The following is a 72,089-nucleotide window of genomic DNA, read 5'->3' on the forward strand; positions in this document are numbered from 1 at the left end:
AACGAAATAAGAAATAATAAAAAGAAAATAAAAGAATGAAAGTAAAGATAAAAATAAATAAATAAAATGAAGAAAGATGATAACATATACATATAATATAAAAAACGGTGAAAACCATAGTGAAAGAATGATAAATAAATGCTAACGAAAAGAATAATAATGATAATAAAGTTAAAAACGTCAAACCTAATCTATTAATTAATCAAAGTAGAGCAGTGCATGAAATGAAGAAAAAAACGGTGGGGGGTAGGTAGATATAATTAATGTGAGTATAATATATATAATAATAAAAAATATATAAATAATAAGAAAAAGGATTAAATTGAAAACGAAATAAATTCAAGGGTCAATTTACAAGGATTCGGGTTCAATAATCGATTCAGAGGCCAAATTAATGATTTAAAACTGGAGAACCAAACGCGAATCTCTCCCTTCTTGTAAAAAACACGCGGGTCTGAGGAGTTCATCGGGTCGGGTCGTAAGGCTGGAACGGGTTTAATATATAAGTCAACATTTTTTTAAGACTCATTTTCTTCTCTTCTCTAAAACCCAGAAAGAAAGAGAGAGTTGAAACTCTCTCAACCTTCCCTCACCGGGGAAGGGAACGCCGCCCGTCAACGGCGATAACCATAGCGGCCGGTGCGGCGGCGTACGGCGGTCGCAGGGACCAAAACGGTCCCAAAAATTTCCTTTTCTCACCCTTAACCCGATTCCCAACTTATTTCGGCTAAAAATCGACCCCTAACACCTAGATCTAATCTTTTACCTTTCGAAAGTTTGGAACTCTGGTGATCGTCGGGCTTCCGAAATGGGAACAAGGTATAGCTTCCTCTCTTTTTCTCTTTCTTTTCTTTCAACATTCAAATCTATGTATATATCTTGTATTTTTGTGTAAAGAAAAGAAAAAAAATCGTGTAAAGCAGTGTGTATGCGTGCAAAAAAAAGGCTTGTATTTCTCTTCACTATTCGTAAAAAAAACCGTCCTCCCCTTACTGGGTTTACAAGCTTATTATTTATAATACAAATAAACCCTATTTTTTAGCCTTGTTTGAGTCCTAATCGAACTCTACTTGTGTTGGTTGTTGGTGACGAGCGTCGGACGCTTCGGAGCTGTTGGAGGCGAGAGACGTGCACCGTGAAACTCGGAGATGAGGACCCGTGAGGCTTGATGATGCGGCACTGGCTTGGATGAGATGGGATTAGGGTCTCTGGAAACCCTAATCTGATGTAGGTCATGGGTTACTGGGCCTTGTTTGGGCCACTGGTTCTTGTTGGCATTTGGCTTTTGGACCTGTAAAACCAATGGGAACAATAATGTAATAGATATATTTATATAATATGACCTATGATGTAAATACATTATATAATGTAACGACATTAAAGGACATATATTATATAATGCAACAACATTAAAGGACAAAATTTGGTGTCTTCACTTTTTCTTCTGATTTTTAGGGTTCTAAATTCTCTCTCTTTAAGTTTTCTTTTCTAAACTCTTCATCGGTAGGTTGGAGTATCGGACATCGCTCGTCATCTTATTCACTCGGCGGTCTCTACGATCAATCGTGGTTAGTGACCACCTTCATGCATCGATAAGTTTTTTTTGATTGTTTCAATTTTTCTGAGATTTTAGTTTATTTCAACATGCAACAAATATAAACATAGACTTTTCTCCTTTTTTTTAAATCTCCAATTTTCACTTCCACAAAGTATAACTTATTTTCGTAGGATCTATTTTTTACAGTGGTAAAATGTTATTATATAATTGGAGGTATATATATGCTCTCTAGTGGACATAGTCTTACTCTATACCAATTTAACTTTTCTAATGGAAATTTTTAAAGAAGAAACGAAGAGCATAGTTTCTTAGATCAAGGAAACAAACTAGTTAAAACTTAAGGGGTTGTTGTTCTTGTTCTTCACATTAATTGAACTTGAAGTGCCAGTGTTTAAAATATCAAAGTCATTTCTTCGATCATGGGTATGTAATAATATATTTCATGTTTTTCTTTTATTTTTGTGTTATTTTTAATTGAGCAGATTTGATAATGTGAGATTGTTGAGGGATATGTAATAATCCATTGATCACAAACATTGTATTCGATAGTAAACGGACGATTGAGAGTGGCCGCACATAATTGAGAAAGATCCTTCAATGGATCAATGGATTCATTAGTTAAACCTCCTTGAACACAAATATGTATCTTTTGCGTTGAGTGCTCTTGGGCCTTTAATTTTATGCAATCTTAGAATTTCCTGCAGGGGAATTAAAGCAATATATATCAAGTGTTTGAAAAATAATTTTATGTTTCCAATTATAACATAAAGGTTGAGGCTTGGGACAATTAAATGAGAATAAAGTAAACGCTATCAGTAAAGCTTAGGTTGAGGCTTGGGATAATTAAATAGGAATAAAGTAAACGCTATTAGTAAAGCTTAGCCTATCCACCGGAACCTTTTAGATACTAACTTCAGAATTTATGAATCATCAAAACAATAATAATTAGAATACACTACTCAGCTTGTGAAGATCAAAACTGAATTGTATGTTACGAATGATGGTTCATGTACCCAAAAAACGATAAAATGAAATTATGATCGAGTTGGTTTGTATAATGAGGTTCGATTAAGAAAAAAAATATTTATTATGAGTTTGTTTATCTTTAAACAAATATTCCTTTAAGTTTTTATTTATATTCATTTGTATTTTCAGATATGTCTAGTGAATCACAAAGTTCTTTACTATTGGTGTTTCAAGAGTTGAAGAGTTTTTGTGAATGTTGATCGTGAACATAACGGAGATTATGTTCTTCATGAAGAAGAAGAGTGCAATATAGAAGCTTCCGAACCCACTCTTGTCACCACAACAAAAGAAGTTGAGGTTGAAAATCCTTTCCAAGCCTTTAAAAGACCAAAAAGATCAAAGGTGTGGGATGATTTCTTAGAACTTGAAATCATAAACAAAAAATGGAAAGTAATATGTAAGTATTGCAAACATACTCTTTCTATTTTGAAATCTAAGAGCACTTCTCATTTGAAATGACATTCATATACTTGCATAAAGAAATCAATATTCTTTAAGCAACAATAGTTAATTAATTTATTACTGTCTAATTCAAGCATCGGTACTAATCAATCTGGATTTGTTAGTACTTTACATGATAGTAAAATTGACATATTGAAAATGAGAGAGGTTATCACTCATTAGATCACAATGCATAAGCATCATTTCAGCATTGTGGAGAATGTCAACATGGACTAGTGTTTCTCGAGTTACTATAAGAAGTGACCCCTTCAAAATTTACGAGTTTGAGAAGAAAAAGTTAAAAGCTTTGTTAAAAAAATTGATCGAATTAGCTTGATTACGAATTTGTGGAAGTCCAAGCCACAAAAAATTGAATGTGGTTCTTATGCTCATTTTGTGGATGTTGATTGGAAGTTTCAAAATGGGTATTCAACTTTGTGTTCGTAGTTTCCCAATGAATTCAATTTCCTTTTAGTGGTTTGTGTATGGGCTGAGTTCTTCGGTTGCATTTTCACATTCCATGTACATGGTGATATGATTGGGTAGTTTTGGGTGGTTTTGATGGGGAGCCACACCTATAAATACCCATTTAAGCTAAGGTCCCTAAGCACAAAAAACATTCAAAGCATTTCCACATTTAAGAGAGTTGGAAATTTATTCCATCTAGTGAGATCTTGAGTGCTTAAAAGATCCTAGGCGGTTTGAGTTTTGTGCATCCAAATTCAAAGTGGTCGAAGGTGGTTCACGGTGGTTCACGGTGGTCAATGGTGGTTTGACGGTTTTAACGGTGGTGTAACCATATCCCGAATTTTAACATATGGTTAGATAATTGCTGAAGGTATTTATAAACGATATTTTTCGTTGTGTTTATGTTCGATGTATGCTTACATTTGGTATCATAGCCAAGTTAAATCTCTGTCTTGCAAGTTTTAAAAGTTTGCATGTTTATCAAAATTGATGCTATGGTTTTTAAGTTGTGAAATTCTCAAAATATAATGCAATGTTTATTTTGATTTTAAGATTTTGAGATTTTTTGTTGCAAACTTTGTTTCTAAAATCATTGGATTTATAAATGGTGATTTCTAAAATTAATTATGTTTATAATAATTATATAAAAAATTTAGAAATGTTGTATGCTTTTTTTATATGTGCCTAAATTATAATTATATGTATATAAATTATGTGTTTATTAATAACATACATTTTAGGTGCATGAAACTTTAGTATTATTGCATAGAGGATTTAGCAATAAAACTTTAGGTTATATGTCTAGAGATCAAAATAATTTTATTTAATTAGAGAATTAGCCACAACAACTTTGGTTAAATAAAATTATTTATTACAACAATGATCTCATCATAAATATAGACATAAAATGTTGCATAATGAATTAGCAACAATTTTGAATAAAAATTAGAGTTAATATCTAGCAAATCGATTTTCATAATTTTATTTAGTTAAAGACTAGCCACAACATGTTTAGTTAAATAAAATTACTAAAGTTAAAAATCACATACATAAAGCTTAGTTATTAAATCCTATTACATAATTTACTAAGGTAAAATTATTATATACCTTTACATAGTTACCCACATGAACTATAAAAGTGAATTTAATAATTTTATCAAAGGGATAAAAAAAATTTATCAAAGGGATAAAAATTTTTTTATCATAAGATGAATCTAAACGAATTAAAAATTTAGCCCACTAGTAATTTGTTTTTGTCACTAGATTCATTGTTTACATAATTTGCATTGGTGAATCATGATTTATGTTTGCCTCAAATTTTTTGATTAAGCATGTATGTTCATTATTTCTTGCAGTTTTACAGCCTGTGAATATGTCTAATAATAGAGTAGATATCTTAACCAATGAGAACTTTAAGTTCTGGAAGGATAACATTCTTCTTCAATTAAGGTGTTTGTATATTGATTATGCGATAAGGAAAACTGAGCCACATATCACTGAAACCAGCACTCAAGTTGATCTTACTCTGTATGAAAAATGAAAACGATCTAATCGCCTCAACATTATGTTCATTTAGAGTAAGGTTTCTGCTGATTGTTCGTGGCTCAATTGAGCATTATGAGAATGTGCAAAAACTATTGATGTTTATTAAAAAGCAGTTCAAAACTTCTAAAAAAAATCCTTGGCTAGCACTCTAATCATGAGGTTCACGTCCATGAGGTCACTACTCTGAAAGGATTACATGTTCACATCAATAAGATGTGAGATTTAACAACTCAACTTAGAGCATTAGAGGTTGAAATTTCTGATCATTTCCTGGTGCAATTTATACCGAACACTCTTCCACCTCAGTATAAACCATTTAAGATCTCTTATACCACACATAAAGATAAGTAGTTTATCGATGAACTTTTGACAATGTGTGATCAGGAGGAGGCTAGGCTCATACTTGAAAGGGGAGAGAGTGCACTAACAGTTACTCATGGAAAGTGATTAGTCCAAGCTAATCCAACAGGGAATGCTAAAATCCAACCCCAAGCTGACATTAAGAAAGAGTCCAAGTGTTTTTTTTTGTAAAAAGAAGGGACACCTAAAGAATGACTGTGTCAAGTTTAAGAGTTGGCTTGAAAAGAAAGGTAAATCAATCTCACTTGTTTTCTTTGAGTCAAATATGGTTGATGTTAATTATAACACATGGTAGATTGATTCTGGTTATATAATCCATGTCTCAAATTCCTTACAATGATTAATAAACCTGAGGAAACCAGTGGGAGGTGAGCGATACATCTATTCAGGAAATAAGATGCAATCACATGCGGAAGCTATTGGGATATGTAAATTAGTGCTTAGTAGTAGCTTTGTTTCAATTTTAGAAAAGACTTTTTATATTTCAAGTTTTTCTAGAAATTTAATTTATGTTTTAAGACTTACACCTTTGGGGTATTGTTTTAATTTTTCAAACAATGAATTCAATTTATTTTATTAATCAGAAATTGTTGGAAATGGGATTTTATTTGATGGTATTTACTATTTAAATTTGCAAAATAATGTTATTAATAATGTTATGCACATTCAAACTGGTTCTAAACGTTGCGTTATAAATGAAGATTCCTCTATCTTGCGGCACTGGAGATTGAGACACATCTCCATTGAAAGGATAAAGAGATTAGTAAATGATGAGGTACTTAGTACCTTAGATTTTTCTGATTTTTACACTTTTATAAACTACATTAAGGGTAAGTAGACTAACAAGTCAAAGAAAGGTGCCAAGAGGAGTCCGACCATATAGGAAATCATACATTATGATACATGTTTCCCAAATATAGATGTAAAAGGTCAGAAATACTTCATCACCTTCATAGATGATTACTCAAGATACATGTATCTCTACATGATTCATCATAATAGCGAAACATTAGAAGCCTTTAAGGTTTTCAAGGATTAAGTAGAGAAACAATGCGGTAACTAAATTAAGATTGTGAGAACTGATAGATGTGGTGAGTATTATGGTAGATATATCGAAGATAGGCAAGCACTTGGTCCATTTGCAAAGTTTCTTTAAGATAATGGTATAGTTGCCAATACACCATGCCAGGATCACCTGATCAAAATGGTGTTGCAGACAGAAGAAATTGAACTTTAATGGATATGGTGTGAAGTATGCTTAGTAGCTCTAAGCTACCTATGTCTTTATAGGTTGAAGTTCTCAAAATGATTGTGTATATATTAAAATGAGTTCCAACCAAGGATGTCCCAAAGACACCTTTTGAGTTATTCAAAGGTTGGAAACCGAGTTTACGACATATACACGTATGAAGATGCTTATATGAAGTAAAAATTTATAACCCAAAAGAAAAGAAACTGGATCCGAGAACCATTAGTGGGTATTTCATTGGATATGTCGAAAGGTCTAAAGGATACATATTTTATTGTCCATCACATATCACTAGAATTATGGAATCAAGAAATGTAAAGTTTCTTAAGTATGACTCAATCAGTGGGAATGATATATCTCAAGACTCAATTCATGTAAATCAATATTCCACTTCAAGTGAGAGATTGATTATTACACAAAACATCCCTAAAGTACAACCGGTGTTGAACAACCAATCAATAAAATTCCACAAGCTGCTGAAAAATATCCTAGTAGATCAAGTTGTTCAAGAAACTTCAAAAATTATTGAATAACCAGTTAAACAACATGATCCATAAGAAAATGTTGATTCAAAGTTAACGATATCTACTAGAGAAAGAAAATCAACAATTTCTAGTGACTGCATTGAGTATCTACAAGATTCTGACTTTAATGTTGGAACTGAAAATGATATTGAGTCACTTTCACAAGCCATGAGCTGCAATGAATCAGAATTATGGTACAATGCTATGGAAGATGAGATTAATTCCATAAAAAGAAACAATATTTTGGATCTTGTAACGTTGCATGATAGTGTAAAAGCCATTGGATGTAAATTGGTTTTTAAAACAAAAAGAGATTCAATAGGCAACACTGAAAGACATAAAGCAAGACTTGTTACGAAAAAATTCACTAGCGAGAAGGAATCAATTACACTTAGACTTTTATTCCAATATCTAAGAAAGATTCCTTGCACATCGTGTTAGCATTAATACCTCCTTTTGATCTTGAGTTACAATAAATGGATGTGAAAATTGCCTTTCGCAATGGTGATCTAGAGGAAGATCTATACATGAAACAACCTAAAGGATTCTCCTCTAGTGATGGTGAACACTAGGTATGCAAGCCGAAGAGATCTATATATGGATTGAAACGAGCCTCTTTAAAGTGGTATATATTTAAAATTCCATGAAGTTATCTCTTCATTTGGTTTTGTTGAGAACATCATGGATCAATGTATATATCAAAAGGTAAGTGTGAGTAAAATTTGTTTCCTTATTCTATATATGGATGACATTTTACTTGCAACAAATGACAATGGTATGTTACATGAGGTGAAACAATTTCTTTCTAAAAATTTTGATATGAAAGATATGGGTGATTATGTCATTGTCATTAAGATTCATCGTGATATACGTCAAGGTATCTTAGGTATATCTCAAGAAACCTATATCAAAAAAGTTTTAGAAAGATTTCAGATGAAAGATTGTTCACCTAGTATTGCTCCTATTGTAAATGGTGATAAGTTCCATTTGAACCAATGCCCGAAGAACGATTTTGAGAGGGAGAAAATGAAAAACATTACATATGCTTATGTTGTTGGAAGCCTGATGTATTCTCAAGTATGTACAAGACATGACATTGCATTTGTAGTTGAGATGTTGGGAAGATATTAGAGTAGTCTGGGTATTGACCACTAGAAAGCTGCAAAGAAAGTTTTGAGGTATCTGAAAGGGACAAAGGACTACATGCTTACGTACAAACGATCAAATAGTTTGGAGGTGGTTGGATACTCTGATTCAGACTTTGATGGTTGTGTTGATTTACATAAATCAACATCGGGTTACATATTTATGTTTGCTAGTGGAGCTATATCTTGGAGAAGTGTCAAGCAAAGCTTAACTTCTACTTCCATTATAGAGGCTTAGTTTGTTTCATGTTTTGAGGCTACCTCAAATGGAGTATGAATGAAGAGTTTAATTTATGGGTATTAGACTTGTGGACTCGATTTCTAGGTCATTAATGATATATTATGACAATACAATTGTTGTCTTTATGGCTAAGAATAAAAAAAGTGAAAGTCGAAGTAAACACATCGACATTAAGTATCTAGCCATAAGGGAGCATGTTAAAGAAAAGCAAGTGGTCATTGAGCACATTAACACTGAGCATATGTTAGTTGATTCCTTAACTAAAGGCATGGCACCACATAAATTTAAGGATCATATTGTCACACGGGACTTGTTTCCACTTTGTAAATTTTCGTTTTAAAAATGATTTTAATGAAGCTTTATTAAGTTTTATATTTCTCATTTTGTTGTGTACACATTAATTTAATTATTTCGAGAAATATCACTACAGTTTGGACCAAAAATAAACATTGGATTTATTCATTAAGAAATTTGGCTAAAGTGTTGAGATATGGTACATTGTAATACATGGAAGATATTACTCTACTATAAGAGAAAATATCGCTATGATTCGTGCATTATGTTTTGACTTTAAGTACTCATGTTCATTATGAACCAAGTGGGAGAATGTTGGTAGTTTCCTAATAAATTCAGTTTTCTTTTAGTGGTTAGTGCATGGGCTGAGTGCCTCAGTTTCATTTCAACATTCCATGTACATGATGATATGATTGGGTAGTTTTGGGTGGTTTTGATGGGGAACCACACCTATAAATACCCATCTAAGCTAAGGCCCCTAAGCACCAAAAACATTCAAAACATTTCCACATTTAAGAGAGTTGGAAATTTATTCCATCTAGTGAGGTCTTAAATGATTAGAAGATCCTTGACGGTTCGAGTTTTGTGCAGCCAAATTTGAAGTGCTCGAAGGTGGTTCATAGTGGTCAACAGTGGTTTGACGATTTTGACGGTGGTGCAACCATATCCCGAATTTCGACCTACGGTGTATGCAATGGCTAAAAGTATTTATAAATGATCTTTTCCGCTGCGTTTATGCTTGATGTGTGCTTACATTTTGTTCATTTGTCACCTCCAAGAAAAGGTTCTAATATTGTTGATTGCATTTTAACATGTTTAAATGAGTGTGAAATTGCAAACAAAGTAAGTGATCTTAAACTATTTTTTATTTTAACATAGTTATTAATTAGTAGTGTTTTTCTTTTTTGTTGTAATTATATAAGAGTAAAAGATTTTTATTTGTTTCTTTTATATGTTTTCACAATTTCAGTGGACAATGCATCAACAAATGATTCTTGTATTAAGATATTGAAGGACAATTTTGCAACAAGCGGAAGACTTCTTTGGAATGGAAAACTATTTCATGTTCGTTGTTGTGCATATATTCTTAAAATAATGATAAAACATGGTCTCCAACAAGTGAAAAACATCATTGATAAAGTTCATGACACGGTTGACTTCTTGAATGCAAGTGATGCGCAACTCAAACGATTTGGTAAGCTTGTAGTCAATACAATGTGCAAGATCAAAAATTGATTCTTGAATGTAAGACACGTTGGAATTCAACATATGCCATGTTGGATTGTGCTATCAAGTTTAGAAATGTATTTCCTAGATATGTTTTGCATGATCATTCTTATAAGCATTGTCCTGATGATGATGAGTGAGAAAAAATTGAAAAACTGTTTGAAATTTTGAAAGTGTTTAAAGTCACTACTAACATTATATCAGGCTCTAAATACCCAACTTCTAACATGTTACTTGGAGAGGTGGAAAGAAATAAAGTGTTGGATGAAAAATTTGAGTATGCTGATGATTTTGTTAAAAGTATAGTTGATAACATGAAAGAGAGGTTTCACAAGTATTAGGGTGAATGCAATTTGTTAATTATGACAATAGGTTCAGTGTTAGATCCTAGATTGAAAATGGGGACAACAGAGATTGCATTTCCCAAAATGTTTCCATCACATTTAGTTAAGAGGAACATTAGTAAGGTCAAAGACACCATGTATAAACTTTTTGATGAATATTTGAGGATGTATTCTTCATCTTGTAATGTGAAAGAAAGTGGTGAAAGAAAGTGGAGAATGTGCATTTTCTATGGATGTCCATGAAGACGATGTTACATTTAGTGGTTTGTGTGAGCTTTTGTAAGATGTTTTTAGTGAAAAAATATATGTACCACGTGTAAAATCTGAACTTGATTCATATTTAAATGAAGGGTGCGTCTTTAGTCAAGATGCTAAATTTGATGTCATTGTTTGGTGGAGGGAGAAATCAAACAAATTTCACATTTTATCTAGGAGGACACTAAATATATTGACTATTCCTATTACTACTGTGGCTTTTGAGGCCACATATAGTGCTAAAAGTTGTGTAATAGATCCTTATAGGTATTATTTTCTCCATAAACATTGTAAATGTTGATGTGTGCAGGTGATTGGTGTAGATCCCTTCATTGAGTAAAAATAAAGAATAAGTTAAATGTATTTTCTTATAATAAAGTTTATATATTTTTTAAATATATGTAGACTTATTTGACTTTTTAAATTATAACAAAATAATGAGAAACAACCAAAAGAAATTATTATCCAAATACCTTAGAAAGAATTGATAATATGACGAATTAAAAGGTTTAATATTTAAATTTATTAATCTTATATTTTGTACTCCATATTTCATGCTCTTCTATATAATAATTTATTATTGATAATTATCTTTTACTATGCATGATATTGTGGTTTATGGACATACTGTCATCTTTTGTAAACTTAGACATGTTGTTGGCAATTTTTTTTTTGTAAATTTGGACATGTGGCTACTATCTTTTGTAAACTTGGACATGTCATCTTTTGTAGGTAAACTTGACATTTTGGTGTCATATTTTGTAAGTAAACTTAACATGTTGTTGTCATTTTTTGTAAGTAAACTTAACATGCAGTTTCCATCTTTTGTAAGTAAACTTGATCATGATACTGCTATCTTTTGTAAGTAAAATGTTGTCATGTTCAGTAAATTTAGATATGCAGTCGTATTTGTCATCTTTTATAAATTTAGATGTGTTGTCATATTTTGTAAACTTTTAATACATTTAAACTTCAAAACTTATATTAATTATCCTAAATATCTTGTAATTCTGTTTTTATTTTGGGTTAACTTCATAGTTGATCACTTATGTTTGTGTTTTGTCCACTTTTCCTCACCGATTTCAAAAAAACATAATATATGATCACTTTCGTTTTTATTTAACTAAGATATGCTCACCACGAGTTAACTGTCATTAATAGTTAATAAATTAATTGACGTGGCAATTAAATATTTTGGTATAATAACACATTTAGTCCATGTTATTTACATATTCTCTCAATTTAATCATACTTTTAATAAATTAAAATAAATGTAATTCTCTAATCGAATTACGTCACATGCCATCATTCGGTTCGAGAACTTACTTTATTTACCCTTTGATTGAAAGAAAGCAAAGCAAAACAAATTGAGGCCAAAAGGATTTGAACTTGTGCTACTTGAAAAGCTAAGTATGTACCCAACCATTAAAAAAAGACTAACACTTAATTTAAAATAGACAACATGATGTATATATTTTGTATCTTAGTGTAAAAATATTTAACTTAAATTCATAATATTGTATATATATTAACTTTAAAAATATTTTTATATTAACTTATTAAATATATTTTATTATTAACTTAATTTAAAAATATTTAATTTTAATTTTAATTTAAAAATATATATTCTATGTTAAAATATTTTGAAGTTAAGATAAGAATAAAATATATTTAATAATTTAAAGTAATCATATAATATATTTACTAAATTAAGATAAAAATATATACTTTGAAAAGTTAAAATAATAATAAAATATATTTTTAAAAGTTTAGATAAGAATAATATATATATTTTTAAAATAAAATAAAAATAAAATATTTTTAAATTAATTTAATAATAAAATATATTTCATAAGTTAATATAAAGAAATATTTCTTTAAGTTAATATATATAAAAAATTATTAACTTATTTATACACTAAGATATAAAATATATACATCATGTTGTTTTATCAAACCAAGCATTGGTCTTGGCTTAATGGTTTGGTATATTTTCTGTTTCCAAATATATCTAGGTTCAAATCCCTTTAGACCCAATTTGCTTTGTTTTATATTCTTTCAAGAGAGTGACACATTGGTGGAAAATACATTAAATTTATTTTAATTTATTAAAAGTATGATTAAATTGAGAGAATATGTAAATGACAGAGATCAAATGTGTAATTTTAATAAAATATCGCGTCACCTAATCTGTTGACTGTTAACGACAGTTAACACGTAGTGACCGCATCTTAAATAAATAAAAACGAAAATCACCATATCTTAATTAAATAAAAACGAAAGTGACCATATATTATATTTTTTTAAAATAAGTGAGGAAAAGTGGACAAAACACAAACATAAATGATAACCATGTAGTTAACCCTTTTATTTTTTAGATTTTTATAGATCATACATTCATATTATAATGTATTGTTGTTGGTTGATTAAAAGGACAATTATTTATATATCTGTTGACACTCGTTTTTTCGTCCTAAATATTATTAATATTATTAATACTATTTATTTTTATTTCTTGCAGGCTTTACAAATCCAAGCTCAATCGGGCCCGAACTACAAAACAATTAATTACAACCCGACTCAATTGGAGCTCAAGACCCGACTCGGTTCAAGTCATCTCAAGCCCCATGTGAAGCACACTAACCGAGCAGCAGCCCGTTCCCATGCTCCATAACGCCCCAAGCACCATGTCTGAGCCATCAAGTTGCCAAACATCGTCATTGCATACATCAACAGCAACCAAATCCTCAATAGACAAAACAAAATCAGACCAAATCCACTAAACATTTTTAAATCACAAAAAATCTCAAGAAATTTGATATCGTGCCCTACCACTGCTCAGTGGAAAACCCACCAAAGATCCATTAAATGGATGCATGTAACCATTCGACGAGGGGGGGCTCTCGGTGATAAAAAAACAACAAACACGAGGGGCTGATTATTAGAGTGGAGGAGCAAGCAAAGAAAAAAAAAGCAACAAATAGAGAGCAAACAACGGGCTTCAACAACAACACAGGGGGTAGCGATTCGAACAGAGGGAATTCACCAACAAGGGGGGATTTTCATTTTTCAACCAGTCATCAAAATCAGAGGATATCAACGAAAATGGGAAATTTGTAACCCGAAATTATTCCCACATATTTTGTAAAGCCTAGAGGGAAATAAATGCAAACAAAGTTTTCTCTTTGAAATTAGAACGAGTAAAGTTTTTCAGGGTTCTCTTTTCCTTTTGTTCGAAAGAAAGTTGTAAGAAATCAGTAGCATTTGTTAAGGTATTTTCCTTTTCTTTCGTTTCGATTTCCAACAAATTTTGTGTGTGAAGGATAGCTAGTGTGAAAACAAGAGTAAAGTAGAGAAAGAAAATTGATTTTACCTGTCGTTTGAGTATTCTTCACCGGAGTAGAGAAAGTGTCGGTGAGTCTAGTTGAAGAGTAAGAAGCCTCTTTAAACTTTTAGGCCCTTGCATGTCCATTCTGAGGCTCTAGTTTAGGTGATTGTGACCGTGGAGTTTGAGTGGGGAGAGGGTTCCAACGACACTGTGAAGGGGGAAGCAGAGAGTTGGGGAAATGAATAGAGAGATATGGCCATGAGTTTACTTTAAATTTATGTTAGGCTTTATGTTTAATATATATATATATATATATATATATATATATATATATATATATATTCATTAAAATGGGCAGTGATTCATTGTTGATCAACCCGTGTTTTTGAGGAGGGGCTATTTTTGGTTGAAGTCCATTAATTTTAAGCTTTCGTATTTTGATCCTCAAATTAATATATCCGAATGTCTGATTTAGTCATTAGGTTTTGAGCGTTGACATTTTAGTCCCTGAATCTAGTTATATTGAGTTTTCATTTGTTTGTACATTGGATATGCTCATTTTGAAATCTACATTTTAGTCCTACATGCATTCTTGGGTTTATTTCGATTTTAGTATACGAAATGTAAGAAGTTATGTTTTATGACTTGATTTTTGTTAAATTCATGGTTTTAGTCTTAAATTTATTTTACATTTTTTGTATTCATTATATTTTTATACTCATGATAATCTTCATATAGTTGCATTAGTGTACAAAATTTTTGTATTCGATTAAATAGGTTTCATATTAAATTTTCGGGTAAATTAAGTTATAGTTCCCCAAACTTGAGCACCTTTTGTAAATTAGTCACCTTCAGGATTGTTTTCTAATTTAGTCTTATGTACTTGTCATGATTTCGTTATTTTCCCAGTTTTATATTTTAGTTGTAATTTTGTTGGGTTATTTATGTTTAAATCATATATATATATATATATATATATATATATATATATATATATATATATATATATATATATATATATATATATATATATATATATATATATATATATATATATATAGTGTGTATATTTTGTATAAGCATATATATGCACAGGTATAGATATGTGAAGGGTAATATTTGTAATAATTTCATTTGTTTACAAATTTGGTTACTTGGCATAATGTGAATGTGTAAATTGCTGCATGGTTTAAGATTTAATTTGAATTAGTTTGTATAACAACCTCATATACATAACTTGACATTATTACATAATTAGATTAAGAGTAATATTCGATCGATTTAATATTGTCGTAAAGTAACTGTCTTAACGTATAAGAAAGTTACTTTCGATAATTTTAAAACGAAAGTCTATCCCATTAAGTGACACCAATTAAATCGAATCCATTTTTAAAAATTCGGGGATCGAGGAAAAGATCGTATTCTTTTATTTAAATTCATTGAGAAAAGACAGTTAGATCGAATCTATGGTCTCGTCTCGATATATTTAATTAATTGAATATTCTTATTCTCATTAAATATTGGTAAAAAAAATAAATAATTAATCAATTGCTTGATAGTTTTTTTATTTTTACTTTTGCATGTGTTTTTCAAAGGGTTTTCAAAATAATAATGTTCGATCATAAACAATTAATTTTTTCACTCTTAAAATTATTTTGGGTATTATTATTTTGAAATTTAGAATAAAATTTTAATATTTCTTTATTTCGATTGGAGTAAGAATCGATTGCTTTAAGGTATGATAGATCGATTCTTCTCGATAAGAAATAATTTAATATTATTATCTTTCATACAAAATTTCTAAAAATGTTATTTTAGATGATCTTAAATTAAATTAGACTCGAACTTGTACATTTTATTGCAAAGACAATTAATTAATCGACTAGGTACCAATTTAGGGCTTTGTGGGGGTGTTAATCCTTATCCACACGTAACCGACTCCCGAACTCAAATTTTGGTAACAAAGACCCCAAGTTTGTCTTTTTAATTAAAATTAATATTTTATTAAAATGACAAATATTTTTTGGATGCCCAATCACACCCTAATCAAAGATTGGTGACGACTCCTCGAACCATATTTTTTCTATCGTAAAGGAATTTCCAAATTTTTGAAACAAGAGGTTTTTTTTAAAATCACATTACTTTTTTAGTTAAAATCAATCAATTAAGAGAATAATTAAAAATGATGCGGTTTTCAAAATCTCGCCTCTAAAAAAACCGTTTCGATAGCTTGGCGACTCGCTGGGGACTTAATTTTAGAGAGTCAGACCTATAGTCGATTAATTAATTGTCTTTGCAATTGAAAGTTATAAATTCGTTCTAAATTGGTTTTTGATCCCCTATTTGGTTTTAATATTGTTTGTTCAGAATTTGATTAACCAATAAATAGTTGTACTGATCTGTTTGCTAATGTTTTTAGATTAAATAATTGTTCAGGGTCTTGAGTTTTATGTTCAAGTGTTGTTTACTTTGTTTTCGCTTTTTCTCACACACTGCACAACTGCATTTGCATAACATGAGCTAAAACCCTGCTCTGTCTTAATTAAGTAGGAGTAAGTAACTAATCCCTTGTGTGGTTTTCACCTCCGTGCGGGATAGTGAAACGCTCCTTGGGCTCACGCCTTATGATCCTCGTGAGGTTTTCACCTCCGCAATGACATAAGGAAGTGTGTCCCCTCGAATTGAACTCGATCTGAAAGCTTGTGATGGGCCAGGATTGAGGGTTCGGTAGCCCAAGGGGGCACCGACAAGGACAATTCGAGGACCCCTTACTTTAGAACTAAACTCAGCATATAGTAAACTTATAACACAAATACGGCCTTACCCATACCATATGATCCTATGAGGAGAGTACACAAGGAAAAGCTTATTTGAGCATTCTTTAATGAAATTTTAATTTCTCGAATAAATGTATGCGAACTAGAAATCATGTGGTTAGGTTTAATTTCTTGGATAAGTATGCGAACTAGACGACATGAGGTTAGGATGTTCTATAAACAAAGCACATATGTAGATATCATATTGGGTAGGATATACTAAGCACGATTGGGTAGTCAGCATGTGAGGGTAGGTTTTATTTAATGATTTTGATACTTATTATTTTTTGTTTATCTTATATGGACTAACCCATTTTTTTCTTGTGTCTATTTTATTGTGCTTTTTATTGTATTTGTATCTTCATATCATCTGAGGTGTTAGTTCGCAAGTGATTGACTAATAAGAAGACTGCTCATATTGAGACAAGAAATTCTAAACCATGTAGTCAAAAATCAGAAGATTCAAAGACATTCAACTGATCCATAAAGAAAGACATCCGATGAATGAAAAAGTTTGAAGTTGATCGAAGACCACCTTTAAAGGCATCAAGACCAAGATATTCCCTCAGAAGATAGACATAGTCATACTAAGGACGAGAAGACCCTTCACAAAGACATGAAGACCACTTCTCATTGGAAGTAAAAAATGGAGATTTCAAGATTCAAATTAAGGACATCAGACACCATCAAAGGTGATAAATTACACCGACAACTTTGGGTGCAATGTTAGATTCCATGAAGAGTACGACTCAATGAAATAAAGAAATGAAGAGTCGCAATTGTATTTTGACTATATGGTGTAATGAAATCTTGTTGTCTAAATGAAGAGGTTGTTCTATGGTGGTCACTTTTGGAATTAACACCTTGTGCATTTGCATTCTTCTTTTGCATAAACTTATTAATTTATTTATTTTGCTATTATTACTTTTTGTCATCTTATATGTACTAACTTATTTGTTATGATGTTTTTCTCTTTGTCTGCATTGCATGATCATGACATAATCAAAAGGTGTTGATTTGTGAGTGTTCATCATAGTAAAAGGTTTTCATGATGGACAAAGGGTTTCGTGATCAAGCAAGCTATAACACAGTCAAGAAGTGGCATCCTGAGAAAGCTTCGAGAATGATGGATAGCTGTTCACACAAAGGTCACATGTCTGACGAAGAGAAAAGGGAGATAACAGAGATTAAAAGAGCAGATGTCCAGGATTATAGATAGAATAGATGCTTTAGCCAAAGGAAATGAGACTTCTACAACAGAAAAGAAAGAGCTCGATCTTGAGGTGTCAAATACGCAATGGACTACTTTAGAACCTGCTGATTCTAGCCAGTATGAGAAGCCACGCACAATCATTGTTCATATCAACAAGCTGTTTGGAAATGCCAAGGAAATAGTGGAAACTATAGAAGTTCAGAAGGATGAAAAGAAGCCATGCGATCAGAACTTGTTGGTGGTTGATAGTCTACTCCCAACATCAGGGGCAGTAAAACGGGAAACTCCAATCCAACCTAAGTTGAGAGGTGGTTCTCGTTGTGATTTCATCCCAATATCATATAAGGAGTTGTATGATGCACTATTAGAAGCCCGAGAAGTAGCCCCGCATTATGTGAAGCCTATGCATCCTCCATATCGAAATTGGTATGACATCGACGTTCGTTGTGAATATCATGCTGGAGTTTAAGGACATTCTATTGAGAATTGTTCTATCTTCAAACGACGATCCCAACTTCTTCTAGATCATGGAGTATTGGAGTTTGAATTGAAAGGACAGCCCAGTTTGGTAACGGATTATCCTGTTGAGTCTGAACTAAAAGTGACCAAAGGTAAGGGTATTTGTGAAGACATTCAAGAGGAATATTGTTTACCAAAGTACAAAGATCAGATTTGTCATCTAAGAAATGAAAATGATAAATTGAGTAGAGAGATGGAAGCCATGGGGGATGTTTTCCAAAGAATCAGTCAAGCTTTTAAATTTGCTGGTATAAGATATGTCTCAGACGAATGGATAACAGGGGTCACTAAACTGAAGAATGATGCTGAACAATGGAGAGAATTGCAAGGTGCATGAAGGTCAAGCCGAGAAGTTTGCTCATGATTTACAGATTGCAGAAAGAAGGCGCAATATAGCTGTTGATAATTTAGGAAAATATCAAGCCGAAAATCATATGTTGAATTTGTCCATAGCCAACATGGAAATTTCATATCAATGCCACAAGCAGGAGAATGAAGCTAAGCTAGAAGCAACTAAAGCCAAGAACAAGAAGTTGATGAAGATTATGGATGATTGTAGTTATCATATGCAAGAGCTTCATAATCACAATGACTTTCTTACAAGGAAGATTCAACAGCAGTGTCTACAACTCCGAGAATCGGCACTCAAAATAGAGAAAAGGGACAAAGTCATGAAAAAAGTTATATCTCAAGCAAGCGATGTGGCTCATAAATGGGTTGATTTAGCTGGATTTGCAAGAGAATTGAAGCATATTGACATTTCAACACCCGAGCATGAGTGGAAGTTAAATTGGCTTTTGAATGAGGTAGAAAAGTTCAGAGTGAAAGCTTTCCATTATATGTAAAGTTTGTTTGATGTACCGAGACCTTTGTGTTCAATGAAAATTGTTTTAAGATGGACACTCTGGAATGACACCTTTTGTATTTGCATTTGGCATTTGCATTTGTATTACATGTATTTATTTAAACATTTTACATGCATTAATTATGAAAACACAGAAATAACTTTTGGAAGATTATTTGACAGTAATAACAAGATCATTCATTCATACTACTTACTCATCGTCATGAACAAACAAATGGAAACAATGGAGCAATGTCATAAGGAATCACAAGATCAGTTGCAAGAGCAGTTGGTCGGATTACAACAAGATACAAGGAATCAAGCATCAGGTTCTCTGCAAGGCGCATCGAATCAAATGATCCAGATACTGGTACCACGGGCTGCTGGTAAAGAGAAAGTGGAGGGTAAAGGAAATCAATGTCATCATACTAATTCATCAAAAGTGATAATCTACCCCGGAGCATCTAACTCAAACCCAGGGATGAGCCTCGTCGATTATGAGCAATTTGAAGATGAATTCAAGTGTTGAATGAAGCCATTAAAGATATGAATGTTGTTAATGCCTACCACAAGGAGTTATAAGCTAGGGAACTCAGTTTGGTCCCTGATTTGGTCATCCCACATAAATTTAGGGTGCCTAATTTTGAAAAATATGATGGCACCAGTTGCCCCCTAATTCATTTGAAAATGTTTTGCAGAAAGATGGAAGGGTACCTAAATGATGATAATTTGGTGATTCATTTCTTCCATGACAGCCTTGTTTGGCCAGCTATAGTATAGTATAACCGCTTGAATAAAGAGCAGATCAAGACATGGGTCAATCTAGCTGATGCTTTTCTGGGGCAATATCGATATGTTAAAGGCTTAGCCCCAAAACGTCATGACCTTCAAAGGATAAGGATGAAAGCTACTAAGAGCTTTAAAGAATATGCTCTAAGATAGAGAGGAGTGGCAGCACAAGTTCAGCCTCATTTGTTAGAAGAAGAAACATCATGTATGTTTCACAATTCTCTTCCAGCTCCTTTCTTTGAGTTAATGTTGGAAAACTCGACGAATGACTTTAAGGATCTTATGATGGCTGGAGAGTTAATTGAAGATGCAATCAGCAAAGGAAATTTGAAAGTTACTTCCAAACGTCCAACTGATCAAAAGGAAAAGGCTGATGAAGTGAATGAATGTCACATCTAGAGCTCCCACAACCATAAAAGAAAAGGGGAAACAGGTTACTCGAGTCATCCAAAGAAAGTCCCAAGATCAAAAAATACTTTGAAAGTTTCCAAACTTCTATCTCGGATCTATATCCCCATTTAGTTAAAGGTCAATACCTCACACTGAGGCCAGTGAAAGTGAATCCAGGCCCTTCTGCTCACAGCTTTGATCAAGATAGTGCCTGTGATTTTCACTTAGGGGCATTGGGGCATGCTACGGGGAATTATAGGATGTTGTTCAAGGAGATAGATATGCTTGTTGAAAATGGTACGTTGACACAAGAATTGGTGGAACAATGGATAACGAGCTTGAGTAGGGCATCAGAGTGCAATGTGTAACACCCGATGGAGTCAAACGCCACTGCAATAGATGATTAATGGGGCATCCTAATTTGAAAGAAGTCATTTCATGGAACTTTATGTCATTTGCAACATCTTGTTTGAACATGTTTTTTTGGACTTTCTCATCAGTTTTTTGTAATGATATTTAAATGAATTCATGTTATTTTAAGGATGGTGAGCATTAAATCAAATTTTCAACTTAAAATTCTTTGAATATCAATTGAATCAAAAACTCTTTAAATGATTAGAGTTATAAATCTTTGACAAAATGACAAGGTTGAAACCTTATAAAACAAAGACCTTGACCTTATCCCAAGAAGATACAATCGAACACCATGCCTTTCTATTGCAAGGATCGATATAGCCTTCTCCTCTTATAAGGAAATGAAAAATAGGCTTGGTATTCAGGTATGCATAGGAGCGGACAACATGGGGGCATCTTTTGTGTATGATGTTATAAAACTAAATAGACCACACTTTTGTTGATGACGTTCAATGATGATTATGATATTTACGGATGGAATAATCAAGTAGGTGAATCTAGTTTAGGTTAGTTGCTTGGAAATTGAACTCTAACGATGAGATTTTCTGACTTTCAACAACACCTAGACTATAACAGGTTCTTCTTGACAAGCTTAAGAAATTGGATCCGTATACCCAGATTATAATATTATATGTATATAATAAAGCTTGAGTTATCCCCCCTAGAGAAATTGGTTAAACACCACGACATTATGGATAGAATTCAGCTAGCCTGATAAAGGTGATTATATTATATGTATACAATAAAGCTGAGCTATTTCGCTAAGGCAATTGGTTATAGAGGAAACTCGAAAGCCCTGGCTTTATGAATAGATTATAGTCAAACCATGACATTGATCGGGTATTCGACAATTCGGTGTATGCTCCACTGTGATTGTCAAGTCAAAGACTTTGTGACGACATGAATCCTTCAGCTAGCCTGATAAAGGCAAATTACAATAAAGTTGATTTCAGCTAGCCAGACAATGGAAAATTAAATCAATTTTATAAATAAGGAGTTTCGGTAAAGATGGACTAAGGGAGTTAAGGAACACTTGTTATAGTCAATTTCACACGAGCACTCAGGAATTTCATTTTTAGACCGATATTTTTGCACTGCCTTTGTTAGAGGAGTCTATGAAGCTTGAACAAATGGAAGATTTCAGAGAACTGAAAGAAAAGTGTTATAGAAAGTTTAGTAATTGATTATGCTAGTTGCGTCATTTTGTCCGCATCCGATAAAAATACCAACCCAAGAAAGAAGGACATGTTGCGATGTTCACAATGATCAAGAAAGAAATGACATTTTGGTGGTCGAAACCTTAGAAAATAGGAAGCCAACCTGAAGCCAACCCCTCAATTTTGACACTTATCAAAGAGCTATAACCCTGAAAACATTAAAGAGCTATTGATTCTTTTGATATTCTGTGAACTCATGTTTATGATTTGATTTGATTATGAGCCTGAATTAAGAGGCAATGTTTTTAAAAATTCTTTCATTCTTTGATCCCTAAAATAAGAGAAAGGGGAAAAATATTTTCAAACAGGACAGTTCAAATGTGAAAGGTCCTTGAAGCTAGTGAGGCTCATTGTACCTCTATCGGAGAAGAAGAATAAGCAATACCAGAACATGAAGCATTCCACAATCTTGAAGCAGATTGTCTAAGAGATCATAGTGGATGAAGTATAAGAACTTGTAACATTTCTTTGTGACGTTGTCAATAACCTATCAAGAAGAAGATGACCTCATTATTTAGAAGGGGCACATATTACAGCTTGTATAAAATGCAAGACATTTTATTAGAAGAATTGATCACTTCTTAAGTGTTTATGATGATATGAAGAGACGCCCTCAAACTACTTGACAACACTACTGTGTAGTGACACCAGAATAAGAACATTCAAGTTAGGATATGTTGGGCACGAAGAAATCCATGAGTACCCACTTTGGGGCATGACCAGAAATCTAGATCATATTGGGATGACAAGATTCAGACCAAGAAGATATTGAGAATGAGTCTCACAACTTGAAGTGTCAGGGGCAGACCGTGAATTTGAGCAGAGCTTGCCTTGTAAAGAAAACCAACCGAGCATCAATCAATGGCAGAGTCCTGAAAGAACAACTCAGAAAGCGTAATTGAGCCAAGGACAGAAGGGGGCCTCAAGATCATATTACTGGCCGTAGCAAGAATTCGAGAAAGAAAACACTTCCTCTGAAATGAAGACAGAAAATAGAGACCACAAGATGGTTGGGCAGATCTTCAGAAGTTGCAAGCTTCTACACCGATATATGTGTAAACCCTAGAGAAGAATGATCAAAAGGAAAAAGGCTTGGTTCCCCACTTTGGAGTCAAATGAAAACTGAATTAGCATTTACGCATGCATGAGAACATCATTTGCATAAAAATGTATTGCATTGCATTCACATTTCACACATAAACATTTGGTTTTTACATATCTTCCAAGGAAAAAAGACTCATGATATCCAAATCCCAACGAATCGAAGCTAGAATTTAAACCTCAAACACAAAGAATCGTATTTAGAGAGGCGAACCTAAAGAAAATGGTGGATCCAATCCACAGAGGAAGCATTACTTTGAAGTGAGGCATGTTCCCCAACCATTAAGTTGTTTTATAAGTAAAGAATGAAATGAGAAAAGTTTCTCACTCGAATTTGAAAATTGAAATTTTTGAAAAATAAGAAAAGTTTCTTACCTAGTAAAATATTTCCAAAATTTATAAGTCTTTCGGGCCATCCATAAGACCTTTGGCAGGATATTTTCACATGTCTATCAAAATATGAGAAAAGTTTCTCATTCAAATTTGAAATTTTGAAATTTTTGAAAAGTAAGAAATGTTTCTTACCTAGTAAACTATTTCCAAAATTTTAAGTCCTTCGGGCCATCAGTAAGTATTTCGAGCATGATGCTTAAATCCTTCGGGTCATCTGTAAGTCTTTCGAGCAAGATGATAAGTCCTTCGGGCCATCCATGAGACCTTCGGGCAGGATGTTTTCACATGTCTATCAAAAAATGAGAAAGGTTTCTCATTTAAATCTGAAAAATGAAACTTTTGAAAAGTAAGAAAGGTTTCTTACCTAGTAAACTATTTCCAAAATTTATAAGTCCTCAGGGCAATCTTAAGCCTTCACCAAAGAGTAGTGAAGCAAATCAATCTTAAGCCTTCACGGAAGAGAAGCAAATCCAATTTAAGCCTTCAATGAAGAGTAGTGAAGCAAACCATCTTAAGCCTTCACGGAAGTGAAGCAAATGCATCAGTAAGCCTTCCGAGCATAATGATTAAGTCCTCATGGCAATCTTAAGCCTTCACTAAAGGGAAGTAAAGCAAATCTATCTTAAGCCTTCACGGAAGTGAAGCAAATACATCAGTAAGCCTTCTGAGCATGATGATTAAGTTCTCAGGGCAATATTAAGCCTTCACGGAAGTGAAGCAAAATAAACTTAAGCCTTCACGGAAGTAAAGCAAATCCAATTTAAGCCTTCACTGAAGAGCAGTGAAGCAAACCATCTTAAGCCTTCAACGAAGAGTAGTGAAGCAAATCCATCAGTAAGCCTTATGAGCATGATGCATAAATCCTTTAGGTCATCTATCTGATATTCCCCTCAGAAGAAGCGGAACAAATCCCTATTTTCCAAGGTTTGATATTCCCTGAGTGACAGCGGAACAAATCTGCCTTAATTCAATGGATCACGTCTCTTTCCATATCTGATATTCCCTTCAGAAGAAGCGGAACAGATTCCTATCTTCCAAGATTTGATATTCCTTGAGTGACAACGGAACAAGTCTACCCTGATTCAATCTTCCCTGAAGAACAGTGGAATGAATCATCATACCCAGATCTGATATTCCCTGAGTGACAGCGGAACAGATCCCTTATCATATTTCAAACCATGAAGTTGACCAGACGAAAAAACGCATTGTCTCTTCATCTTTGTCCCATTCTTGTTGACACAAAAATGGGACATAAAGGGGCAACTGTTGACACTCGTTTTTTCGTCCTAAATATTATTAATATTATTAATACTATTTATTTTTATTTCTTGCAGGCTTTACAAATCCAAGCTCAATCGGGCCCGAACTACAAAACAATTAATTACAACCCGACTCAATTGGAGCTCAAGACCCAACTCGGTTCAAGTCATCTCAAGCCCCATGTGAAGCACACTAACCGAGCAGCAGCCCGTTCCCATGCTCCATAACGCCCCAAGCACCATGTCTGAGCCATCAAGTTGCCAAACATCGTCATTGCATACATCAACAGCAACCAAATCCTCAATAGACAAAACAAAATCAGACCAAATCCACTAAACATTTTTAAATCACATAAAATCTCAAGAAATTTGATATCGTGCCCTACCACTGCTCAGTGGAAAACCCACCAAAGATCCATTAAATGGATGCATGTAACCATTCGACGAGGGGGGGCTCTCGGTGTTAAAAAAACAACAAACACGAGGGGCTGATTATTAGAGTGGAGGAGCAAGCAAAGAAAAAAAAAGCAACAAATAGAGAGCAAACAACGGGCTTCAACAACAACACAGGGGGTAGCGATTCGAACAGAGGGAATTCACCAACAAAGGGGGATTTTCATTTTTCAACCAGTCATCAAAATCAGAGGATATCAACGAAAAGGGGAAATTTGTAACCCGAAATTATTCCCACATATTTTGTAAAACCTAGAGGGAAATAAATGCAAACAAAGTTTTCTCTTTCAAATTAGAACGAGTAAAGTTTTTCAGGGTTCTCTTTTCCTTTTGTTCGAAAGAAAGTTGTAAGAAATCAGTAGCATTTGTTAAGGTATTTTCCTTTTCTTTCGTTTCGATTTCCAACAATTTTGTGTGTGAAGGATAGCTAGTGTGAAAACAAGAGTAAAGTAGAGAAAGAAAATTGATTTTACCTGTCGTTTGAGTATTCTTCACCGGAGTAGAGAAAGTGTCGGTGAGTCTAGTTGAAGAGTAAGAAGCCTCTTTAAACTTTTAGGCCCTTGCATGTCCATTCTGAGGCTCTAGTTTAGGTGATTGTGACCGTGGAGTTTGAGTGGGGAGAGGGTTCCAACGACACTGTGAAGGGGGAAGCAGAGAGTTGGGGAAATGAATAGAGAGATATGGCCATGAGTTTACTTTAAATTTATGTTAGGCTTTATGTTTAATATATATATATATATATTCATTAAAATGGCAGTGATTCATTGTTGATCAACCCGTGTTTTTGAGGAGGGGCTACTTTTGGTTGAAGTCCATTAATTTTAAGCTTTCGTATTTTGATCCTCAAATTAATATATCCGAATGTCTGATTTAGTCATTAGGTTTTGAGCGTTGACATTTTAGTCCCTGAATCTGGTTATATTGAATTTTCATTTGTTTGTACATTGGGTATGCTCATTTTGAAATCTGCATTTTAGTCCTACATGCATTCTTGGGTTTATTTCGATTTTAGTATACGAAATGTAAGAAGTTATGTTTTATGACTTGATTTTTGTTAAATTCATGGTTTTAGTCTTAAATTTATTTTACATTTTTTGTATTCATTATATTTTTATATTCTCATGATAATCTTCATATAGTTGCATTAGTGTACAAAATTTTGGTATTCGATTAAATAGGTTTCATATTAAATTTTCGGGTAAATTAAGTTATAGTTCCCCAAACTTGAGCACCTTTTGTAAATTAGTCACCTTCAGGATTGCTTTCTAATTTAGTCTTATGTACTTGTCATGATTTCATTATTTTCCCAGTTTTATATTTTAGTTGTAATTTTATTGGGTTATTTATGTTTAAATCATATATATATATATATATATATATTGTGTGTTATATTTTGTATAAGCATATATATGCACAGGTATAGATATGTGAAGGGTAATATTTGTAATAATTTCATTTGTTTACAAATTTGGTTACTTGGCATAATGTGAATGTGTAAATTGCTGCATGGTTTAAGATTTAATTTGAATTAGTTTGTATAACAACCTCATATACATAACTTGACATTATTACATAATTAGATTAAGGATAATATTCGATCGATTTAATATTGTCGTAAAGTAACTGTCTTAACGTATAAGAAAGTTACTTTCGATAATTTTAAAACGAAAGTCTATCCCATTAAGTGACACCAATTAAATCGAATCCATTTTTAAAAATTCGGGGATTGAGGAAAAGATCGTATTCTTTTATTTAAATTCATCGAGAAAAGACAGTTAGATCGAATCTATGGTCTCGTCTCGATATATTTATTTAATTGAATATTCTTATTCTCATTAAATATTGGTAAAAAATAAATAATTAATCAATTGCTTGATAGTTTTTTTATTTTTACTTTCGCATGTGTTTTTCAAAGGGTTTTCAAAATAATAATGTTCGATCATAAACAATTAATTTTTTCACTCTTAAAATTATTTTGGGTATTATTATTTTGAAATTTAGAATGAAATTTTAATATTTCTTTATTTCGATTGGAGTAAGAATCGATTGCTTTAAGGTATGATAGATCGATTCTTCTCGATAAGAAATAATTTAATATTATTATCTTTCATACAAAATTTCTAAAAATGTTATTTTAGATGATCTTAAATTAAATTAGACTCGAACTTGTACATTTTATTGCAAAGACAATTAATTAATCGACTAGGTACCAAATTAGGGCGTTGTGGGGGTGTTAATCATTCTCCACACGTAACCGACTCTCGAACTCAAATTTTAGTAACACAGACTCCAAGTTTATCTTTTTAATTAAAATTAATATTTTATTAAAATGGCAAATATTTTTTGGGTGCCCAATCACATCCTAATCAAAGATTGGTGGCGACTCTTCGAACCATATTTTTTCTATCGTAAAGGAATTTCCAAAATTTTGAAACGAGATGTTTTTTAAAATCAAATTACTTTTTTTAATTAAAATCAATCAATTAAGAGAATAATTAAAAATGATGCGGTTTTCAAAATCTCGCCTCTAAAAAAACCGTTTCGACAATGTCTTTAAATGAAATATAAGATTTTATGTAGGTTCAGATTCGAGCTCAAGCTCAAGCTTTAATCGAGTTCGAGTCCGAGCTTGAAATGAGTTTGAATCGAGCTCAAAATCGAGCTTCAGTCGAGCTCCTGAAAAAAATTTAAGTTCAAGCCTTCTTGAGTTGGAGTTGAGTTTAAATATTTTATTTCGAGTTCGAGCTGAGCTTGATAATTTTTAGCTCGTGAGTTATCGAGTCGAGTTTAATTTTAAACTTTTCGAGTTCGAGTTGAGCTCAGCAATACTCTAGCTCAACTCGGCTTGTTTACAACCCTATCTATGAATGGAGATGTTTTCAACATCCTATTAGGAGTGACCGTTCGATCGAGTCGAAAAATTTCGAATTATTCGAGTTAACGAGTCTTATTTTATAAAATTTGATTATTTGAAATTTTTTTCGAGTCGAGTTTATAAAATTCTAGTTGATTTTAGTTTTCGGGTTTCTATTTAAATTTAATTGTAAATATTTATAATATTATGGTACTATTTAATTCCAAGTTAAATGATTTTTTATAACCATATATAATACATATATATTTCTTCATATTTTTTTCATATGTGATATACATCTATCATACAAAGCCGAGCGACTCGACTCAAACTTGAAAATAAATTCACTAATTACTAAAATTTTTGAGTTATTTGAGTTGTATTTTATAACTCGAATTGAACTTTAAATTTTTTTGAATCGAATCAAATTTATGAAATTATAACTCAAAATCAATTCGAATAATTTTTTTGAGTCGAATCAAATAAAAAAATCAATTTTTCTAGTTGAATCAAATTTTGCTCGCCCTTTATACCTATGAATGTAAGACGAAAGTAGACGAGGTAATCCTTGTTTTGGCTCGCTCCATTACTATTTCTAATTTTTTTTAGTTCAATTATTTTGATTATATTATTTTTATTTTTAGTATTTTTTAAATTTAGAATTTTAGTCGTTAAATTAAATTTTACTATTAATTCTTTTAATTATCCTTGATTTATAATTGAGTTATAATTTTTTATTTTAAATTTTTATAATTTAGTTATAAGCTTATTGAAAAAATAAATCTAAAGTATATATATATATTTTATATATCTAAAGTATGTGTTTTTTTGGTTAAAATTGATATTTAAGGTATACAATCTTTCTAGTTTAGATACCTAAAAATTAACATATAATATTAATTAAAAATATTTCACGTACTTAAATAAAAAATAATACTTTGAATACTTTAATAAAAAATTAAATATTCAAATAAAAAAATAATATAATTTAAGTACCTATTTTCGAATTAAGCCATTAATCCCTTCAATGGCGTGGGTTGAAAATAAAATTTAAAAATTTAAAAAAGAAAGAAATGAAATAAACAAATAACAGATTTTTGACCTTTCACCTCTGCCATTTCAGGGTATAATTTTTTTACTTTTTTTTATTTAAAGGGATGATGATTAGCATCTGACAAATAATTCCCAATTAAAACTGGATTTTAGAATCTCTGGTTTTCCCCTCCAACCAGAGATTCAAAATTCTCAATACCCTGTTTTTGTTCTTTATTATTAAGCTAAATATTCAGGTTTTTCTGTATCATTTGTTTTAATTTTTTTTGTGGGGTTTACCAGCTTTCCTTATAGTTTTCATCAGCATCTGTTCAGCATTCGTGTAAGCTTTTCTCCTCTCTGATTCTACTTTTTTTTTTGCGGGTTGTGGAAAATAATGAAATTTTGGTTTTGCTTCTTTTTTTTTTTGTTCCTTTTCATTTTATTTTATCCCTTTTTTGGGTGCATATTTTAAACTTTATTAGAATGTTTTCAATAGAATTTGGATACCGAAATTAGATGTTTCTTAGTCATTTGAATATCTGATTGCTTGTTTAATTTTATTAATTGTAGATTTTTTGAGATGCAAATTTGAGGTAATTTTGTTGCCAGCCGTTTTTAGTGCTGATTGGAATTTTGGGTAGTTCCTTGTTTAATCTATTTTAGCAGTTTGGGGGATTTTTTATATTTTTTTTTCTTTTAATATGTTAGGGTATTAAGAAGAATTGCTGCGAATAATCAGTTGTAATTAACGAGTGCTGGTGCCTTGAGAACCCGGCTTCATCACGGGCATGTTGGCAGGATGAGGAATGAAAAGTATAAGATGTCGGCATTAAATGGTTTACACGAACCTTTGTTAGATAACCACAGTTATGATGGCAGACATTCTGAGGTGATTATGCCATTGCTTATGTTAAGTGTATTTTTTTTTTTTTGCAAGGAGGAGGAGAAAGAGTACTGATAATGTCAAATGTACCTTCTTTATTATGTTGTAGGGGAAAACGCTAGCGGATATCTTGGATGAGGAGCGAAGAGATAAACATTTACATTGTTTGATTTTGCTCTTTAACTTGATCATGCAATGGAAACAATGGATAGGTGAGATATTATGTTTAGTGTGCTTCCTAGTTTCAGATTTGGGATTTTCTTGTTTGCAATGTCTATAATTGCAGTTGCAATATACTTATAGTCCTTTTTTCTGTTCGTTGGATTCTAACTTCAAAAGTTAAACCATTAAATTAGTCAGGTACTAATCTGTTGAGCACATCTGTTTAATAGATTCCTATGCATATAATTTGGATATACTTTTGTCTACGTAAATATACTTATGCAGCATGTGCACCTTTTTGCATGAGTTTTCTGAGTATTCCCCTCACATCTTATAAGCATTTACCGAAGATTCCCCTGATAAAAAGCACAGTTGTTGGAATGTCTCTCTATCAACATAGTTCATAGAAACAGAAGTGCCCCACCTGTTTTGTAGATGGTGCTGTATACTCATCACATGACTTTATAACTTCACATTCATTCATATATAATGGAAGGCCGTTGTGTTCATCGTAGAAAGAAAAGTGTATACTCCAAAAGGGGAAAAGTAAGCAAGTAGAAATGGAGAAATGATGGGTTTCTAAAGGCTATTTAATTTAGTTATCTATGTGAACTAAAATGACCCTAATTGGGGGCATTTTGTGAAGTAAATGCCTCCTCAAAGACATTATACAGTTTAATGTGAAGGGTATAGTTTGACACTGAATAATAGAACTGTACGCCAAAAAAGAGTTGTCTGATAGTTTAATGCTGTATGGGACTTTATTTATTGCATTATTTGCTTTATTTCCTTTTCTCGTAATTGATTGGAGTCTTATAGCAGTTTGAGTTACTGATAGATTAATTTTGGCTTTTCCAGCAAACAGTATCCTTGGATCCATAGCATTTATTGCACAATTTTTACCTCTACCTTCTAACATCCAAAATGGATCAAACCAGACATGTATTGAGCCTGCACTTAATCCTTTACAGGTATAATTAGCATTGCACTTTTTCCATGTATTTTTCTGGACTTGAATAACCTTATTATTATTATTATGTTTTGAAACGGGTAGAGGGGGATGTGGCCATGTGGTTATAATGGAGGCATGCTCTGATGATCAACTTATTGTTTTCCCCCTCTTCGTGTTGGTCTTCTTTATCCTAAAGGGGAAGTGACAAGGAGACCTTTAGAAAAGCAAGAGTTTGTCAATTTCTATGTTAAGATCGGGAAGGGTATGTTACAGTCCTGAGTGTAATTTCATAAATATTGTCTCTACTTGCAGAAAACTGATAAAATGTGATTGGACTGAGAGAGAAATTGGTAATATGATCTGATTGATCTTCAGCATTGTAAATCTAAATACAATTCAGGCTTTAAACTTGAAGCTAGGTAGAGAATTTGCTTTCAGCTGTTACAGTTTTTAAAGACAACTTAATACAGCATTATAGAGGTAGCACACTAGAAAGTCGAGAGTTTGCCTCAGTACAGGATCCTGAAGTATATGGATGTGAAAGAACACTAAAGGAAAGAAATTTCTTCCTCTTTTTTGGTAGTTGGAGTTTTTAACTGGTTTGAAGGATGATCTTGGAGAAATAATTAAAGCTTAAAAAGATTCTTTCTTGTAGATTTTCTTGTAAAACAACTGAGTTGGCAAAAAGCATGAGCATAGTTTATTCAGTTGTTTGTCTTTTAAAAGAGAAAAAAAAAACTTTTCATTGACCTTTCTATTCCATTTTATTATTGGTAATCTAAGGTAACTTGGTGTTTCCATTCTTTGTCCTTGTAGGAAGCTAGGCTGAGAGGCCTTCAGCGAAGATTGGGAGTTCCCTTTGATGGATCTCAGCTTGAGCATCAAGTAGGTTTTTCTATAATCAGTGTGTTTCTGTATTTTTCTATCCTTATTTTTCTTTTACCTTTTTTAAGTTCTTTCTGTCGATTATAGTCAGTAGATGCACTTTTGGTTAAAAGAATTTGCCAATTCCATCAGATTTTCTTTTGGCATTGAAAATGTCAGTTGTCATCCTTTCGAGTTTCTCTCTCTTCCCCCTCCCCCCAAATACGAAATATATGAACTTGAGTAAAAGATTATCAAACTTCCATTTGACTGGCAGGATGCTCTTAAGCAATTATGGAGATTGGCTTACCCTGACAGGGAGCTTCCATCTCTTAAATCAGAGCTTTGGAAGGACATGGGATGGCAAGGTGCAGATCCTTCAACAGATTTTCGGTATACTGACTTTGCCTTAAAACTTGTCTTGGTTGGTTTTTCTTTCCTGATTATATGTAATCACCTATTCATATTATCTCATTGCTATTTGAAGGGGTGGAGGATTCATATCATTAGAGAATCTCATCTTTTTTGCCAAGAAATATCCGGTTTGTTTCCTTTCCTTAAATTAACTGGATTTTGTTTTGTCGATATCTACCATATAGAGCATCTGAAACTGCTATAATTTTACTTGTTTATCTTAACATATTAGCGTGTACAAAACAATGAAACAATCATTTCTTCCATCAGCAAGAACTATAGACATGGTCGGTCAAACTCTGATTTGGTCTTTCCTTGAACAGCAATCTTTTGGGAGGTTGTTGCACAAACAAGATGGGAATAGATCTGAATGGGAGTATCCATTTGCTGTAGCTGGTGTCAATATTTCATTTATGTTGCTACAGATGTTGGATCTGGAATCAGGTAATGTGATTTCAGAACTGCTTAGATATTGAATTTGTATTTTCGATATCACCTTTAGAGGCTAAAATATTCTTCCGGCATTACTTGAACAAATACAATAGCGCTTTATTTTACTGACGAGAAAAGTATCGGACTCTTATCTTAATAACGAACAAAGTAAATTAATTATCTGCCGTCTTGCCTCAATGTTGAGTTTCTTTTTTCTTTTTGTAATAATGTTTTACCTGCAGAGAAACCATCTTCCGGGGCTGGCAGACGATTTTTGGAACTACTTGCGGAAGATGAAATGGCATTCGACGATCTTTATTGTGTGGCCTTTCAGATGTTGGATGTGCAATGGCTTGCGAAACAGGCTACATACATGGAATTTAATGTAAACCGTTCTAAACGAATGATTCTATTCCGAGTATCTCGACCTTTATATTTGTAATTCCTTGAGTTTCACTACTTCCCTCCACATTACTCCACAGTTCATTCTATATTTTTTTGCTTTTTTTCGTCAGGCTATTCTGAAGTCTACAAAAACACAATTAGAGCATGAACTCTCACTACCAAACGTCTCCAGTGTGAAGGATTTACCGGCATATAGTCTGTTAAAAAGGTAACCATCGTCTTCGAATTTGAAACCGACATTTGTTTTCTTCATTTACAGAATAATTTTCATGTATAGTTCCTTCCAACGAAAATTATATGAATTCACTATGAAATTCAAGTATATTTCCGGAATACAATGACTAGTTTGCTTCCTAGTTTGCATAATGTTGGCTCATCCCCCATACTATGGATAACATTAGACAGTTTGGATCCATGGAATACTGAGATTTGTGTTCCAAATAAAAGCTTCAATCAATTTCATTTATGGCCACAACATAAGATGCTTGTCACACATCAATCCTAGACATGTTTATTCTGTAAATCATTCTTGATCTGGTCTTGCATAAGATTCTTTTGAAGGCTGTTCCGTTACATTTTTCTGAGTTCGTTTCATGTTCTATTATTCTAGTTAGGCTCAAGTACCAGGTTATTATTCATTTTCCATCAAATAAAAAATTCAACTAGGTGGATATAGATAAATTGATGAGGTTTTAACTATTTTTTAATTGGATAAAATATACAAATGATCCCCCGATTATAGAGTGATGTTTTGTTGATTCATTCGACTATTAAAAGATATAAAATGGTCCCTCGACTATAGGATGTTGTTTTGTTGAGTTCTCCGACTATTACAAGCTACAAAATGATTACCCGACTTTTCATATGTTCCAAACTCGTCATTTTATTTTAAAAAGTTGACATCCGTTTGAGTTCTTATTGACTAGGATATGATAAAATCATATTTTAATATTGTCCACTGGCTTGACAATATAATATAAATGAAAAGTTGATTTATAAAATACAACTCAAACGGTTTTGGAATCAGATTTTATCATATTTCAATCAATAGGTTAATGTCCAGCTCAGATGATAGTAATTTTTTTTAACGGAAAAGAACGAGTTTGAAATATATAAATAGTCGGAAACAAATATAATATGTGAATGCTTTTAGAAAAAGAGTAAATTCTTGGGTAAACCAAGAACAAATGTGAAATCAAATATCAAATGCTTTGTTGAAAGTAAAAGGGGGAAAAACGAAAGTGTTTTATATAGAAAGAAAGATGGTAAGATATACAAAAGAAAGATGGTAAGGGTGTTCTCACCGAGGGTTAATATTAGGGGTGATCAAAATTCGACTCGAAAAAAGTTCGACTTGAATTGACTCGACTCGTAATTTTATAAATTTGATTCTACTTGAAAATTTTTTAAATTCGAGTTGAGCTATAAAATATAACTCGAATAACTCAAAATATTTTGTAATTAGTGGATTAGTTTTCAAGTTTGAGTCGAGTCCCTCAATTTTGTATAATATATATGTGTATCACATATGAAAAAAAATATATGAAGAAATATATATATGTATTGTATATGGTCATAGAAAATCATTTAAATTATAATCAAATAGTGCCATAGTCAGTGATGGATCCACATGTATCCGAGGGTCCACCCTAAAATCTAATTTTTTTCTCCGATTAATTACTTATTCTATTGATGGTGTCCACCCTGAAATTTTATTTATACTCATCCCATTAAAAGAATGTGTTATTAACATATATGTGTTCACCTTAAAAAATATTTCTGGATCTGCCACTAACCATAGTATTATAAATATTTATAATTAAATTTAATCAGAAACTCAAACAACTCGACTCGAAAAGATTTCAAATAAAGTTTGAGTTATAAAATATGACTCGTCAATTCGAATAACTCGAAATTTTTTAACTTAACTCAAAAAAATATCAAATAAAATTTGAATTATAAAATTAAACTCAACAATCTAAATAATTAAAAAAATTGACTCGACTCGATTAAACGTTGGTCCCTACTTTATATACTAGAGATAAACGAGTGTTGTGGTTTGGATCCTCGGGGTCGGAGTAATAGTTGTGTTGCTGGTACATAAGGGTTTGCTTAATGTTGCCAATGAGGTTGAAGATTTGGGTCAAGTTTAAGAAAGATATTTTTTGTAAGATGGAGAAAGATCATTCCAAAGAGTCCAAGAGAGTGGGTTTCCATCCAGGCCCAATACATTTCAGCCTATTCCTCTCATACAGTGGCAGATGCAAAAAAAAAAAAAAATTTAAGGTAGGTATATATATTAATAATAGATTTTTTTGTTTAGGGTAGCCATAAATAAAATTTCAAAGTGGGTAACATCAGTAAAATGAACAACTAATATAAAGAAATTTGAATTTTAAGATGAACATGTATCTATCCTGGAATACACATACATCCGTCACTGCTCACATAAATATTTTTTTGTTTCATTTGATGCTTAAACTTCAAGTTTCAACTCCTTTATAACTCGTCAAGTAATCTCAGTAGTTAAATGATTTGTTATTTATTTTAAAAGTCTTTGAGTCAAGTAGTTACGTCTAGGAATGTGTGCATGATCAATAATTAAAAAAATTAAACATATATTATCTTATAATCACTCTAAAAAACACGATGATTTCACTAATCATCTATACAAAATTAAAGAAGAAATTAATTTACAAGTGTCTTTCACTTTAGTTGAATCGGAACTTATTTATTCAGCTTTTAATTTATAATATTAAATTGGGATTTTATTTTAATTTGATTAAAGATTATCATTAACGTCTATCATATTTCAGTTAGTATGTTGACGTTTAGCTCAGACGACAGTCGGATTTTTAATGAAAAAATGAGTTTGGAATATAATGAATAGTCAAGTGACCATTTTGTAACTTTTAATAGTCGAGAGACTCAACAAAGTAACACTCTATAGTTGAGAGATCATTTTATTATTTTTAATAATTAAAAGATTTAACAAATCAATATCATTTAGTCAAAAGACCATTTGTGTACTTTATCCTAATTAAATTTCCTTGATGTGTGTGATGCTATTAATAAAATTGATATCTTAAATGAATAAGACATTTTAATGATTAAATATTTATTACTATTATTAATGTTTTCCGTAAATACAATAAAGATAAAAGTTTAACCTTAAGAATTAAGGTATTTGAGAAAGATGTAATTTCTTGGAGGATGCTTTGTAATTTTTTTCGTGTAAAAGTTACGTTATTTGTTATAATTTTGTGTGTGAAAAAGTTATAGATTTAATGAAATAATATTTTATTATCTAATATCGTGAATTTAGATAAAAAATCAAATCACGTTAAATTTATTTTCTTCAAGTATACTTTATTTATTTTTATCATGTCTTTTAATTAGAGATATAAAAATATGATTTGATCTAAAGAAATTAATTGAAATCGATTTGAGTGTGAAATATTTGTGACCCAAGGTGGTGATGATTTGCAATCGATTCGAGGTTGAATTGATATTGACCTGAATCCTATTTAGACCTTATTAGTTTGGATTTGAACATGACATGTACCTAACTTAACAACAATATGAATCCGAATTAAACATGATAATGTGATAATTGAATTAGACATGCATCCGAGCTGATATGAACTCAAATCTGAGATTAACCTGATAAATAATTGATATAACTCGACTTGAAACTATACGAGATATGATTTTACCCGACATGATATCAATCCGACCTGTACTTGACTCAATTTATTTTTGACCGACCTGTTAATTGACTCAACTTGTAAATAATTCGATTTGTTGTTGAACCGATTTGATATTGATCCAACTTAGTATTTAATTCACTTGTAATTGTAATTGATGAAGTCTATGATTTGCAAGAGAAAAATGAGGTAGTTGAGACTTGAGACTTAAAACTTAGATTATGAATTTATGATATTATAATGTGATAAATTTTTTTTTTATAATTTAAGACACTCAATTAATTATGAATTAATATTGAATCAATCTGAAATTAACTTAACTCGAATTAGAACTGAGTCTAATTTGAAATCAACCTTACAATGATCCGAATTCAACTTGACTCAAATCTATTCAGACCCGAGTCGAACTATTATATTGGTTTGACATAATTCTTATCTAATTTAATTTGATTTGATATGATTTGACTTAAAAATTCATCACGAGCTAGATGAAAACAATGGGATTAAACTTGAGGAAAAATGAAGAGATCGACTCTTCTGTGATCAAGAAAGGAGATGTTTAGGTGGGAACATAGATGAACATCAAATTTTATGTTAAAGGTATAATTTTTAAAATTTTAGGAAGAGATAAATTTATAAAATTTTAAAAACGAAATCAAATTTTTAATAAAAAAAATACATAAAAAATTTAAAAATATATAATAATTTAAAAATTTCTTATATATAATTTCTCCTGTCTGCTGTCCATAGTGTGTCGGAGAAAGCGTAGAAAACGACATAGATAAAGAGAGTTTAGTTGTGACAAGAGTCTGCACATACAGAGGTGAATGATGGTAGCGTGAGGGACCTTGGCCCCCAAGCTTTGTGAAAATTTCTTTTAAGTCCTTTAGAAGTTTTGAAATTTTAATTTAACCCTACAAATTTCTTTTTATATAGGCATTAAACCTCTTAAAAAAATTAAAAAATCGATTAGATCTCTAAAAGTTTTTAGAAATTTTCATCAAATTCCTTTAATTTTTTATGAATATTTTAATTAAACCCCTCCAAAACTTATTGGTCCCAAAGCGGTAGTGCTACAAAAAATGAATCCTAGAATAATGATGATGCAATCCCCTTTGGACCATTCTATTACATTTAATGAAAAGTTTTTCGAAGGGTTGTCTTATACAATATTGACTCATCATTCAGGGCACCCGAAGTGGACGTTAGTGGCTTCTTGTTTTTATCCCTTGTCATAAAGGAAAGGCATGTAATGGGAATTCAAATATTCGAAGGACTCTGTTAAGAACGGACGTATGATTTTATGTTAGAGTCGAGTTTACAAAATTTTAAAGAGAAATGAATTTATAAAATTTTAGGGGACGAAAATATATTTTTAATAGAAAATATAAAAAATATCTAAAATATATAAAAATTTTAGGAGTGACCGTCCTTACCTACCCCTTCGATCTATCCCTGGATCTTGCTAATGGTCCAAGCAACTCAAATGGTAGTCTTCATCTTGAAGAAGTGCATAGGAGTGTTGACAACCATGAGAAGATGATAAAAGGTGCCAACTAAATTCTCTTGTGGCCATTTTGCACAACCCTAATTGAAAGGGACAAGAGATTTCCAATTTGTCTGTCTTATGGCGATTTTGTGAACCAAAACCAAATAATTCTTCAATTGAAAGAAAACACTAATGGATTTCGTTAGAAAACAAAAAGCGTAAAGTACACAAATAATCCTCAACTATAGGGTGTTCGTTTTTTTAAGTCTTTGACTATTAAAAATTACAAAAGGGTACTCAGATTATAGGATGCTGCTTTGTCGAGTCCTCCGACTTTTAAAAGTTACGAAATGATCACCTGACTATTCATATGTTCCAAACTTGTCTTTTTTCGTTAAAAATTGACGGTCTTATGAGATGAACGTTAACCTGTTGATTGTGATATGATAAAAACTGATCTCATAATCATTTTAGTTATATTTTGTGGATCGAATCTTCACTTCCATTTTGTTGTCAAGCCAGTGCTTAAAACATTATGTTGACGAGCCAATGCTTGAAAGTAACGACGGTGCCAATAAACATAGTTAAGATATGATTTTATCATATCTTAGTTAGGAGGTTAACGTCCAGCTCAGACGGACATTAATTTTTTAACAGAAAATGACGATTTTGGAACATATGAATTGTCGGGTGATCATTTTATAACTTTTAATAATCGAGGGACTAAACAAAACACATCTTATAGTCGGAGGACCATTTTGTAACTTTTAATAGTCAATATACTCGATAAAGTAACTCCCTCTAATCAGGTGACTCAACAAAACAACGTCTTATAGTCGGGAGATCATTTTGTAACTTTTAATAATCATGAGACTCAATAAAGTAACTCCCTATAATCAGGTGACCATTTATGTACTTTATTCAAGAAAAAAAATTGAAGATTCAAAAGAATAAGGCAATATCGGTGTGAGAAGTAAGGTTAGAGTAGAGTCTCTTTCCGCAAAGAGTACAAATTCAAGTAAAAAAATTGGTTTGAGTGTGGCATGTTATAAGGGAATTGATGAATTGTTTTTAACTCGGGTAAATACAAAGTAAAATCTGTTCAAAGATAATTCTCAACATCTCTCTAAAAGATATTAATTTGGAAAAGAAAGTTATCCGGAAGATATGAGTTTCTGGATGCTTGAAGAGGACTGCAGAGGATAGGGGTTTTGAAGATCTAGCAGTGGGATGACAACTCTAAAAATATAAAATAATTCACACTAGATTGTTGGGGGTATATAGGGAACATTTTCTTTAACGACTGATATCACTTTATACGTTACGTTTTAAACACACTTAAAATGTTTGAAGCTTGAGAGGAGAAATCCAATATGTTTATTATTCCATTAATTTAAGTTAATAGAAAGAGCAAAAGTTAGATTACATGGAACACATCCACATATGTTTCCTCATTGAGCTTATAAAATTAATTGGTTATGTCATCCACTATACTTTCATCACTAAGATTCTCTTCTGATGCCCCTGAAGGTCTCAATAGCCACTTGTTTAGCCTCTCTGATGCTTTATTAACCTGAAAACACAATAAATAAATAAATAAATAAATAAATAATAAAATGTCAAAGCAAATTCCTCCAATACATATGTAATATATATGTGGAGGATAAATCATGGGTCAAAGTTAATTTTGAAACATATAAGGTACTGCAAAATAATTAAATAAAAAAATAGAAAATAGAAGCTTAATTTCATTAATTTCAAAACTGATAAATCCTAAAAAATAATTAAACCAAGAAATTTAGTGGTCAGAATTTAATTCTATTAATTTTAAAGCTAATGGATTTCAAAAAATAGCTAAACCAAAAAATTTATTCTATGTATTATTTATTTAAAATCTTTCTTAGTAATTGACAACACACAAACACCCTATAGATATAGTCGCTTAAACCCGAAACTTTTGAAATAACGACACTCCCTTCTACAACTGGCATCAATGAATTCGAAGATTTCACACTATATGTGTACATAATTATAATCATTTTAATTACCTGTTCTTCCCAATCAGTCTTTGAGGTAATGTAGGCTAGAACAATTGTCTGCGTTGCAACCCCAATGATCATCCCGATCCATAGACCCTATCAAAATCAAAGGAATATTCATTTGTCTTAGTTTAATTCATCAGATGGCCTATAATATATTCAGGGCTAGGATCTATTTACATAATGTAAAAATTTTAGTTTTACATAGATTTAGGATCGTTGGATGAGTAAAAATAAATGGATAAAATTGATTTATTATTTTTTTTTTCTAGTGAATATCTTCTCATTTCCTAGTATTAATCTTAATCATATATTTTCACTTATTCAACGGTTCTAAACCTATATAAAATTAAAAGAATTTTATACAATGTAACAATATCTTATCTCATATATACATGCTAATGTTATGATAAAAAAGTGTTTTTTTTTGTCTAACCTTGGCTTCCATTTTGACTACATAACCAAGAAGAATTCCCAAAGGCACACCGACCACATAGTAGGAACATATGTTAACATATGCAACAATTTTTTGTCTACCTGCTCCAATTGCTACCCCTGCATTTCCACATTTTTAACCAAACATTATGAGAAATGCAATCTAGAGTTTCATCTTATATAGATATGGTTTTGCCTGAGAGGATTGGCTGAACACTGTTGAGCAAAACCGAGAACGAAAGTAACACGGACAGGTCCGCCATCGAGTTCGCCACTTCTGCTTCGCTAGTAAACAAGTACCCTATCTGGTGACCAAAAATTAAGCACAGGGCCCAGAAGAACAGTCCGATGCAAAGCGATGTACATGTTATAACTTTCATCGAAAATTTCGCAGCTTCGGCATTTCCTCTCCCTAGTTCGTTCGATACGCGCACGCTGTCGAAGGTAAAAAACGTGTGTGATTGCGGTGTTCTCGACATTTTTTTGAAACTGATCCAAAAGATACTAACCTAGTCGCGGTTAGGAAGCCGAAGGAAATCATGAGTTGCCAAGCTATGATATTGAGGCTGCAATGTGATGTATGTTCTTTGATTAAATTGGAATCAGAAAATAAAAAAGATGAAGGAAATTGACAATCTTACCAGATGGAGAAGGCATCTATGGAAACTGCAGCATTTTTCATGTACCCTGCCAACAGGACTAGAACAGCATAGTACCATAACTCTAAGCTGACAATGCCAACAATCAATGTTTATGTTAATAAGATTGAAGAAACAAAAATTTCCAGATGTTGAGAGAAATGGGATTTCACCAAAGCATCACTCCGGACGATATCGAGAGCTTAAGCATGGCGTATAGATCGAGAAACGAAGCGGAACTGAACCCCTTCCATGTGTTTGGACACCATCCACCAAACACATAAACAAACTCCCCAATGAGCACCAACCAAGTTGATATGATCATTGAACTCATGGCACCAGGGATTCCCCAATTCAATTTGCTCACAAAGATCCACGACAACAACAGATGAACGACGAACGAGGCGGCAGAAATCCATCCGACGATCATGTTCTTAAGCTGGCATTGCAAGAACTTTTGGATGGTGAAGTTGAAGACAAAAGAGTAGAGTATGGGGATGAACCAAAGAGAAACATATCCGGCAGCAGAGGCGATCTCCTCGTCTTCTCCAAGTAATTTGAAGATCGGTGATGCAAAGATAAACACCGGTAGCAAAACAGCCGAGGTGAGGAGATTGATGATCCATGATCTTTGTAAGTAGATACCCAGCATGTGGTATTGTTTTGCTCCGAATGCTTGGCCGCAGAGAGTCTCAGTTGCACTCGACATCCCCAACTGCACACACAAAAACAAGGCCAAAGTAATCAAATCTGCAGGGTCTAATGAAACACAGATCGTGAACGGATTTAACCATATGATATACCAAAATTCCATTTGAAAATCGAACTGCAATGACTTGTATAAGGGCATATGCTGCAAGCTCTAGCTGACCAATGTGTCCAATGAAAGCTTGGGTCACTACGAACATGCCAAAAGCTGTAACCCTAGCTAAAATGGAAGGAAACCCAATCTTCCATAGCTTTTTTGATTCCTCCCAAACTCTGTTTCTCAGGTTATTATTACTGTTTTCCTTTGGTTCTTCTGACCCAAGAAGCCTCTCATCCATGTTGCAGCTGATTTCACAATAATGCAAGAAAAAAAGGGCAAATACATATTATAAAGTAGTGATTTATAAATGAACATAATGTCACATCATATCATGCGTTGATGTTGGAATTAATCTTATATTTGGATTTATAAAAGGAAGTGAAAATTCAAATATTAGACCTTAGTGAAACCTGACATGTGAATCTTTTATTAGTGATGTTTGATTCGATTCTTTCGAATTCGTCGGATCGTATAGGCATAGTCAATTTTGATGGTAATAATTAGCTTCCTTTTCTTTGTTGGGTTTCCCAATGGAGCAGTGGCGGTAGTTGATAATAAAATTTTGGGGGTTGATTTAAAAATTTTAAAAAATTTAGAGATTTAAATTAATTTTTTTTAAATTTTGAAGGGTCTAATTTTCATTTTTCCCCTAAAATTAGGGTCTAACCAAAATTTTTGAAATTTTGAGAGGCTAAATGAGAATTTTTTTAAAATTATGGGAGGAGTTTAATTAAGAACATTTAAAATTTTTAAAGTTTAATTTGAATTTTTAAAAATTCTGGGGAGACAAAATTAATTTTTTAAAAAATTTTAAAGGCCTAAATTATAATTTTTTAATTTTTTTTAAAATTTTTGGAGACCATGACCCCTACTAATCTTTCTTATGTTCCGTCACTGTAAAGGGAAGGAGTATGGGTTAAAAGAAATATTTATTTATCTATATTTATTTGCAAATTTAATAGGTTTAATTTATTTTAATTTTTTAAATTGTTAATATAAAAAAATTTGAAAATTTTTAAATGAAAAAAATATATATGTTTTAAAATCAAGAAACTTATTTATTCAATTTAGTTACGTTGTACCTCCTCCAATGGAAGATCAACATCTCCAAAATTTTAAAAACACTCAAGAGAAGGACAATTGCAACTCTCTTTGGTTAGTCATTTTAACTTTTAATTTGATTACTGTTAAAATCATCTCGTCGCTGATAAATTCTGCCACATGATAACTCGGTCAATTTGTCTTATTGATTTATAAGTGACAATATTTACTCTAAAACTGACACATATCCTTAATTTGGAACCCACATGTACTAACACGTATTAAGGATCAATATATAAGCTTTGAGATGAAAGGAGAGGAGGGGTCCCTTCTCGAGACTTGTTTTTCTTCTTTGAGATTTACAAGACCAAGTGACGTTGACCCACTATGAATCACCTGGCTCTTCGTCCAAATTAAAAAGGGTTAACATCCTACTGTTGACATAAATTAAATGATGTCATCAATAGTTGATGCGCTAAGCGTGAATTACCTTCTGACAAAAAAGAATTAATTTAGACGAACCTCACATCTCCTTCTCAAACATTCTCAATAAGTTCACAACATGTCCTCTGTTGGAATGTCTATTAAGCTACTCTCAAGCTTCTGGCAAGTTGTAAATACAAATGAGGTGTCGACAATGTTATTTTTAGAAAGATTATGGTCAGACTCAAAATTTTTGATTTCCAGTGAGAAAGATAAATTAATCAAGGTAGGTTGCTGGATCAAAAGCCCAACCTGATACCATACAAAATATAATTGTTTTTTATAAGAAGGATTCTGATCTTATCATCTTGAAGACTAAGTCGTACGATATAGATGCCTACTCATAGGCAGGGTACATAGAAACCTTAGGTTATACTTGTATGATATGAGATTTAGGTGGTGTTTGTTTTTGCAGAGGTAAGAGATCTGTAGTTTGTGGATCATATCTGCAGGCATTTGCAGTAGATGAGGTGGACCAAAAGTTTGCAGTCAGTAAGAAGAAGACTGTTTGTTTTTTAACGTCTGCAGACTGCTAAAATAAACTGAAATATAAATAAACTGATTTTTTAAACTTAAAAGAGTTTTACAATACTGAAATTTAAATAATTTTAGTTTTATAATACTGAAATTTAAATAATCCATACAACTACAATAATAAATTTTTTAAAATAAATCAATCCATATTTTAAAATAAATCAATCCATATTTTAAAATAAATCAATCCATATTTTAAAATAAATCAATCCATATTTTAAAATAAATCAATCTATTTTTTTAAAATAAATCAATCTATATTTTAAAATAAATCAATCCATATTTTAAAATAAATCAATTCGTATTTTAAAATAAATCAATTCGTATTTTAAAATAAATCAATCCATATTTTAAAATAAATCAATCCATATTTTAAAATAAATCAATCCATATTTTTAAAAAATCAATCCGTATTTTAAAATAAATCAATCTGTATTTTAAAATAAATCAATCCGTATTTTAAAATAAATCAATCAATATTTTAAAATAAATCAATCCATATTTTAAAATAAAATTTTTCATATTTTAAAATAAATCAATCCATATTTTAAAATAAATCAATCCGTATTTTAAAATAAATCAATCCGTATTTTAAAATAAATCAATCTATATTTTAAAATAAATCAATCCATATTTTAAAATAAATCAATCCATATTTTATAATAAATCAATCCATATTTTAAAATAAATCAATCCATATTTTAAAATAAATCAATCCATATTTTAAAATAAATAAATCCATATTTTAAAATAAAATTTTCCATATTTTAAAATAAATCAATCCATATTTTAAAATAAATCAATCCATATTTTAAAATAAATCAATCCATATTTTAAAATAAATCAATCCATATTTTAAAATAAATCAATTCATATTTTAAAATAAATTTTAAAATAGATTTAAATAATTTTAATATTTTTTGAAGAGGTTTGAAGACCTTTGAAGACATAAAATCATGTCTGCACCAAGAAGAGCTCGTGCAGACTTTTGAAGAGCTTCTGTCTTCTAAAAAACAAACAGTCTGCGAAGTCCAATGTCTGCGCGTGGTCTGCGCGACGCAGACATAAGAGTTTTGCAGACCTTACACAATAAAAACAGACACCACCTTACAGTGTGGGTTAACTACTTATAGCACAGGAACTAGGGGAAGCTTCATTTTGGCATACTGTGTGGGTCTGAAACACTTTTAATACGCACAAACATAAGACTTGTACTTCCTCTACTTGGGCATTAGAATTCTCCAGGCATAATTTTTGTTGTCTCTCCACTGTGTTGCTATATCTCAAAAGAAATCATATCTTAATTAAGTGACCAGATGAGTTAAGACACCTATGTTGTCCACCAACAAAATCAAGATACATTTACCCTAAAATCGTCAAGATGCCTCAGTTGGGAGTAGACTTGCCTCAACCCCAAACTTATGACTTATGGAATTTACCCAATAGGTTAGGTTATCTCTACTCTAGAAATAGGAGTTCTTACATTATTCCTTAACCAACGTCAAGATGTTTTTTTCCCTATTAAAAGGAATGTTATATCATCGCTTCTAAAAAGGTGAAGATGCCTCAATCACACCTGTAGAATTCCTCTAGGGCATGGAGATGTCTATTATATACATGCAATGTGTCTGGCTGAGTTGACACATCTAATTGGCCGAGGACATGAGATACCTCCACTCCTTTGTAACTAAAGAAACTTTTCCTAATATCAGATGTATAATAGATGAGATGTCTCCTGGTAATAGGAATTATTCCATTATCGATTCACAAGGCATAGAGAAACCTTCACCTGAAAGTGTTGAGATGCCTTCGCATAGTTTTAAGAAATTATATAGGGATAAAGTTACCTCACACTCTGGTTGTAACAACCCAATTAACCCTCCAAAGAGTGTTGAGATGCCTCCACTCAGTAATAGAAACATCTATGTTCCTATTATGAGCGTTGAGATGCCTTTGTCCTAGCAAAAGGAACAAAGAACTCCTCATTATGAGCATCGAGAGGCCTTTATACATAAACTAGAGTCCTCTGAGGGTGTTGAGATGCCTCCTCTTTGGTTGAGAATATGAAGAGGTCTTTTTCATACCTTATTTATAAAGGTTAAATTATGATCTTTCTATAGACCAAACAGATTTGAGATGCCTCCACAAAGGCTAATTGAATATATCCTAGCGTTAAGATGTTGTCATTAACTAGGTTATCCCATCGAAGAATTGAGAATCCTTTTATACATGTAGGTGTATAAGAAACTCTACCTAGCCTAAATTTGCTTGCTCAATTTCCAAAAAATAAGATAATAACACTACTAAACTATGGGCCTAAGTAAATTCGTAAAAGTGCCGAGAAGCCTCCACCCGAAAGCGTTGACATGTCTCTGTATAGCTATGAATACTATATCGAGGAAGAGTTACCTCACACTTGCTATTACATGTCAAAAGACCTTCCATATAGTAATGAGGTGCCTCTGCTCAGCAATACAAATTTCTCTGTTGCTACTATAAGCGTTGAGATACCTTTGCCCTAGTAAAAGGGACAAAGACCTTATTACTTCTATCAAGGAGAAGATGCCCCCACCATCGGACTTATCCGTTAAGGCTAAACAGAGTTGAGACGTCTTCGTTAAGGCTAAAGGAGATAATCCACAACCTTTACAAAGCGTTGAGAGCCCTTCACAACCTACCTATTAAGGGTTAATATATAAACTTTGAGATGAGAGGAGAGGGGGGCTTCTTCTCAAGACTTCTTTTTTTTTCTTCTTCTTCCTCAAGCTTTCTTTTAGGATTATTGAGATTCACATAATCATGAGACGTTGATTGCTTGTAATTCCACTATGAACCACCAGTTACGAATCTTCACCCAAATTCAGAATAGGTGAACCATCTACTGTATACACAAACCAAATATTGCCATCAACAAGTTAGATCATGAATACTTTTAAATAAACCAGTGGGTAAATAAAATGTAGTTACCAAAATAGGAAATTACGCCTGTGACTTTTGTTTTATGCTAACCCTGCATAATTTCTCATGTAAATTAAATAAATGAACCTAAGAACATAATTAAGGTATATATATATTATGAAATAACTAAATAGAAGTATTCATGAGTTAAAATATTTGTTTAATTCGATAAATTCAATTCAAATCAGATTTTTAAATCTAAAATATAATTTACAAATTTTTTAAATATTTAAAATAACCTTTAAGGCAATAGGAAAGTGAATTTTGCTATTGGTCTCCTCAACAAATTCGACATGAAAACATTAAATTTGTGGATTATGTGTAATATTTAGACTAAAGCCAATATTTAACTTTTTCTTGTTGTAAAATAAATTTTTTATCTTTTATATGTTAATTCATATTTTATACGTAAAATATTTGTTATATATTCTTTTGATCTCTTTCGTAAACTACACCTTCGTTGACACTTCTTCGATAATCAAAGCTTCTGAACTAACAAGACCTCTGGCATAAACTTATTACTTCCAGAATAACGAGGTCTTTAAGGGAAAATACTCCACCGATCGAAGGTTTCAGAATTCAACATCCTTTAGCAAACCAAAAACCCTTGACAAGACCTTCGGTAGATGATAACTCCGTAAAAAGACTATATTTAGGGCTTTTCACTTAAGTTATTGGTTGTTTCAAAGCTCATATAAGGTCATATAGATACATTTAGGAGCATATAGTTGCATGGGGTGAATATATATTTTGCTGTGACATTTTAATTTGAAAATGGTGCTGCATTATGGGGAAGGTGCTTTGTTTGATGATGTGTAGGATTTGGGAGCAAGGATGCGCGAGGAAAATTGCTGTGACAAATTGGGAATGCTGAACAAAATGCGAATGCCGCGGTAACTCGAATGACATTTCTGGAGAAGAAAAGACAAAAGAAGATATTTTTATAAAAAGCCAGCTGTCTTTGTCTTCATGTGATCTTAACTGCCAACCAGCTGTCCTTGTCTTCACATGCTCTCAGCTGCCATCCACCTAGGAGGGGACCACTCCACCTTTTTACTTCCCCTCACGTGAAGGGAATGAACTTTGGGGCATCATGGGAATTTTGACACATATCCCTGGGTTTATTCCCTACTATAAATAGGAAATGAGGTCACCAGATTTGAGAGACTTGATTGTAGACCTTTTGAGCTTAAATTCTTGAGCAAAGAGAGGAGAGGCGGTTGGAAGAAAAAACTTCCACCTTTTTTCTTTCCTTCACCTTTTTTGTGGTGTTTCTCCATTAGCAAGCTTGAGGTAGTGGCGAGCTAGGCGTCCGAGAGGAGCTAGCAAGCTAGGGCAGTTCGTGGTGGTCGAGTGGAGGTTTGGTAATGCGCGTCGAAGGCTTTTCCTCCATCACTTTGCTGTTTATTTCATGTTTTATTTCATGGAATATTCGAACCCCACCATGAACTAGCTTTATTTGGTGGGAGTTCACTATGGATGCTTAAGTTTTTGTTTAACGGATGGGTGTTTTTCTTTATGTTTTTATTTTTTTTGCTTATGATACTTATTGACTTAAGGTTGTAGGAGCTATGAGAGTAGCCATTCATTTGGAGACTACTTAGTGTTCGAGAGAAACTAAGGATGATTAACCTAAGCAATGGGTTTTAGATAGTAACTAGACTTAATCCACCCTTAGACATAAGGCTAGGATTTCAATCAACTAAAAGGAGTAGTGCTTGGTCGAGAGGTTAGATGCCAGTGCTAACGATGTGGTATTACCGTGACATATTCTGTTGATTCGAACTGATGTAACCCCTGCACCTGCTAACGCCGAGAGGTATTGCCATGAAACTCGCAACCTGTCGAGTCCCTTGAATAGAGATAGCATAGGGCACCTTTAGTAAACTCTGTCGGGAAAGTAAGGCATAGAAGTAAGACCATCCTGAGAAGATAGACTTAAGTTTCCTAGGTGACCCATATCAGTCATTCCCATAGTACCTTGTTGTGGGAGGATTATCAAGTCATTTTATTCAAATCCAATGTTTACATTTTGTTTTGCCTTTACTTTCTCATTTGATTTCACTATACACAATTTATTTTGCCACAATATCTCCATTTTGCAGCCACATCACATTATCATTCCATCCCCACCAACATACATTTCACATTGCCTCAACATTCTCATTTGTACATACCAGCACACTAACTATACTTAGATAAAGTGGTTCTTTAATTTGATTAAACTTATAAATTTCCTCCAATCCCTGTGGAGTCTATACGCACTCATCAATTTATTACTTGTTCGATTGTGTATACTTGCACATACTTCGCGTCTATATTTAGTACTCACAAAATGCAGACAAGTTTTTTGCACCGTTGCCGGATATTGTCAACTGAAAATTAATTAGTTTTGTCATAGCATTTTTTATTTTACTTCTTCTTTTTTTGTATAGTTTTACTTGATATTTTCCTTGTATTGTTTAGGTTTTTTTGTTGGTATATAACCCGATGACATCCCAAAGGACCACTACTTCCAATTGAACCTGAGATTGAATGACTTTTTAAACAAAGGAGACGTAATCAACATGCCCAAGAAAACATGTATCAAATTGGAAATCAAGGTATTGGTCAAGAGAAAGATCAGAATGTCGAGGCAATTCTGAATGCTGGGAATGCAGCTAGGCCTCGTGTTATCCGAGATCATTTAAACCCTAGCTTGGACAACCTAAATCCTGGAAATGTGGCACCTGAGATTCAGGCAACCCATTTCGATCTAAAACCAGTCATGTTCAATATGTTGAATTCTATAGGGCAGTTTGGGGGCATGCCTCTTGAAGAAGCCATTCAACACATTCGTAACTTCTTGGATGTGTGTGATTCTTTTCGACAACAAGGAGTGCACGAGGATGTATTAAAGTTAAATCTATTTCCATATTCTTTGCATGACCGAGCAAGGGCTTGGTTGAGTGGTGTTCCAACTGGCTCGATGGAGTGCTGGACCGATATGTGTAAAAGTTTTTTGCTGTGGTATAATCCGCCAAACATGAACACTCTGTAATACCCCAAATAATAGGCCAGTGATTAATTTGAAAGGAATTAAAAATTTGTAGGACTAAATTGAGTAATTGGTAAAGTATAAGAAATGACTTAAGTAAGACCAACTTGTAAGAGATAGTTTATTGAAAGGGCATTTTGGTCTTTTAGGTGAAATGAATTTAAAACCCATTTAATTTAGGGATTTAAGAAAAAGAGGAAAGTGAAACACTTATTTCTCTTCTTCTTTTTCTTCCCGTGGGTGAGAGTGCTCCTCCATAGCTTAAGGTAAGCTTCATCTAGCTCATGTTTTCGGTTGATTTTGGTTGGTCCTTGTAACCTTAAGTAATAGGTAAGCTTAAGGAAAGGTTATATGAGATTAAAACTATGAAATGGAGGAAATATTAGAGATTTAAGAAAATGGGTTTTTTTAATGATATGTTAATATATGAGTGTTTATTGATGTTTATTGGTAGAATTGACTTGTCAAATTAGTAAATAAGATATTATAAGCATTGGATGAGTTTAAAAACAAGTTATAAATTTTGGTGTGATTCTTAGAATCCAATGATCTTGAGGGGTACTAGATGTTTTAAGTATTAAAATGAAGGAATGTTAGTATGGATAGTTAATGAAGAGTTTGATAGTATTGTATGGTGTAAATATAACAAAATTTGACCCCATTTATGTAATAATCGGGTTAAAACTAGAAAATCTAGGCAAAGGTATCAGTACTGATAGAACAGTACCAATACTATAGGCTAAAATGGGTTGAATTAGCTGAGTAATATCGATACTGATTCAATCAGTATCGATACCAATGAGGTAGTATCGATACCATGGTAAGGGTATCGATACCAGGTAACATCGAATCTAAAATTGGTATCGATACCAGAAGGGGGTATCGGTACCATAGTATGGTAGTATCGATACCATGGTAAGGGTATCGATACTAGGCAACATCGAATCTAAAATTGGTATCGATACCGGAATGAGGTATCGATACCATAGTATAGAAGTATCGGTACTAGGGTAGTAGTATCAATACTATTGAGTTTCGAACGACCATTTAGGTTGAAATGGTTATAGAAGGTTAATAATATATACTATTGAAGAACGTTTGAGTATAATTCTTAGGAAATATACTAACAATTGATATTGTACGTGTCGTTATTTGGATGCTTTAATAGATCGAAATCAAGCTCCCGAGTCAAGCAAAACTAAAGACAAAGGCAAAGTACCGGAGTGATCAACTTTGCGTTTTGGATATATAGCGAGGAAAGTCAGGTGAGTGCATTTAATTGTGTAACTATATGTTGTACTAATCATATATGTATGATTGTTTAATATGTATGTGGTGATTACAAAATAGGCACTATGTATGCAAATCCATGGAATTCATCATGAGTTGATGAATAATTGTACATGCACTATGTGTGCAAATCCACGAAATTCATCATGAGTTGATGAATAACCGTACATGCACTATGTGTGCAAATCCACGGGATTCATCATGAGTTGATGAATAACCGTACATGCACTATGTGTGCAAATCCATGAAATTCACCATGAGTTGATGAATAACCGTACAGGTACTGTGTGTGCAAATCCACGTAATTCATCATGAGTTGATGAACTACCGTATAGGCATTACGTGTACATCTTAATAAATGAACATGAATAAGAAATGTGTAAATTACCATGTTAGCATTAAGTGTGCAAATGTATAAGGTTTAAAATAAATTATAAAGAGTTAATTGATATTATAAATAATTATTAGAGTAGAAACTAGTTCAAAATAAAAGATTAATGGCCTAGCTGTGCATTTGACAGAAATGTGTCATTTATGCCAGTTAGATGAACGGTCAAACACTGTTGAGTAAAAGATGAACGGTTAAACACTGTTGAGTAAAAGAATAATGGACTAGCTGCGCATTTGACAGAAAAGTGTCAAATATGCAAGTTAAGTGAAAAGCTAAATACCTTTGGGTAAATGAATAAAGGAATTATAATGTAATGTGATATGAATGGTATATAAGTGATATGAAGGGATGATATATATATATATATATATATATATATATATATATATATATATATATATATATATATATATATAATGTACAACAATGCATAACTAGTATGAAGGGATGTTATAAAGGAAAACGTAAACAAAACATAATGGGCATGAAAGTATACCTAAATGAAAATACAAACCGATCTATTAACAGTATTTAAGGTGTCACCATAATGATTATAAAAGATACATGATAAATTAGCACCTTGGTGCAATACATGAATAATGCTTTCACATTTAATGTACACAAGGCAAATAAAGAATAAAGGGGGTAAATATACAGAAGGATAAGTATGATGGACATACTATGAATAATTTCCATGATGGTATGAAAGAATTATGGGTTACATGAGAAAGGCTTAATTGGTCCTTATGAATGATGAAATTAAATTCTTCATTCAATATTCATAAGATATTGTCGTATAATTGTAATATCCTTGTAGTATTATGTCTTACTAAGTAAATACTTAACGTGTGTTTATTTCACGCGTAGGTAAAGGAAAAGATTAGTTGCGTAAGGAGTGTAGAAGTAGCAACAACTTTCATCAATTAAAGGTTGACTCATCAGTAACATTATGCCAATCTTATTCATTTTGAGAATTTATTTGGCATGTAATTAAACTATAGTAAATAATTTTTAATGTACTTAAGTGATAGTTTTAGTATGTTGCTTTTATAAACATCATATTTTGTAGTTGATCAAATTAAAACAAATTTTTACGGTTTTTCAAATGCCAAAGTTTTATAAAGTGATGTGACCTTTGTATCTCGTATACGGAAAGATATACGGGATATGGGTGTTACATTTATTGGTATCAGAGCTATAGATTTAACCGATTCTTGGTCGAAAATGAGTTCATTTGAAATGAGAAAAAGGGATTACATGCCACTAAGATCGTCAAGGTTACTGATATTGTGTCATTAGAGTGTAATTGATGACACTCCTTACTAACAGTAATGTTGTTACTATGTATGTTATAATAGATGTCAGAATCCTCAAACTCGCATAGAGCGGGGGAACAAGAGATGAGAGAAGGGACTGATAGTGAAAGTTACAAAGCTAATAGTGAGCAACCGATTACATCTGAAAATGCTAGTGCGCCTGCACATCAAGGGATGTCGGTACCAGAGTATGGAGCTTTTATGCAAGCTCTCATCGCTATGTTGACTTGTTTTCAACCTCATTCGCCTTTTCTTACTCCTCCAACACCGAGAATGTTGATCCCAAAAGAGCTGAAGAGCTTGGGATCTCCAGAGTTCCGGGGAGAAGAGGGTGAAGGTCCTATGGAGGCCGACTTATAGTTAAATGATGTTATAATAATGCTCGAAAATCTTCATAGTTCGGATCCGAAAGAGTTGGGTGGAGCTGTATCTTTACTTATAGGATCAACTCGAGTTTGGTGGTCAAATACTATGATGTATGCACCACCAGAGTAAGTGACCTGACAATTCTTCCTTGAAGAATTTAAGAACAAGTATGTGGGTGAACAGTTCAAACGGGCAATGCTGATAAAGTTCCTAAATTTGAAACAAGGTGAACGAGCAGTACTCAAATATGAGGCTGAGTATAATAAGTTGAGTCATTTTGCTACGGAGGTAGTTCCAAATGATTAGGCCAGACGCGATTGGTTTATTGAGGGGTTGAGGCCAAAATTAAAAGAAATGATGATGGCTTTGAGTTTGCTTAACTTGCAAGAAGTTATTAACCGAGCCAAAGCTATCGAGAGAGCTCAAGAGGAGACATTAGCAGTGGAACATAGTTTGTAGATGGGGAAAAGGGTGAAAACGCCTTCAACTCCCCATTATGTTAAGAGAGGTAAAGGCTCAAGTTTGAGAGATTCAGACAAAGAGGGTTCTGCTGCAATTTCATAGAAAACAAAACAGTCCTAGTCGGTTGCTGCTAGCTCAGGTAGAGCAGTGGGAGAAAGAATTATATGTCATACATGTGGAAGAGTGCAACAGAGAGTATGCAGACTTCTTAGTGGAGCTTGCTTCCAATGTGGTAAGACCGGTCACTTTGCCCGAAATTGTCCAAAGAAATCTGGGGACAATTTGGTGCAATCTGAAAGATCTGTGGCAACCTCTAATAGAAACAGAGGAAGTGGAAGATCAAGGGGACGAGATGAATCATTGCAGCAACAAGAGACTCGGGGAGTCGCCAGAATCTATAATATTACGACAAATGAGGATCGAGATAATCCAAAAATTTTAACAGGTACTTTTCATCTTTTGATGAGGCTGTATTGGTATTAGTTGACCCTTGATCTATACACTCGTACATTATTACAAGGTTGGTTAGAGCTAGAGGAATTCCTGTAGAACCAATCTTGAGTAAAATGATAGCCGTAAACCTTAATGGGTCATGGTACAAGTGTGAGTGGAAAGGTAGTAGACAATTAATAAAGATTCTAGGGGCTATGTTCTTGGTGAATCTTATGGAATTACAAATTGATTAGTTAAGACATTTCTTAAAGTGAACTTGATAATGATTGTGAAGAGAATGATGTCTAGTTAACGTGATAAATACTCAAATAAGAAAAGTAGGATTGTCTGATAATTTCATCAAATTGGGAAATTAGAGATGTCTTTTTAGATCAATATATTGGGTTACCTCCAGATCGAGAGGTGGAATTCAAGGTTGTTGGTTATTAAAGTATTGAACATGTTTTTATGATTTAATATCAAATGAATCAAGAGGAATTATCTATGTATGATTTAGAGTCGGCAGTAGTAGAGTTGCCTTAAAAGATTTGACATCATTATTGGTATAGTGAGTGGTATTATAGTGTTGCTAATCACACGAGCCTTAAATACTTGTGGAAATTGAAGAGAGTGAACATGAGACAGAAAAGATGTACGTAACCTCTAAAGATGTATGAAGTGATCATTGATTATACTACAAAGGAAAGACGAAAAATTTCTGGATAAGAATGTTATAAGTAGAAAATGAAGAAATTAAGGACTTTTGGGAGGTCAGGTTTGACAGATGTTCGTAGTATTGTGGTAAACGCATAAAGTTTTTAAAATTCGAGGATAAAATTTTCTAAGGGGGGAGAATTGTAATACCCCAAATAATAGGTCAGTAATTAATTTGAAAGGAATTAAAAATTTGGAGGACTAAATTGAGTAATTAGTAAAGTATAAGAAATGACTTAAGTAAGACCAATTTGTAAGAGATAGTTTATTGAAAGGGAATTTTGGTCTTTTAGGTGAAATGAATTTAAAACCCATTTAGTTTAGGGATTTAAGAAAAACAGGAAAGTGAAACACTTATTTCTCTTATTCTTCTTCTTCCTGTGGGTGAGAGTGCTCCTCCATAGCTTAAGGTAAGCTTCATCTAGCTCATGTTTTCGGTTGATTTTGGTTATTCCTTGTAACCTTAAGTAATAGGTAAGCTTAAGGAAAGGTTATATGAGATTAAAACTATGAAATGAAGGAAATATTAGAGATTTAAGAAAATGGGTTTTTTAATGATATGTTAATATATGAGTGTTTATTGATGTTTATTGGTAGAATTGACTTGTCAAATTAGTAAATAAGATATTATAAGCATTGGATGAGTTTAAAAACAAGTTATAAATTTTGGTGTGATTCTTAGAATCTAATGATCTTGAGGGGTACTAGATGTTTTAAGTATTAAAATGAAGGAATGTTAGTATGGATAGTTAATGAAGAGTTTGATAGTATTGTATGGTGTAAATATAACAAAATTTGACCCCATTTATGTAATAATCGGGTTAAAAACTGGAAAATCTGGGCAAGGGTATCAGTACTGATAGAACAGTACTAATACTATAGGCTAAAATGGGTTGAATTAGCTGAGTAGTATCGATACTGATTCAATCAGTATCGATACCAACAAGGTAGTATCGATACCATGGTAAGGGTATCGATACCAGGTAACATCGAATCTAAAATTGGTATCGATACCGGAAGGGGGTATCGATACCATAGTATGGTAGTATCGATACCATGGTAAGGGTATCGATACTAGGAAACATCGAATCTAAAATTGGTATCGATACAAGAATGGGGTATCTATACCATAGTATATAAGTATCGGTACTAGGGTAGTAGTATCGATACTATTGAGTTTCGAACGACCATTTAGGTTGAAATGGTTATAGAAGGTTAATAATATATACTCTGGAAGAACGTTTGAGTATAATTCTAAGGAAATATACTAATAATTGATATTGTACGTGTTGTTATTTGGATGCTTTAATAGATCGAAATCAAGCTCCCGAGTCAAGCAAAACTATAGACAAAGGCAAAGTACCGGAGTGATCAACTTTGCGTTTTGGATATATAGTGAGGAAAGTCATGTGAGTGCATTTAATTGTGTAACTATATGTTGTACTAATCATATATGTATGATTGTTTAATATGTATGTGGTGATTACCAAATAGGCACTATGTGTGCAAATCCATGGAATTCATCATGAGTTGATGAATAATTGTACATGCACTATGTGTGCAAATCCAAGGAATTCATCATGAGTTGATGAATAACCGTACATGCACTATGTGTGCAAATCCACGGAATTCATCATGAGTTGATGAATAACCCGTAAAGGCACTATGTGTGCAAATCTACGAAATTCATCATGAGTTGATGAATAATCGTACAGGCACTATGTGTGCAAATCCACGGAATTCATCCTGAGTTGATGAATAACCGTGCATGCACTATGTGTGCAAATCCATGAAATTCACCATGAGTTGATGAATAACCGTACAGGCACTATGTGTGCAAATCCATGGAATTCATCATGAGTTGATGAATAATCGTACAAACACTATGTGTGCAACCCACATAATTCATCATGAGTTGATGAACTACCGTATAGGCACTACGTGTACATCTTAATAAATGAACATGAATAGGAAATGGGTAAATTACCATGTTAGCACTAAGAGTGCAAATGTATAAGGTTTAAAACAAATTATAAAGAGTTAATTGATATTATAAATAATTATTAGAGTATAAACTAGTTCAAAATAAAAGATTAATGGCCTAACTGTGCATTTACAGAAAGGTGTCATTTATGCCAGTTAGATGAACGATCAAACACTGTTGAGTAAAAGATGAACGGTTAAAGACTGTTGAGTAAAATAATAATGGACTAGTTGTGCATTTGACAGAAAAGTGTCAAATATGCAAGTTAAGTGAAAAGCTAAATACCTTTGGGTAAAAGAATAAAGGAATTATAATGTAATGTGATATGAATGGTATATAAGTGATATGAAGGAATGATATATATTTATATATATATATATAATGTACAACAATGCATAACTAGTATGAAGGGATGTTGTAAAGGAAAACGTAGACAGAACATAATGTGCATGAAAGTATACCTAAATGAAAATACAAACTGGTGTATTAACAGTATTTAAGGTGCCACCATAATGATTATAAAAGATACATGATAAATTAGCACCTTGGTGCAATACATGTATAGTACTTTCACATTTAATGTACACAAGGCAAATAAAAAATAAAGGGGGAAAATATACATAAGGATAAATATGATGGACATACTAGGAATAATTTCCATGATGGTATGAAAGAATTATGGGTTAACTGAGAAGGGCATAACTGGTCCTTATGAATGATGAAATTAAATTCTTCATTCAGTATTCATAAGATATTGTCGTATAATTGTAATATCCTTGCCGTATTATGTCTCACTAAGTAAATACTTAACGTGTGTTTATTTCACGCGTAGGTAAAGACAAAGATTAGTTGCGTAAGGAGTGTAGCAGTAGCATCAACTTTCATCAATTAAAGGTTGACTCATCAGTAACATTATGACAATCTTATTCATTTTGATAATTTAGTTGGCATGTAATTAAACTATAGTAAATAGTTTTGTAATGTACTTAAGTGATAGTTTTAGTATATTGCTTTTATAAATATCATATTTTGTAGTTGATCAAATTGAAACAAATTTTTACGGTTTTTCAAATGCCAAAGTTTTATAAAGTGATGTGACCTCTGTATCTCATGTACGAAAATGTATACAGGATATGGGTGTCACACACTCAACTAAGGAATGACATTGCTTTTTTTCGTCAAGCTGATGACGATTCAATGAATGAATACTGGGATCAGTATAAAGGATTGCTTTGCAAATGTTCTAATCATGGTTTTCAAGATTATAATCAAGTAGCAATGTTCTACCATGGAGTCAATGCACCCACAAGGATGATGCTTGATGCCTCGGCAAATGGGACATTGCTCGATAAATCACCTGCAAAGGCATTTGAAATCCTGGATAGGATTGCCAACAATGATTATTAGTTCACATATTCAAGGCTTGGAGTCGTGCAAAAAGTGCTTGGGACATTCGAGTTGGATACTAAGGATTTCGTGTCCATCCAATTTTCTGCCATCACCAATATGTTGAAGAATTTTCAACGATTAAGTGAGGTGAAAGAAGTGAAGGAAACCAACTCATCATGTCTATTGTGACATGTCATTCATTATGAGAGCGAGTGTCTGACCAATTAGGAGTCCATCAACTATGTAGGGAACTACAATCGAGGTAATAATAACCCCTATTCTAACACCTACAACCTTGGATGATGTCATCATCCAAATTTCTCTTGGGGAAATCAAGGAAGCAACAATACTAGTCAGCTCGCTAGGCAGCAGAATTTCAGTGACTCCCAAGGTTTTCAAAAGAATATGCCATGGCATAATTCTAATAAGGGAGTACCATCTTTATCTAACATAAGTTATTTAGAGGCCACGATTTAAGATTTTATAGCAACAACGAAGACCATGATGCAAGACCATGCTACATCCATCAAAAACCAAGGAGCCCTATTACATAGAAAATAAACTTTGCTTCAAAGCCACAACTCGTCTTTGAGGGCCTTGGAGGGTCAGGTAGGTCAAATTGTTACGGCATTACAGGAACGCCATCTAGGTTGTCTGCCGAGTGAAACTGAAGTCACTAGAGCTTATGGCAAGGAGCAATGTAATGCACTCACTCTAAGGATTGACACCTAAATCAATGTACAAGATAAGTTTGGGGGAAGGAAGAAGGATGATTCAACTCCCATAACCGTGCAAGATGGGCACATAGTGCTAGAAGAGACACAAGTGCAGAAGGATAAGGATGAGGGTTCATCCAGTGAAACTACTGAGGGAGCAAACAAAAATACAACGACAAATGTTGTTCCCACCCCTTCATTAGAAGAAGTCAGGCCCTCACCACCCTTCCCACAAAGACTGAAAAAACATAATGATGACATTGTCGATATTCTTGACCAACTCTACATTAATGTTCCTTTTCTTGAAGCTGTAGAACAAATGCCCACATATGCTAAGTTTCTCAAAGATATTGTTACCGAAAAGAGAAAAATTGAGAAGTACGAGACCATTGCCATGACAAAAGCATATTGCTCTGCCTTAAGCAAGCTGCTGTCAAAGCGAAAAGATCCAAACATCTTTATTATTCCATGCTCTATAGGAGAAAACTATGTTGGGAAGGCACTATGTGACCTTGGCTCAAGTGTGAACTTAATGCCAAAGTCAATCTTCTTGAAGCTTGGAATAGGAAATGCAAGACATACCTATGTTATTTTGCAACTAGTTGACCGCTCCCATGTTCGTCCTGAGGAGCGAGTTGAGGATGTCATTGTGAGGGTGGAAAAATTTGTGTTCCCAATAGACTTCTTTATATTTGATTGTGAAGCTGATGGCACGACACCCATTATTTTAGGGAGACCCTTCCTAGCTACTGGGCGTATTCTTAATGATTGTGAGAAGGGTGAGCTCACCATGAGAGTGGCCGACTAATGTAACCGTGAATGTTTTCCACACTCACAAGTATGTGGATGACTCTGAAGAATGTCAGAACATTATAGAAGTGGACTTATTGATAGAAGGAGAAGCTGATCAATTTTTCCATAACAATTTCATTCAGCTGGAAAATTATGAAAGGCTTATTGAAGAGGAAATCATGAAGGATCCCAATGACTTTTCTTTGGAGGTGCAATATGCTAGCTTACTCATAGCTAGCACAGATACATGCTTTGAACCTTTTGATTTTGATGAGTTTGTTCCCCCTAAGTCCTCATTACAACATGCACCTACCTTAGAGCTAAAGAATTTTCCATAACATTTTAAATATGCTTACTTTGGTAGTGATGAAAATTTACCTGTTATTATCTCCTCTTCCCTTACTCCTAACCAAGAAGTGGTTTGCTAAGTGTTTTATCACAACATAAAAAAGCGTTAGAATGGACTATGGTAGATTTGAAGGGATAAGTCCCACTATTTGCATGCACAAGATTCTGCTGGAAGAATGCTATGACAATTCCATAGAGCCACAAATAAGACTCAACCTAGTCATGAAGAAGGTGGTGATGAAAGAAATCATCAAATGGATTTATGCTGGAGTGATTTACCCTATATCGAATAGTTAATGGGTGAGTATTGTCCAATGTGTGCCCAAGAAAGGAGACATTACCATAGTGAGCAATGAAGACAATGAGCTATTACCAATGCGCACCGTCACTGGATGAAGTATATGCATGGACTATTGCAAGCTAAACAAGGCTCTAAGAAGGATTATTTTCCTCTACCCTTCATCGATCAAATACTGGATCAATTTACGAGTAAGGCATTCTATTACTTCTTAGATTGGTATTCTGGTATAATCAAATTACTATCACACCAGAGGACCAAGAGAATACAACTTTCACATGTCCCTATGGCACTTATGCTTTTAGAAGGATGCCTTTTGGACTCTATAATGCCCCGACAACTTTTCAAAGCTGCATGCAAGCTATCATCTCTAACATGGTTAAGGATTTTCTCAAAATCTTTATGGATGATTTTTCTGTTTCTGGAGATGACTTTGAGAAATGCCTAGGCAATCTGGGAAAGGTAATCAACAAATGTGAGGAGGTTGATCTCATGCCGAATTGGGAAAAATGTCACTTCATGGTGACCAAAGGCATTGTGCTCAGCCATAAGATCTCTCATAAGGGCATTGAAGTGGACAAAGCCAAAATCAAGGTGATTGAGAAGTTACCCACACCAACATATGTCAAGGGCATTAGGAGTTTTCTTGGACATGCTGGGTTCTATAGAAGATTCATCAAGGACTTCTCCACGATATCTAAGCCCTTGTGCACCATGCTTCAACTAAATCAACCCTTCATGTTCGAAAAATTTTGCCATGGCGCTTCACTGAGCTGAAACAAAGACTTATCTCTGTGCCCATTGTAGTTCCTCCTGACTGGACATCACCATTTGAGGTGATGTGTGACACAACTAATTATGCTATAGGATTTGTTTTGGGACCAAGATAAAATTTTTCGTGTTATATATTATGCTAGCCGTACCTTGACTGAGGCACAAATGAATTACATAACCATTGAGAAGTAATTACTTGCCGTAGTATTTGTATTTGATAAGTTTAGACCATACCTAATAGGCACTAAGTTTATTGTTCACACTGATCACTCAACTATAAAATACTTAGTGAAAAAAGGATGCCAAGCCTAGACTTATTAGGTGGATCTTAATTTTGCAAGAATTTGACTTAGAGGTTGTAGATAAAAAAGGTACTGAGCATCAAGTTGTCGATCATTTATCTAGGCTAGAAAACAATTCTGAATACCATGACATTTTAGGTATTCATGAGGAATTCCCTGATGAGAAAATTTTATATGCCACGGTAATCCCGTGGTATGCTATCCTTGTTAATTTTCTTGTTAGTGGTATACTGCCTTTTGAATTGAACAACCAGGACAAGAAAAAGTTCAAGCACGATGCAAAGTTCTACTTTTGGGATGAGCCATATTAATTCAAGCATTGCGCAAACCAAATCATTAGACGATGTGTACCTGAAGAGGAGAAACATGACATTCTACACCATTGTCACACGGCCTCCTATAAAGGCCATTTTGAAGGTGCGAGGACCACTACTAAGGTCCTTCAATTAGGCTTTTATTAGCCTTCACTGTTCAAGGATGCTCATGAGTATTGCAAAGCGTGTGATAGATGCCAACGCACTGGGAACATTTCCAGATGACATGAAATGTCATTGCAAAAACATTCAGGAGATCGATCTCTTTGATGTGTGGGCCATTGATTTCATGGGACCATTGTAACACCCCAAATATCAGGTCAGTGACAAAAAAGGTAAGAAATTAAAATTTAATGGATAAATTGGAATAAGTTTAAAAGTTCAAGGATTTATTTTGGAAAACTATGTTTAGGGATTTTTAGCAAAGATGGAAGATTGAAAGGGTAAATAGGTCTTTTGGTTGAAAATGAATTAAAGATTCATTTCTAAAGAGATATTTAACATGTGGGTTTTGGATAAGAAGATATCTCTGGAAGCTTAGTTTCTTCTCATTCTCTTTCCGTGAGCTCTATTTCAAAGGTAAGTGATTTCAAGCTGGTTGTTTCTTCAATATTTGGTTTGGTTTTGAAGAATTAGGTGATATATAAGCTTAAGGGAAATTTTAGGTGGATTAAAACTAAAAGATGAGTGAATTAGTGATGAATTTGTAAAGTGGCTTTTTAAGGGAATTGTTGATATGGTTTAGTATTTGGATTCCTAAGGATAAATTTGACTTGTCAATGGTCTAACTAAAGAGTTAGAAGTATTAGAAATGATTAAGAACATGTTTGAAAATATGGTATCGATACCGAAGTGGGTATCGATACCATAGAAGGAAATTATCGGTATTGTAGGAAGGATATCAATACTAGTGCGCCTGAAATAGTGAATTAAGTGTTTCTTTCAGTTTAAGTTATTATGATGGGTTAATAAACAATATGAATTTCAATATTCATTTCGATTGTATTATTGTGCAGACATTGAACGAAGACAAATTTTGGACGATTCGACGTTATAAGTTATCGATCAAGAGTAATAAGGATTTCGTTTAGGACTTCAGTGAATCAAAGGTGAGTGCAACTCATTTGTTTTATATTAGATTCGAGGGCTGCTTGCGATAATCCAACCTCAAAGTTTTCGATCGAAAACCTTTCAATTTCTTTTATGTTATATTTTTACAATGTTTCATTCAAGTTATATTACTTAAGCTATGTTTTGATGCTTATATGTGCCTATGTGATATGTGTATACGAAAATGCTCGATGCGAAAGTGCCTATGTGAACAAGATACTTTCTGAATAATGAAATGATAAATACTTATGTGGTTAAAAAGCCCAAGGTATATGTATGAGAATTAGAGGTATAGTTGACATGCCAAGAGTCGAGGGTTCTATGTGGTCCTTCAGGACAAACCTATGTGGTCATTCGGGACAATCCTATGTGGTCATTCGAGACAAAAATTTATGGTCATTCGGGACAAATATGTGGCACTTCGGTGCAAATTATGTGAGCTATGGTGACAACATTAGTGCATAACCTCAATGTACTCAAATACCTAGAGTTCTCAGTATTATGCGTTGGGCTATTTTAAAACAAAGTTATATATACCGAGAAAGATATAAAAGTATACATTCTTATTATGAGATGAGAATTAAATCTTTTATGAAATGTGTTCTACGAAGTGAATAAGAAATTATTATATAATACTTTATTTGACTCGTACTTGCCTCACTAAGTCAACGACTTAGCGTGTGATTGTTTCACTCGTAGGTTTGAAGAAAACAAAAAGTTGAAGCTAGTCAAGGACATCATACTCCTGCAAACATCAGATCAGAACAATTTAAATGTATGTTTCTTGTAAATTTGTAAACTGTTGGCATGTACTACAAGTTTAAATTGAAATGCTTTGATCTATTTTGTAAACTTATATTTTTCTTATTTATGTAAATTATTAAGGGTTTATTTAATTATGAATGCGATTTTTTATTATTTACTTTAATTCAAGTGTTCCACCATTTTAATACAAATAAAAATTTAAATTTTCCCCTACTTTTTAATAGTCAATGATTTGAAAAGTCAATGTGACACCTCGAACTTGTATCCGAGTCGGGTACAGGTCAGGAGATAAGAATAAAGGTAGCAGTATCTCACCTGCCTCAGTAGGCAAGGTGAGGAACAAACACCTCAGGGAGTGCCTGTACAAGATTAAGAGACCTTTTTCCAGACGTTGGACGTAATTCTGACGTGTTTCCAACGTCTTCCGCCTCATCTCCTAAGATGAATGTAGATAAGGAGCTTAAAAGTCTAGGAGCACCCAAATTTAAAGGAGAAGCTGAAGAATGTCCCGTTGCTGCTGATCTGTGGCTTAATGACATTAAGATTATGTTAGAGAGTCTCTATTGTTCTGAAATGGAGAAACTGGATGGGGTAGTTTCATTATTACGAGGACAAGCAAGAATTTGGTGGACGAATGTGACGATGCAAGCTACAAGGGACTAGGTGACATGGTTGTTCTTTAAGGAAGAGTTTAAGAATAAATACATCAGGATCAGTTCATTCGTCAGATGAAGCAAGAATTTATGAGTTTAAAACAAGGGAATCGCACTGTGTATGAGTTCGAGTGCGAGTTCAAAAAGCTGAGCAGATTTGCAGCGGAGTTGGACCCTACGAAAAAAGACTCATGAGATTGTTTTGTAGAGGGTTTATGCCCTCGATTGAAAGAGTTCTTGTTAACACTAAACCTCTCTTCATTCCAAGAGGTAGTGAATCGAGCCAAAGCTTTAGAGCGAGTTCAAAATGAGAGATTCAGGGAGCAAAAGACCCAATGGAATAAGACAGCTGGTGCCTCGTCAAGTGCATTATAATCGAAGAAAAGTCGAGTTTTAAGTTTTCGAACTCAGACTAGATCGGATTCAGCTGCATCCTTAGGTAGAGGATTCAATTCTGGAAGAGCCAGACAAACTCAATCAGTAGAATCAGAAGTGGAAAAGTCAAATCAATGTCAGCATTGTGGAAAACAACATAGTGGCATATGCCGAAGAGTCTCTGGAGCAGTTTTAAATGTGGAGAGGCATGACATTTTATTCGGAACTGTACAATGATGATCGGAGAGCCTACCCAAATGGAAAGATCCGCTGCTGCACCTTTGAGAGGTAGAGGATGAGGTCGAGGAAGAAATCAGTCCGAGTCGACCACTCAACCTGAAGTGTGCTCTACAGCTCGAGTGTACAACCTTAAGACCAGTGAAGATTGTGATGATCCTGAAATCATCGCAGGTACTTTTCAGTTAGCTGGTAAACATGTTTTAGTTTTGATTGACACGAGATCGAATTACTCTTATGTTAGTAAGAAATTGGTGAAAGATTTAAGAATTTAGTTAGAACCTATTAGTAGTAAGGTGATTATGACTAACCCATTAGGGCATAGTGCCCAGGTGAAACAAATTTGTCGAGAGTGTCCTATAAGGATTAAGGGAATTGAATTCCCTACTAATCTAATGGAATTACCCTTTGATGAGTTTGAGGTTATCTTTAGAATGGATTGGTTGTATCATTACCACGCCAATGTGGATTGTTGATTAAAACGAGTTGTTTTGAGAAGTTTTGATGGATCGGAAGTTAGTGTGAGTTGTGGGAGACTCAACCCCTTAGCTAATGTGATATCGGTAATGTCAGCTAAGATGTTAATGATGCAAGGATGTCAAGCTTTCATCGCTAATGTGATAGACTCTCTAGCCAAGGGAAGAAGGTTGGAAGACATTCCGACTGTCCGAGAATTTCCAAAAGTATTTCCTGAGGAATTTCCAGGATTATCTCCTGATAGGGACATAGAGTTTCAAATTGAGCTTTTGCCAGGATCAGCACCAATCTCGATGGCCCCTTATCGAATGGCTCCAAAAGAACTGAGTGATCTAAAGACTCAATTACAAGAGAGTTTAAATAAATGATTCATCCAATGTATCGCCTTGGGGTACGCTGGTTCTGTTCGTAAAGAAGAAAGATGGATCTATGCATCTCTGCATTGATTATCGACAACTCAATAAGGTGACCATCAAGAATAAGTATCCTCTTCCAAGAATTGACGATTTGTTTGATCAGCTAAAGGGAGCTTGGGTATTTTCCAAGATCGATTATTCAAGAGAATGACATTGCAAAGACAACTTTTAGGATGCAGTATGGTCATTATGAATTTGTAGTTATTTCGTTTGGGTTAACATATGTACCTGCTGCGTTTATGGATCTCATGAATAGAATGTTTCAGCCATATCTTAATCAGTTCATAGTCGTCTTCATTGATGATATCTTGGTGTATTCAAAGACAAATGAGGAGCACGGCGCTCATCTGTGGGTGATTCTTCAAACACTACGAGATAAAAGGCTTTATTCTAAACTTTCGAAATGTGAGTTTTGGATATCAGAAATAACATTTCTCAGACATGTGGTTTCTGCAGAGGGGATTCGGGTGGATCCTCAAAAGGTAAAAGCTGTTTTAGATTGGGAAATTCCGAATAGTGTATCGGAAGTTTGGAGTTTCCTAGTTCTCACAGGTTATTATCGAAGGTTCGTCAAGAACTTTTCGATGATATCTTTGCCTTTGGCGAAGCTATTAAGGAAAGATGTATCCTTTACTTGGACCCCTGAATGTCAAAAGAGTTTTGAAGCATAGAAAATTTTGACAGAAGCTCCGGTCTTGGTCCAACCAGAATCTGGCATGGATTATGTGGTTTTCAGTTACGCATCCCATAATGGCTTGGGATGTGTACTGATGCAGGAAAATAAAGTGGTGGCATATGCATCGAGGCAATTGAAACTGCATGAGAAGAACTATCCGACATATGACTTGGAGTTGGCTGCAGTAGTGTTTGCACTGAAGATTTGGCGCCACTACTTATATGGTGAGCATTGCTTCATCTATACAGACCATAAAAGTTTGAAGTATCTGCTAACATAAAAAGAGCTTAATCTAAGACAAACAAGGTGGAACGAACTACTTAAAGACTACGATGCAATAATAGATTATTATCCCAGGAAAGCTAATGTGGTAGCGGATGCTCTTAGCCGGAAGACTTTTGCAGCTCTACGTGTATTAGATGCCCGACTCGCATTGAAGGAAAATGGTACTCTAGTAGCGGAGTTGAAGTTAAAACCTTTACTCTTGGATTGAATTAGGGAATTTCAAAAGAAAGATAATAAGTGTTTGACAAGGATTAAACAAGTGGATAAAGGTGGAATTAAGGACTTTGAAGTAAAGTTGGATGGATTCTTATATTTTAGAGATAAAAGTTGTATTCCGAATGATGAAGAATTGAAGAAGGAAATACTGTTAGAAGCTCATTGTAGTCCTATGACCATGAATCTAAGAGGGAACAAGATGTATCAAGATCTAAGAGGGCGTTTCTGGTGGCTAGGCATGAAAAGAGAAATATCAGAGTTTGTTGCAAAGTGTCTGATTTATCAACAAGTGAAAGCTGAACATCAAGTACTTTCCAGATTATTGCAACCAATATCCATTCCTCAGTGGAAATGAGAAAGAGTTAAGATGAATTTCGTAACATGATTGTCATTGTCACCAAACAAAAAGGATTTAATTTGGGTAATTATGGATCGCCTCACAAAGACTGCGCATTTCAGTCTTGTATGAATGGATTATTCAATGGAGAAGTATGTTGAATTATACCTCAAGGAGATAATCTGACTACATGGAGTACCAGTTTCAATAGTTTCTGATAGAGATCCCAGATTAACTTCGAGATTTTGGAATTCGTTACACGGGGCTGTGGGTACTCGATTGAATTTTAGCATTGCTTTTCATCCTCAAACCAATGGCCAATCGGAGAGGACGATTCAAGTTCTGGAAGATATGTTGCGAACATATGTGATGGATTTTCATGGATTATGGGAAAAGTATATGCCACTTGTGGAATTTGCATATAATAACAATTACCAATCTAGCATTAAAATGGTACCGTATGAAGCATTGTATAGAAGGAAATGTCAAACGCCGCTTAATTGGTATGAATTAAAGGATCAGGACGTTCATGGTCCTGTTTTGATTAGAGATGTGGAAGAAAAGTTCAAGTGATCTAGCAGAATCTTAAAGTGGCATCAGACAGACAAAAGTCATACGCGGATTTGAAGACAAAGGAAATTGAATTTCAAGTAGGCGGTAAAGTTTTTCTTAAAGTATCACCTTGAAAGAAAGTACTTCGTTTTGGGCGTAAAGGAAAAATCAGTGCTAGATTCATTTGACCATATGAAATCTTGAAAACAGTGGCATACCAGTTAGCATTGCCATCAAAGATGGAAAGGATCCAAAATGTCTATCATGTATCTATGCTTCGGAGATATCGATCAGATCCTGCACACATCATCATACCGGATGAAATAGAAGTTCAATCTGATCTGACCTATGAGGAAGAACCAATACAAATTTTAGCATATGAAATCAAGAAGCTAAGGAACAAGACGATTTCGTTAGTTAAAGTTCTCTGGAGAAACCATAAAGTAAAAGAGGCTACTTGGGAACGTGAAGAAGATATGAGGCGAAAATATCCCCACCTCTTTGTGTAATGAAAATTCGAGGACGAATTTTCTTAAGGGGGTGATTTGTAACACCCCAAACATCGGGTCAGTGACCAAAAAGGTAAGAAATTAAAAATTAGTGGTTAAATTGGAATAAGTTGAAAAGTTAAAGGATTTCTTTTGGAAAATTATGTTTAGGGCTTTATAGAAAATATAGAAGATTGAATAGGCAAAGTGGTCTTCTGGCTGAAAATGAATTAAAAATTCATTTCTAAAGAGATATTTAACATGTGTTTTGGATAAGAAGATATCTCTAGAAGCTTAGTTTCTTCTTCTTCTCTTCCCGTGAGCTCCATGTCAAAGGTAAGTGATTTCAAGCTGGTTGTTTCTTTAATTTTTGGTTTGGTTTTGAAGACTTAGGTGATATATAAGCTTAAGGGAAGTTTTAGGTGGATTAAAACTAAAAGATGAGTGAATTAGTGATGAATTTGTAAAGTGGGTTTCTAAGGGAATTATTGATATGGTTTAGTATTTGGATTCCTAAGGATAAATTTGACTTGTCAAGGGTATAACTAAGAAGTTTAGGAGTGTTAAAGTGAGATAAGTTGGTTTTGATAAGTGAAGTTGAGTTTAAAGGCATGAAATGAAATAAAAGTAGGAGATTTGGGTAAGTTTTGTTTAAATTTCAAAATGAAAATGGTAATTTCTGGGTAATAGTATCGGTACTGGAAGAACAATACTGATACTTCAAGGAAAAACTAGTTTGAATTTGAGGATCAATATCGGTACTGATTGAAGAAGGTATTGATACTGAAATGGGGGTATCGATACCAAGGGTAAGTATCGATACCATTATCAAGTTTGAAATTCCAGAATGCCTAAATGGTATCGGTACCGAAGTGGGTATTGATACCATAGAAGGAAAGTATCGGTACTGTAGGAAGGGTATCGATACTAGTGCACTTGAAATAGTGAATTAGGTGTTTCTTTCGGTTTAAGTTATTATGATTGGTTAATAAACAATATGAATTTCAATTCATTTCGATTTTATTATTGTTTAGACATTGAACAAAGACAAATTCTGGAAGATTCAACGTTATAAGTTATCAATCAAAAGTAATAAGGATTTTGTTTAGGACTTCAGTGAGGCAAAGGTGAGTGCAAATGATTTGTTTTATATTATTAGATTCGAGGGCGGCTTGCGATAAGCCAACCTCAAAGTTTTCGATCGAAAACCTTTCAATTTCTTTTATGTTATATTTTTACAATGTTCCATTCAAGTTATATTACTTAAGCTATGTTTTGATGCTTATATGTGCCTATGTGATATGTGTATATGAAAATGCTCGACGTGAAAGTGTCTATGTGAACAAGATACTTTCTGAATAATGAAATGATAAATACTTATGTGGTTAAAAAGCCCAAGGTATATGTATGAGAATTAGAGGTATAGTTGGCATGCCAAGAGTCGAGGGTTCTATGTGGTCCTTCGGGACAAAACTATGTGGTCATTCGGGACAAATATGTGGCACTTCGGTGCAAATTATGTGAGTTGTGGTGACATCATTAGTGCACAACCTCAATGTACTCAAATACCTAGAGTTCTCAGTAGTATGCATTGGGCTATTTTAAAACAAAGTTATATATACCGAGCAAGATATAAAAGTATACATTCTTATTATGAGATGAGAATTGAATCTTTTATGAAATGTGTTCTACGAAGTGAATAAGAAATTATTATATAATACTTTATTTGACTCGTATTTGCCTCACTAATTCAATGACTTAGCGTGTGATTGTTTCACACGTAGGTTTGAAGAAAAAACATAAGGTTGAAGCTAGTCGAGGACATCATACTCCCACAAAGATCCGATCAGAACAATTTAAATGTATTTTTCTTGTAAATTTGTAAACTGTTGGCATGTACTACAAGTTTAAATTGAAATGCTCTGATCTATTTTGTAAACTTATACTTGTTGTATTTATGTAAAATTATTAAGGGTTTATTTAAATATGAATACGCGTTTTTATTATTTACTTTAATTCAAGGGTTCCACCATTTTAATACAAATAAAAATTTATATTTTCCCCTACTTTTTAATAGTCAATGATTTGAAAAGTCAATGTGACACCTCGGACTCGTATCCGGGTCAGGTACATGTTAGGGGTGTTATAACCATTCCCATATTCTTTTGGAGACTTGTATATCTTGCTTGTTGTGGACTATGTGTCCAAGTGGGTTTAGGCGATTGCAACACCGAGGAATGACTCTAAGACCGTGCTCAAGTTCCTTTATAAGAACATCTTCACACGATTTGGAGCACCTAGAGCCATCATTAGTGATGAAGGCACTCATTTTGATAACAAGCTAATTGCCAAGGCATTGCAAAAGTATGGAGTTTGACACAAAATGCCACGACACATCACCCACAAACCAATGGGCAAGCTAAAGTGTCAAACTGTGAGATTATGCAAATCTTAGAGAAGATGGTGAATCCTAAGTGGAAGAATTTGTCCCCCGAAGCTTGTTGAAGCATTTTGGGCTTATAGAACGACATTCAAAATGCCCTTGGGCATGTCACCTTTCAGGTTGGTGTATGGGAAAGCATTCCATCTACATGTGGAGTTAGAGCATAAGGCATATTGGGCTATCAAGAAGCTTAATTTTGATGCTCAATTAGCTGGGGAGCAAATATTACTAGACATGAATGAAATAGTAGAGTTTAGAGCACAAGCAAATGAAAATGCCAAACTTTACAAAGAAAAGACCAAGAAGTGGCATGATCGAATGCTTTTGCCAAGGCATTTTCATGTTGGCCAGCACGTTCTCCTCTGTAACTTGAGGCTGAAGCTCTTTCCTAAAAAAATAAAGTCACGATGGTCAGGATCCTTTGAAGTGCACCATGTCTACCTTCATGGCACTGTTGACATAAATAATATAGATGATGTGACCACCTTCAAAGTCAATGTTCAACGTTTGAAAGTTTACAAAGGAGACCCTCCCTTGCGTGACAAATTGATGCTCTTCTTGCAAGATGTTTTGAGTCTGCCCGTGACT

At 33.3% G+C, this 72,089-nt stretch overlaps 3 protein-coding genes across 3 annotated transcripts; 2 read left to right on the forward strand and 1 right to left on the reverse strand.

Annotated features, from left to right (window-relative positions):
• The first annotated feature begins 7,999 nt into the window (after positions 1 to 7,999).
• Positions 8,000 to 8,554, forward strand: LOC120170060 (secreted RxLR effector protein 161-like). The gene is made up of 2 exons (XM_039178092.1): positions 8,000 to 8,248; positions 8,327 to 8,554. Exons 1-2 carry the CDS (start codon positions 8,000 to 8,002, stop codon positions 8,552 to 8,554), a joined length of 477 nt encoding a protein of 158 aa, XP_039034023.1.
• A 20,945-nt stretch (positions 8,555 to 29,499) lies between these two features.
• LOC120170167 (ELMO domain-containing protein A-like) lies at positions 29,500 to 33,747 on the forward strand. Its single transcript, XM_039178163.1, has 10 exons — positions 29,500 to 29,642; positions 30,011 to 30,191; positions 30,295 to 30,397; positions 31,206 to 31,318; positions 32,116 to 32,184; positions 32,441 to 32,556; positions 32,651 to 32,705; positions 32,901 to 33,021; positions 33,252 to 33,394; positions 33,525 to 33,747. The coding sequence occupies exons 2-10, from the start codon at positions 30,102 to 30,104 to the stop codon at positions 33,624 to 33,626; spliced, it is 912 nt and encodes a 303-aa protein (XP_039034094.1). The 5' UTR covers positions 29,500 to 29,642; positions 30,011 to 30,101; the 3' UTR covers positions 33,627 to 33,747.
• Positions 33,748 to 40,066: 6,319 nt separating this feature from the next.
• On the reverse strand, positions 40,067 to 42,774 carry LOC120170168 (protein DETOXIFICATION 24-like). Its single transcript, XM_039178164.1, has 8 exons — positions 42,526 to 42,774; positions 41,896 to 42,437; positions 41,726 to 41,812; positions 41,594 to 41,650; positions 41,281 to 41,519; positions 41,086 to 41,204; positions 40,659 to 40,745; positions 40,067 to 40,183 (listed from the first exon to the last, which is right to left on the reverse strand). Exons 1-8 carry the CDS (start codon positions 42,766 to 42,768, stop codon positions 40,079 to 40,081), a joined length of 1,479 nt encoding a protein of 492 aa, XP_039034095.1. The 5' UTR covers positions 42,769 to 42,774; the 3' UTR covers positions 40,067 to 40,078.
• Positions 42,775 to 72,089: the final 29,315 nt, after the last annotated feature.

The sequence above is a fragment of the Hibiscus syriacus genome, unplaced genomic scaffold (assembly GCF_006381635.1).
Source record: "Hibiscus syriacus cultivar Baekdansim isolate YM2019G1 unplaced genomic scaffold, ASM638163v2 tig00111772_pilon, whole genome shotgun sequence".
In the NCBI taxonomy this organism is placed as follows: domain Eukaryota; kingdom Viridiplantae; phylum Streptophyta; class Magnoliopsida; order Malvales; family Malvaceae; genus Hibiscus; species Hibiscus syriacus.

Coding starts and splice junctions, on each gene's coding strand:
- LOC120170060 (XM_039178092.1), top strand. CDS start 8,000: ATGGGTGATTATGTCATTGTCATTAAGATTCATCGTGATATACGTCAA. Junction 8,249..8,326: donor GAAGCCTGATGTATTCTCAA/GTATGTACAAGA, acceptor ATTGACCACTAG/AAAGCTGCAAAGAAAGTTTT.
- LOC120170167 (XM_039178163.1), top strand. CDS start 30,102: ATGAGGAATGAAAAGTATAAGATGTCGGCATTAAATGGTTTACACGAA. Junction 30,398..31,205: donor GCAATGGAAACAATGGATAG/GTGAGATATTAT, acceptor TGGCTTTTCCAG/CAAACAGTATCCTTGGATCC. Junction 32,185..32,440: donor GATCTCAGCTTGAGCATCAA/GTAGGTTTTTCT, acceptor TTTGACTGGCAG/GATGCTCTTAAGCAATTATG.
- LOC120170168 (XM_039178164.1), bottom strand. CDS start 42,768: ATGGATGAGAGGCTTCTTGGGTCAGAAGAACCAAAGGAAAACAGTAAT. Junction 41,520..41,593: donor GGCTTCCTAACCGCGACTAG/GTTAGTATCTTT, acceptor TACCTTCGACAG/CGTGCGCGTATCGAACGAAC. Junction 41,205..41,280: donor TGTTCAGCCAATCCTCTCAG/GCAAAACCATAT, acceptor GTGGAAATGCAG/GGGTAGCAATTGGAGCAGGT.